This window comes from Pseudophryne corroboree, chromosome 12 (assembly GCF_028390025.1).
Source record: "Pseudophryne corroboree isolate aPseCor3 chromosome 12, aPseCor3.hap2, whole genome shotgun sequence".
NCBI lineage: Eukaryota > Metazoa > Chordata > Amphibia > Anura > Myobatrachidae > Pseudophryne > Pseudophryne corroboree.
The window spans coordinates 159775715-159847530 of NC_086455.1; the positions used below are offsets into that span (position 1 = coordinate 159775715).

Consider the following 71816-nt stretch of genomic DNA (forward strand, 5'->3'; position numbering starts at 1 on the left):
GACTGTCTGTATTACACGTGCACTGAGAGTGAGGGGACACCGGGACTGTCTGTATTACACGTGCGCTGAGAGTGAGGGGACACCGGGACTGTCTGTATTACACGTGTTCTGAGAGTAAGGGGACACCGGGACTGTCTGTATTACACGTGCGCTGAGAGTGAGGTGACACCAGGACTGTCTGTACTACACGTGTCCTGAGAGTGAGGGGACACCGGGACTGTCTGTATTACATATGTCCTGAGAATGAGGGGACACCTGGACTGTCTTTATTACACGTGTCCTGAGAATGAGGGGACACCGGGACTGTCTGTACTGCACGTGTTCTGAGAGTGAGGGGGCACCGGGACTGTCTGTATTACATGTGTTCTGAGAGTGAGGGGACACCGGGACTGTCTGTACTACACGTGTCCTGAGAGTGAGGGGACACCGGGAGTGTCTGTATTACATGTGTCCTGAGAGTGAGCGGACATCGGGACTTTCTGTATTACACTTGTCCTAAGAGTGAGGTGACACCGTGACTGTCTGTATTACACGTGTCCTGAGAGTGAGGGGACGGGACTGTCTGTATTACATGTGTCCTGAGCGTGAGGGGACACCGGGATTGTCTGTATTACATGTGTCCTGAGAGTGAGAGGACACCGGGACTGTCTGTATTGCACGTGCCCCAAGAGTGAGGGGACACCGGGACTGTCTGTATTACACATGTCCTGAGAGTGAGGGGACACCGGGACTGTCTGTAATACACGTGTCCTGAAAGTGAGGGGACACCGGGACTGTCTGTATTACACGTGTCCTGAGAGTGAGGGGACACCGGGACTGTCTGTATTACACGTGTCCTGAGAGTTAGGGGGCATCGGGACTGTCTGTATTACATGTGTTCTGAGAGTGAGGGGGCACCGGGACTGTCTGTATTACACGTGTCCTGAGAGTGAGCAGACACCGGGACTGTCTATATTACACGTGTCCGGAGAGTGAGGGGACACAGGGACTTTGTATATTACATGTGTCCTGAGAGTGAGGGGACACTGGGATTGTCTGTATTACACGGGTCCTGAGAGTGAGGGGACATCGGGACTGTCTGTATTACACGTGTCCTGAGAGTGAGGGGACATCGGGACTGTCTGTATTACACGTGTCCTGAGAGTGAGGGGACATCGGGACTGTCTGTATTACACATGTCCTGAGAGTGAGGGGACATCGGGACTGTCTGTATTACACGTGTCCTGAGAGTGAGGGAACACCGGGACTGTCTGTATAACGTGTCCTAAGAGTAAAGAGACACCGGGACTGTCTGTATTACATGTGTTCTAAGAGTAAAGAGACACCGGGACTGTCTGTATTACATGTGTCCTGAGAGTGAGGGGACACCGGTACTGTCTGTACTACACGTGTCCTGAGAGTGAGGGGACACCGGTACTGTCTGTACTACACGTGTCCTGAGAGTGAGGGGACACCAGGACTGTCTGTACTACACGTGTCCTGAGAGTGAGGGGACACCGGGACTGTCTGTATAACGTGTCCTGAGAGTGAGGGGTCACTGGGACTGTCTGTATAACGTGTCCTGAGAGTGAGGGGACACCGGGACTGTCTGTATAACGTGTCCTGAGAGTGAGGGGACACCGGGACTGTCTGTATAACGTGTCCTGAGAGTGAGGGGACACCGGGACTGTCTGTATCACGTGTGCCGAGAGTGAGGGGACACCAGGACTGTCTGTATAACATGTGGTGAGAGTGAGGGGACACCGGGACTGTCTGTATAACGTGTGCTGAGAGTGAGGGAACACCGGGACTGTCTGTATTACATGTATCCTGAGAGTGAGGGAACACCGAGACTGTCTGTATAACGTGTGCTGAGAGTAAGGGGACACGGGGACTGTCTGTATAACGTGTCCTGAGAGTGAGGGAACACTGGGACTGTCTGTATAACGTGTCCTGAGAGTGAGGGGACACCAGAACTGTCTGTATAACGTGTGCTGAGAGTGAGGGGACACCAGGACTGTCTGTATAACGTGTGCTGAGAGTGAGGGAACACCGGGACTTTGGCTATTTGCTAAGAAATTCACCGTTCTAGACTCTCCAACAACCAACAGAACCCTGGCTCACACTCAGGAAACGTGACTTGATGTATCACCCTATTTCTCCAATGGCAGCAAGAAATCCCTTATCTATCACTATTGCCCCTAGTGTCAGAGCTTGTGTCTACATGGTCTGTCAGCAGCTTAGTGTATGCTTTTGCATGTTACCGTATAGGTGCTTACATGTAAACAGGAACAATATAAGACTCACAAATCACAGAGTCAGAAATAAAAATGGTTTTACCTGCAAAAACAATAGTACGTGAGGGGTAGGACTCCATGTATAATCCTGGCTGTCAGGAGACCGACGCTGAGATCCCAACAGCCAGATACCGTCGGCGAGCGCAGTGTCCCCTCCCTCTGGCCACAGTCAGCATGGCTACCTGCGTATTTCCTTATGTCCCCTATGGGAATTCAGGGTAATAATGGCTGCATGTAGCTTTAACACCGTCTCCTTCGTGCCATGAATTTCCTAGGCCATTGTACGAAGATCACTTCTATCCAATGGGTCGCCGTTACAGCTGCAACGCCATCATGTAGAGTGACACTGAGCACTACTGTGCAATAACTGCTCTCACTCCTCCTTCCAGCTACTGCGATATGATCCTGATCAACGACTTGGCTCTGGCCCTGGGGGTGTACAAAGGATTAAGTCCCATCCGTTCTTCAGTGACATCCAATGGAAGACGCTGGCGTGAGACGGACAAGCCCAAAGATGCATGTAGTCATCATGTGACCACAACACACAAGCAACAGTTAAGAATGGATCTAAACCAGCAACACAATTTCCTGTCACTGTGATGTCATATCCTGTCACATGATTAATAAAGAACCAAAATCTGGTTTTGCTCTTGGTTTCGCCCTGAAACAGGCTGTGTACAATTGTCTTGCTGTGTGTGAGGTCGGAGACATTCGGCACTGGGATAGCTCTCTCTCTCCGTACCAGTGTGGGAAAGGATCAATAAGCTTCTACAACACAGAGTATATAGATAGCACATCGTCTGGAGCAAACCTGGTAAGGAGTCCTCAAAACATCTTATGAGAACGTCTGATTGCGATGAACTCCGAAACCACTGTACCAATTGCGATGTGGTTTTCACCGCTGTGTAAGTAATTTTCCCAGGCAGGTTAAAGGCTTAGTTTCATCGTGATCAGTCATAAGGGAGCTATGGGTAGACGGGGCTGCTCACAAAGGTGGTCCCCTGACCCGCTTCCCGGTTCATTTTTGTTGAGAGTCCATAATGCTTAGCAGAAAATCTTCACTTGGTCGTGACAGTGCTGCGGGTAAAGGGGCGCCCGATTCGGGTACAGCAAACAGTACTTACAACAGTACTTACATAAATATGCATTGGTATTGCCATCTATGGTACAGCGTCAAGAATACGATCAGTAAGTGGTCGAATTATTCATTGTAGGTCCAGTAGTCAACGCAGTGAGGATATGATCTCAGCACTGTTCGGTAGAGCAGTTTAGCTGTATTGTGGACCTGTGGAGGACGCAGTCTAAATATGGACCACAGCGAATACTCCACTCCCTTATATAATGCCTTTGCCATCAGGACAGAATCAGGAAACATTCATTATGGACCGATGAACTCTTAAACTAAGTACACACTATACAATTATTGGGCACATTTGCCAGTAATTGGGAGATCAGCCAACTTTATTGTATAGTGTGTACGAAGGATCATTTCGGCGTTTGGCCAATAAATCAGAAAAATCTTGGCCACAAACAATCGATTGTCCAATTGGTCGTTCCAAAGCAAAAATATCGATATATCGGCCAGTTGTGTGCGCATTCTCAATAATCTTACCCTATGACCCAGTGGAGAAATCTGTTAGTGTGTGGATGAGGCCGATATTTTTCCATCGCCCGACTGCTCAAAATTTCAGGAGAAATCAGACAATTTTTCGGGGGCAAAAAATAAGAATTTACTTACCGATAATTCTATTTCTCGTAGTCCGTAGTGGATGCTGGGAACTCCGTAAGGACCATGGGGAATAGCGGCTCCGCAGGAGTCGGGGCACATCTAAAGAAAGCTTTAGGATCACCTGGTGTGCACTGGCTCCTCCCCCTATGACCCTCCTCCAAGCCTCAGTTAGGATACTGTGCCCGGACGAGCGTACACAATAAGGAAGGATTTTGAATCCCGGGTAAGACTCATACCAGCCACACCAATCACACTGTACAACTTGTGATCTGAACCCAGTTAACAGCATGATAATAGAGGAGCCTCTAGAAAAGATGGCTCACTACAGCAATAACCCGAATTTTTTTGGTAACAATAATTATGTACCAGTATTGCAGACAATCCGCACTTGGGATGGGCGCCCAGCATCCACTACGGACTACGAGAAATAGAATTATCGGTAAGTAAATTCTTATTTTCTCTGACGTCCTAAGTGGATGCTGGGAACTCCGTAAGGACCATGGGGATTATACCAAAGATCCCAAACGGGTGGGAGAGTGCGGATGACTCTGCAGCACCCAATGAGAGAACTCCCGGTCCTCCTCAGCCAGGGTATCAAATTTGTAGAATTTTACAAACGTATTTGCTCCTGACCAAGTAATTGCTCGGCAAAGTTGTAAAGCCGAGACCCCTCGGGCAGCTGCCCAAGATGAGCCCACCTTCCTTGTGGAGTGGGCATTTACAGATTTTTGGCTGTGGCAGGCCTGCCACAGAATGTGCAAGCTGAATTGTACTACAAATCCAACGAGCAATCGTCTGCTTAGAAGCAGGAGCACCCAGCTAGTTAGGTGCATACAGGATAAACAGCGAGTCAGATTTCCTGACTCCAGCCGTCCTGGAAACATATATTTTCCGGGTCCTGACAACGTCTAGCAACTTGGAGTCCTCCAAGTCCCTAGTAGCCGCAGGCACCACAATAGGTTTGGTTCAGGTGAACGCTGAAACCACCTTAGGGAGAAACTGAGGACGAGTCCTTAATTCCGCCCTGTCCGAATGGAAAATCAGATAAGGGCTTTTACCGGATAAAGCCACCAATTCTGACACGCGCCTGGCCCAGGCCAGAGCCAACAGCATGACCACTTTTTCTGTGAGATATTTTAACTCCACAGATTTAAGTGTGTCAAACCAATGTGACTTTTGGAACCCAAAAACCACCTGGAGATCCCAAAGTGCCACTGAAGGCACAAAAGGAGGCTGTATATGCAGTACCCCTTTAACAAATGTCTGAACTTCAGGGACTGAAGCTAGTTCTTTTTTGGAAGAAAATTGACAGAGCCGAAATTTGAACCTTAATGGACCCCAATTTCAGGCCCATAGACACTCCTGTTTGCAGGAAATGTAGGAATCGACCCAGTTGAATTTCCTCCGTCGAGCCTTACTGACCACGCAACATATTTTCGCCAAATGCGGTGATAATGTTTTGCGGTTACATCCTTCCTGGCTTTTATCAGGATAGGGATGACTTCATCCGGAATGCCTTTTTCCTTCAGGATCCGGCGTTCAACCGCCATGCCGTCAACGCAGCCGCGGTAAGTCTTGGAACAGACAAGGTCCTTGCTGGAGCAGGTCCCTTCTTAGAGGTAGAGGCCACGGATCCTCCGTGAGCATCTCTTGAAGTTCCGGTAACCAAGTCCTTCTTGGCCAATCCGGAGCCACTAATATGCTTACTCCTCTCCATCTTATCAATCTCAGTACCTTGGGTATGAGAGGCAGAGGAGGGAACCCATACACTGATTGGTACACCCACGGTGTTACCAGAGCGTCTACAGCTATTGCCTGAGGACCTGGCGCAATACCTGTCGAGTTTTTCACAACGGTTTATAATCATGTGGAAGACTTCTGGGTGAAGTCCCCACTCTCCCGGGTGGAGGTCGTGCTGAGGAAGTCTGCTTCCCAGTTGTCCACTCCCGGAATGAATACTGCCGACAGTGCTATCACATGATTTTCCGCCCAGCGAAGAATCCTTGCAGCTTCTGCCATTGCCCTCCTGCTTCTTGTGGCACCCTGTCTGTTTACGTGGGTGACTGCAGTAACGTTGTCCGACTGGATCAACACCGGCTGACCTTGAAGCAGAGGTCTTGCTAAGCTTAGAGCATTGTAAATGGCCCTTAGCTTCAGGATATTTATGTGAAGTGATGTCTCCAGGCTTGACCATAAGCCCTGGATATTCCTTCCCTGTGTGACTGCTCCCCAGCCTCGCAGGCTGGCATCCGTGGTCACCAGGACCCAGTCCCGAATGCCGAATCTGCGGCCCTCTAGAAGATGAGCACTCTGCAACCACCACAGGAGGGATACCCTTGTCCCTGGTGACAGGGTTATCCGCTGATGCATCTGAAGATGCGACCCGGACCATTTGTCCAGTAGGTTCCACTGGAAAGTCTTGCGTGGAATCTGCCGAATGGGATTGCTTCGTAGGAAGCCACCATTTTTACCCAGAACCCTTGTGCATTGATGCACTGAGACTTGGTTCGGTTTTAGGAGGTTCCTGACTAGCTCGGATAACTCCCTGGCTTTCTCCTCCGGGAGAAACACCTTCTTTCTGGACTGTGTCCAGGATCATCCCTAGGAACAGAAGACAAGTCGTCGGAACCAGCTGCGATTTTGGAATATTGAGAATCCAATCGTGCTGCCGCAACACTACCTGAGATAGTGCTACACCGATCTCCAACTGTTCCCTGGATCTTACCCTTATCAGGGAATCGTCCAAGTAAAGGATAACTAAAATTCCCTTCCTTCGAAGGAATATCATCATTTCAGTCATAACCTCAGTAAAGATCCGGGGTGCCGTGGACCATCCCTACGGCAGCGTCTGAACCGATAGTGACAGTTCTGTACCATAACCTGAGATACCCTTGGTGAGAAGGGTAAATTTTGACATGAAGGTAAGCATCCTTGATGTCCCGAGACATCATGTAGTCCCCTTCTTCCAGGTTTGCAATCACTGCTCTGAGTGACTCAATTTTGAATTTGAACCTCTGTATGTAAGTGTTCAAAGATTTTAGATTTTAAAATCGGTCTCACCGAGCCGTCTGGCTTCGGTACCACAATAGTGTGGAATAATACCCCGTTCCCTGTTGCAGGAGGGGTACCTTAATTATCACCTGCTGGGAATACAGCTTGTGACTGGCTTCCAAAACTGCCTCCCTGTCAGCGGGAGACGTCGGTAAAACAGACTTTTGGAAACGGCGAGGGGAATACGTCTCGAATTCCAATTTGTACCCCTGAAATATTACCTGAAGGATCCAGGGGTCTACTTGCGAGTGAGCCCACTGCGCACTGAAATTCATTGAGAACGGGCCCCCACCGTGCCTGAACTTGTAAAGCCCTAGCGTCATACTGAGGGCTTGGCAGAGGCGGAAAAGGGTTTCTGTTCCTGGGAACTGGCTGATCTCTGCAGCCATTTTCCTCTCCCTCTGTCACGAGCAGAAAAGAGGAACCCTTTTGTCCGCTTGCCAACCAGGACTGCGCCTGATAATACGGCGTCTTATTTTGAGAGGCGACCCAGGGTACATCCCCTTTTTTTAAGGCAATACTTCCAAATGCCGTTTGGAATCCCTGACCACTTTACTGGTAGAATACAACGCACTTATACTTGATGCCAGTCGGCAAATATTCCGCTGTGCATCATGCATATATAGAAATGCATCTTTTAATTGCTCTATAGGCAATAATATACTGTCCTTATCTAGGATATCAATATTTCCAGTCAGGGAATCCGACCACGCCAACCCAGCACTGCACATCCAGGCTGAGGCGATTGCTGGTCGCAGTATAACACCAGTATGTGTGTAAAATAAGAATTTACTTACCGATAATTCTATTTCTCGGAGTCCGTAGTGGATGCTGGGGTTCCTGAAAGGACCATGGGGAATAGCGGCTCCGCAGGAGACAGGGCACAAAAGTAAAGCTTTCCGATCAGGTGGTGTGCACTGGCTCCTCCCCCTATGACCCTCCTCCAGACTCCAGTTAGATACTGTGCCCGGACGAGCGTACACAATAAGGGAGGAATTTTGAATCCCGGGTAAGACTCATACCAGCCACACCAATCACACTGTACAACCTGTGATCTGAACCCAGTTAACAGTATGATAACAGGGGAGCCTCTGAAAAGATGGCTCACAATAACACTAACCCGATTTAGTTAGCAATAACTATGTACAAGTATTGCAGATAATCCGCACTTGGGATGGGCGCCCAGCATCCACTACGGACTCCGAGAAATAGAATTATCGGTAAGTAAATTCTTATTTTCTCTATCGTCCTAGTGGATGCTGGGGTTCCTGAAAGGACCATGGGGATTATACCAAAGCTCCCAAACGGGCGGGAGAGTGCGGATGACTCTGCAGCACCGAATGAGAGAACTCCAGGTCCTCTTTTGCCAGGGTATCAAATTTGTAGAATTTTACAAACGTGTTCTCCCCTGACCACGTAGCTGCTCGGCAGAGTTGTAATGCCGAGACCCCTCGGGCAGCCGCCCAAGATGAGCCCACCTTCCTTGTGGAATGGGCATTTACATATTTTTTGGTGTGGCAAGCCTGCCACAGAATGTGCAAGCTGAATTGTACTACAAATCCAACGAGCAATAGTCTGCTTAGAAGCAGGAGCACCCAGCTTGTTGGGTGCACACAGGATAAACAGCAAGTCAGATTTCCTGACTCCAGCCGACCTGGAAACTATATTTTCAAGGCCCTGACAACATCCAGCAACTTGGAGTCCTCCAAGTCCCTAGTAGCCGCAGGTACCACAATAAGCTGGTTCAGGTGAAACGCTGACACCACCTTAGGGAGAAACTGGGGACGAGTCCACAGCTTTGCTCTGTCCGAATGGACAATCAGATATGGCTTTATGAGATAAAGCCGCCAATTCTGACACTCGCCTGGCCGAGGCCAGGACCAACAGCATGGTCACTTTCCATGTGAGATATATCAAATCCACAGATTTGAGTTGTTTAAACCAATGTGATTTTAGGAATCCCAAACTACGTTGAGATCGCCCAGTGCCACTGGAGACATCAAAAGGGGGTTGTATATGCAGTACTCCCTTAACAACTTCTGGACTTCAGGAACTGAAGCCAATTTCTTTCTGGAAGAAAATCGACCGGTCGAAATTTGAACCTTAATGGACCCCAATTTGAGACCCATATACACTCCTGTTTGCAGGAAATGTAGGAATTAACCTAGTTGAAATTCTTCCGTGGAGCCTTCCTGGCCTCACACCATGGAACATATTTTCACCTAAGCGGTGATAATGTTGTGCGGTCACCTCCTTCCTGGTTCTGACCAGGGTAGGGATGACCTCTTCCGGAATGCCTTTTTCCCTTAGGATCCGGCGTTCACCCGCCCTGGCGTCAACGCAGCTGCGGTAAGTCATGGAACAGACATGATTCTTGCTGAATCAAGATCCTTTCTAGTATCTCTTGAAGTTCCGGGTACCAAGTTCTTCTTGGCCAAACCGGAGCCACGAGTATAGTTCTTACTCCTCTCCTTCCTATCATTCTCCATACACTGGGTATGAAAGGCAGAGGAGGGAACACATACACCGACTGGTACACCCACGGTGTTACCAGAGCGTCCCAGCTATTGCCTGAGGGTCTCTAGACCTGGCGCTTCATGCGAGACGCCATCATAACCACCTTTGGTCTTTCCCAACGGTTTACAAACATGTGGAAACTTCCAGATGAAGTTCCCACTTTTCCGGGTGGAATTCATTCATGCTGAGGAAATCTTCCTAGTTGTCCACTCCCGGAATGAACACTGCTGACAGTGTTATCACATGATCTTTCGCCCAGCGAAGAATCCTTGCTGTCATTGCCCTCCTGCTTCTTGTGCCGCCCCGTCTGTTTACGTGGGCGACTGCCATGATGATGTCCTACTGGATCAGCACCGGTTGACTTTGAAGCAGAGTTCTTCCTAGGCTCAGAGCATCGTACATTGCCCTTAGCTCCAGTATATTCATGTGGAGAGAAATCTCCAGACTTGACCACACTTCCTTGGAAATTTCTTCCCTGTGTGACTGTTCCCCAGCCTCTCAGGCTGGCATCCGTGGTCACCAGAACACAGTCCTGAATGCTGAATGTGCTGTCCTCTAGAAGATGAGCACTCTGCAGCCCCCACAGAAGAGACACCCTTGTCCTTGGAGACAGGGTTATCCGCTGATGCATCTGAAGATGCGATCCGGACCATTCGTCCAGCAAATCCCCCTGAAAAGTTTTTGCGTGAGATCTGCCGAATGGAATCGCTTCGTAAGAAGCCACCATTTTTCCCAGGACTCCTGTGCATTGATGCACTGATACTTGGCCTGGTTTTAGGAGGTTTCTGACTAGGTCGGATAACTCCCTGGCTTTCCCCTCCAGGAGAAATACCTCTTTCTGGACTATGCCCAGAATTATTCCTAGGAACAGCAGATGTATCATCGGAAAACAGCTGCGATTTTTGGAATATTTAGAATCCACTCGTGCTGTCGTAGAACTACTTTAGATAGTTCTTTTCCGACCTCCAACTGTTCTCTGGAAACTTGCCCCTTTCAGGATATCGTCCAAGTAAGGGATAATTAAGATGCCTTTCTTCTTTTAAGAATCATCTTTTCGGCCATTACCTTGGTAAAGGCCCGGGGTGCCGTGGATAATTCAACGGCAGCGTCTGAAACTGATATTGACAGTTCTGTATCACGAACCAGAGGTACCCTTGTTGAGAAGGGCAAATTTGGACATGGAGGTAATCCTTGATGTCCAGGGACACCATATAGTCCCCTTTTTTCCGGTTCTCTATCACTGCTTTGAGTGACTCCATCTTGATTTGAACCTTTTTATGTAAGTGTTCAAAGATTTCAGATTTAGACTATGTCTCACCAAGCCTTCTGGCTTCAGTACCACAATATAGTGTGGAAGACTAATACCCTTTTCCTTGTTGTAGGAGGGGTACTTTGATTATCACCTGCTGGAAATACAGCTTGTGAATTTTTTTTTTTTTTTCCAATACTGCCTCCCTGTCGGAGGGAGCCGTTGGTAAAGCAGGCTTCAGGAACCTGCGAGGAAAAAATGTCTCGACTCTCCAATCTGTACCCCTGGGATAATACTTGTACGATCTAGGGGTCAACTTGCGAGTGATCCCACTGCGCGCTGAGACTCTTGAGACTACCCCCCCACTGGTGGAGGGCTTCTTTTCCTGGGAAGGGGCTGCCTGCTGCAGTCTACTTCCCTTTCCTCTATGTCTGGGCAGATATGACTGGCCTTTTGCCCGCTTGCCCACATGGGAACGGAAGGATTGAGGCTGAAAAGACAGTGTCTTTTTCTGCTGAGATGTAACTTGGGGTAAAAAGGTTGGATTTCCCAGCTGTAGCCGTGGCCCCCAGGTCCGATGGACCGACCCCAAATAACTCCTTCCCTTTATACGGCAATACTTCCATGTGCCGTATGGGATCTGTATCACCTGACCACTGTCGTGTCCATGACATCTTCTGGGAGATATGGACAACGCACTTATCTTGATGCCAGAGTGCAAATATCCCTCTGTGCATCTCGCATACAGTATATATATAGAATGCATCCTATTAAATGCTCTATATCAATAAAATATTTTTAGTCAGGGAATTCGACCAAGCCAACCCAGCACTGCATCTCCAGGCTGATGGCGATCGCTGGTCGCAGTATAACCACCGTATGTGTGTATATACTTTTTAGGATATTTTTCCAGCTGCCTATCAGCTGGCTCCTTGAGGGCGGCCGTATCTGGAGACGGTAACGCCACTTGATAAGCGTGTGAGCGCCTTATCCACCCTAAGGGGTGTTTCCCAACGCGCCCTAACTTCTGGCGGGAAAGGGTATAACGCCAATATTTGCTATCGGGTTAAACCCACGCATCATCACACACTTCATTTTATTTTATCCGATTCAGGAAAAACTACAGGTAGTTTTTTCACTTCCACATAATACCCATCTTTTGTGGTACTTGTAGTATCAGAAATATGTAACACCTCCTTCATTGCCCTTAACGTGTGGCCCTAATGAGGAATACGTTTGTTTATTCACCGTCGACACTGGATTCAGTGTCCGTGTGTGTCTGTGTCTGTGTCGACCGACTGAGGTAAATGGGCGTTTTTTTTAAAAACCCCTGACGGTGTTTCTGAGACGCCTGGACCGGTACTAATTGTTTGTCGGCCGTCTCATGTCGTCAACCGACCTTGCAGCGTGTTGACATTCTCACGTAATTCCCTAAATAAGCCATCCATTCCGGTGTCGACTCCCTAGAGAGTGACATCACCCTTACAGGCAATTTCTCCGCCTCCTCCAACATCGTCCTCATACATGTCGACACACACGTACCGACACACAGCACACACACCTGGAATGCTCTGACAGAGGACAGGACCCACTAGCCCTTTGGAGAGACAGAGGGAGAGTTTGCCAGCACACACCAAAAAAACGCTATAATTACATAGGGACAACCTTATATAAGTGTTTCTCCCTAATAGCATCTTTATATATATATTTATATCGCCAATTAGTGCCCCCCCTCTCTGTTTAAACCCTGTTTCTGTAGTGCAGTGCAGGGGAGAGCCTGGGAGCCTTCTCTCCAGCCTTTCTGTGAGAGAAAATGGCGCTGTGTGCTGAGGAGATAGGCCCCGCCCCTTTTCCGGCGGGCTCGTCTCCCGCTCTTTAGTGAAGTTTGGCAGGGGTTAAATATCTCCATATAGCCTCTGGGGGCTATATGTGAGGTATTTTTAGCCAGTATATAGGATTACATTTGCCTCCCAGGGCGCCCCCCCCCAGCGCCCTGCACCCTCAGTGACTGCGTGTGAAGTGTGCTGAGAGGAAAATGGCGCACAGCTGCAGTGCTGTGCGCTACCTTTAGAAGACTGCAAGGGTCTTCAGCCGCCGATTCTGGACCTCTTCTTACTTCAGCATCTGCAAGGGGGCCGGCGGCGCGGCACCGGTGACCATCCAGGCTGTACCTGTGATCGTCCCTCTGGAGCTGATGTCCAGTAGCCAAGAAGCCAATCCATCCTGCACGCAGGTGAGTTCACTTCTTCTCCCCTCTGTCCCTCGTTGCAGTGATCCTGTTGCCAGCAGGACTCACTGTAAAATAAAAAACCTAAGCTAAACTTTCTCTAAGCAGCTCTTTAGGAGAGCCACCTAGAATTGCACCCTTCTCGGCCGGGCACAAAAATCTAACTGGAGTCTGGAGGAGGGTCATAGGGGGAGGAGCCAGTGCACACCACCTGATCGGAAAGCTTTACTTTTGTGCCCTGTCTCCTGCGGAGCCGCTATTCCCCATGGTCCTTTCAGGAACCCCAGCATCCACTAGGACGATAGAGAAATACATTTTAGGATACCCTCCTGTTTTTTATTAGCAGGATCCTTAAGGGCGGCCATCTCAAGGGAGGGTAGAGCCCTTGTTCTTACAAGCGTGTGAGCGCCTTATCCCCCGTAGGGGGTGTTTCCCAACGCACCCTAACCTCTGGCGGGAAAAGGTATACTGCCAATAACTTTTTAGAAATTATCAATTGTTATCGGGGGGAAACCCACGCATCATCACACACCTCATTTTATTTCTCAGATTCAGGAAAACTACAGGAAGTTTTTCCTCACCAAACATAATACCCCTTTTTTGGTGGTATTCATATTATCAGAAAAGTGTAAACATTTTCCATTGCCTCAATCATGCAATGTGTGGCCCTATTGGAAATCACGGTTGTCTCTTCACCGTCGACACAGGAGTCAGTATCCGTGTCGGCGTCTGTATCTGAGGTAACGGGCGCTTTAGAGCCCCTGTATGAGACGTCTGGACATGCACAAGCTGGGTAGCCGGCTGTCTCATGTCAACCACTGTCTTTTATACAAAGCTGACACTGTCACGCAATTTCAACAGTACATCCACTCAGGTGTCGACCCCCTAGGGGGTGACAACACTATTACAGACACTCTACTCCGTCTCCACATCATTTTTCTCCTCATACATGTCGACACAAACGTACCGACACACAGCACACACACAGGGAATGCTCTGATAGAGGACAGGACCCACTAGCCCTTTGGGGAGACAGAGGGAGAGTTTGCCAGCACACACCAGAGCGCTATATATATATATATATATATATATATATATATATATATATATATATATATATATATATATATATATATATACAGGGATAACCTTATATAAAGTGTTTTTCCCTTTATAGCTGCTGTATTGTTTATACTGCGCTTAATTTGTGCCCCCCTCTCTTTTTTAACCCCTTTCTGTAGTGTAGTGACTGCAGGGGAGAGCCAGGGAGCTTCCCTCCAACTGAGCTGTGAGGGAAAATGGCGCCAGTGTGCTGAGGAGATAAGGACGCCGAGAAAGGGGCGGAGCCTATCATCCGTTTTTCTGTATGTTTTGGCAGGGGTTAAATGCATCCATATAGCCCAGGAGTTATATGTGATGCATTTATTTTAGCCATATAAGGTTTTTATCGATTTATTGCGTCTCAGGGCGCTGCCCCCCCAGCGCCCTGCACCCTCAGTGACCGGAGTGTGAAGTGTGCTGAGAGCAATGGCGCACAGCTGCGGTGCTGTGCGCTACCTTATCTGAAGACAGGATCGTCTTCTGCCGCCGATTTTCCGGACCTCTTCGCTCTTCTGGCTCTGTAAGGGGGCCGGCGGCGCGGCTCCGGGACCCATCCAGGCTGAACCTGTGATCGTCCCTCTGGAGCTAATGTCCAGTAGCCAAGAAGCCCAATCCACTCTGCACGCAGGTGAGTTCGCTTCTTCTCCCCTTAGTCCCTCGATGCAGTGAGCCTGTTGCCAGCAGGTCTCACTGAAAATAATAAACCTAAACTAAAACTTTCACAAAGAGCTCAGGAGAGCCCCTAGTGTGCACCCTTCTCGTCGGGCACAGAAATCTAACTGAGGCTTGGAGGAGGGTCATAGGGGGAGGAGCCAGTGCACACCAGGTGATCCTAAAGCTTTCTTTAGATGTGCCCAGACTCCTGCGGAGCCGCTATTCCCCATGGTCCTTACGGAGTTCCCAGCATCCACTAGGACGTCAGAGAAATGTGTGTAGCACAGATATCAGGACGCCCCTCTAGGTGAATAATCGGCCTGACCAAAAATATCTGCCAGATTTAGGTAGCAGACCACATAAACGAATGTATACAGATATGGACACCCCCACAACACCTATTCTCACCACTGATGCAACAATGGGGTGGGGGAGGGGGAGCTCCTTCCTCCTTCCCCCTCCCCCCCCCCCCACTAATCACTAATGTACATGCAAGGTATAGATTCTCCCCCCCCCCCCACAGATACAACATGTAGAAGAGAGATCCTTCCCACTGATGCAACATGCAGGGCAAAGATCCTTCCCCCCCTATCCTCCCCACTGATGCTACATGCAGGGGAGAGATTCCCACCCCACTCATCCTCCCCACAGATGCACCATGCAGGAGAGAGATCCTTCCCCCCCAGATGCAATGTACAGGGCAGAGACGCCTATCCTCCCCATAGATGCAACATGCTGGGGAGATATTCTTCCGTCCCATCTTCCCCACAGATGCAGCGTATAAGGCCGAGACTCTCCCGACACACATTCTCCCCACTGATGCAACATGCAGGGGAGAGAACCATTACAATATCATTCCCTCTTACCCCATATAATTTAATTACGGCCTCATACAGAAGTAGCCGCTGCTCCTGTAAATCTGGTATTGCCGGGGTCTCGGATAACAACATTATTTCTTTAAATGGAATTTATTTTTTACACGTTTAAAATCAAAGCAGTCCTTAAATAGTGTAGATAACTCTGTATGTTGGTTACGCAGTAAGGTGCCAGTACTGGGCAGACCCCACTCCAGCCAGGTGATTCAGAGTCTGTGTGGTTGGAAGGTGATGCCCCAATCCCATTGGGTGATAGAAGGGGTCTGCACGCTCCACGCTGTACCAGTTGTGGGATTTGTCCTTTTTGCAAGTCTTTAAAATGATCCACAATCTGAGTACAGACACAGGGGATTCTGCGGCCACAACCTATATTCTGGGGAGTGTGGGGGTAAACGGGGCCCCGGACGGGGATCAGAGATCCAGCAGCAGAACACGTGGATCCTCAACAACTGACTTGATCTTCCGCAGGAAAAGAACAGCTTCTCTGCCATCAATCAGCCGGTGATCATATGTCAGTGCAACGTACATCATAGGACGCACCTCCACCTGCAGGAGGTAACAAGAATAGGTCATTTCCCATGTCTGAGCCAGAGCACCACCAGCCTGGGGATAGAAGCAGCAATATTTCCACAGAACGGCAGTACTAGATCTCTCCCCCCTCCACCAGCACTATATCTGAGAATGGGAAAGGCCTAGATCTCTCCCCCCTCCACCATCACTGTATATGAGAATGGGACAGGCCTAGATCTCTCCCCCCTCCACCAGCACTGTGTCGGAGAATGGGAGAGGCCTAGATCTCTCCCCCCTCCACCAGCACTATATCTGGGAAAGGGACAGGCCTAGATCTCTCCCCCCTCCACCAGCACTGTATCCGAGAAGAGGACAGGTCTAGATCTCCTCCCCCCCCCCCCCCACCAGCACTGTATCTGGGAAAGGGACAGGCCTAGATCTCTCCCTCCTCCACCAGCACTATATCTGGGAAAGGGACAGGCCTAGATCTCTTCCCCCTCCACCAGCACTATATCCGAGAATGGGACAGGCCTAGATCTCTCCCCCCTCCACCAGCACTGTATCTGAGAATGGGACAGGCCTAGATCTCTCCCCCCTCCACCAGCACTGTATCTGAGAATGGGAGAGGCCTAGATCTCTCCCCCCTCCACCAGCATTGTATCTGGGAAAGGCCTAGATCTCTCCCCCCTCCACCAGCACTGTGTCCGAGAATGGGAAAGGCCTAGATCTCTCCCCCCTCCACCAGCACTGTATCTGGGAAAGGCTTAGATCTCTCCTCCCTCCACCGGCACTGTATCTGGGAAAGGCTTAGATCTCTCCTCCCTCCACCAGCACTGTGTCCGAGAATGGGACAGGCCTAGATCTCTCCCCCCTCCACCAGCACTGTATCTGAGAATGGGAGAGGCCTAGATCTCTCCCCCCTCCACCAGCACTGTATCTGAGAATGGGAGAGGCCTAGATCTCTCCCCCCTCCACCAGCATTGTATCTGGGAAAGGCCTAGATCTCTCCCCCCTCCACCAGCACTGTATCTGGGAAAGGCCTAGATCTCTCCCCCCTCCACCGGCACTGTATCTGGGAAAGGCTTAGATCTCTCCTCCCTCCACCAGCACTGTATCTGGGAAAGTCCTAGATCTCTCCCCCTTCCACCAGCACTGTATCTGGGAAAGGCTTAGATCTCTCCTCCCTCCACCAGCACTGTATCTGGGAAAGGCCTAGATCTCTCCCCCCTCCACTGTATCTGGGAAAGGCTTAGATCTCTCCTCCCTCCACCAGCACTGTATCTGGGAAAGTCCTAGATCTCTCCCCCTTCCACCAGCACTGTATCTGGGAAAGTCCTAGATCTCTCCCCCTTCCACCAGCACTGTATCTGGGAAAGGCCTAAATCTCTCCCCCCTCCACCAGCATTGTATCTGGGAAAGGCCTAGATCTCTCCCCCCTCCACCAGCACTGTATCTGGGAAAGGCTTAGATCTCTCCTCCCTCCACCAGCACTGTATCTGGGAAAGTCCTAGATCTCTCCCCCTTCCACCAGCACTGTATCTGGGAAAGGCTTAGATCTCTCCTCCCTCCACCAGCACTGTATCTGGGAAAGGCTTAGATCTCTCCTCCCTCCACCAGCATTGTATCTGGGAAAGGCCTAGATCTCTCCCCCCTCCACCAGCACTGTGTCCGAGAATGGGAAAGGCCTAGATCTCTCCCCCCTCCACCAGCACTGTATCTGGGAAAGGCTTAGATCTCTCCTCCCTCCACCAGCACTGTATCTGGGAAAGTCCTAGATCTCTCCCCCTTCCACCAGCACTGTATCTGGGAAAGGCTTAGATCTCTCCTCCCTCCACCAGCACTGTATCTGGGAAAGGCTTAGATCTCTCCTCCCTCCACCAGCATTGTATCTGGGAAAGGCCTAGATCTCTCCCCCCTCCACCAGCACTGTGTCCGAGAATGGGAAAGGCCTAGATCTCTCCCCCCTCCACCAGCACTGTATCTGGGAAAGGCTTAGATCTCTCCTCCCTCCACCAGCACTGTATCTGGGAAAGTCCTAGATCTCTCCCCCTTCCACCAGCACTGTATCTGGGAAAGTCCTAGATCTCTCCCCCTTCCACCAGCACTGTATCTGGGAAAGGCCTAGATCTCTCCCCCCTCCACCAGCACTGTATCTGGGAAAGGCTTAGATCTCTCCTCCCTCCACCAGCACTGTATCTGGGAAAGGCCTAGATCTCTCCCCCCTCCACCAGCACTGTATCTGGGAAAGGCCTAGATCTCTCTCCTCCACCAGCACTGTATCTAGGAATGGGACAGGCCAAGATCTCACCCCCCTCCATCGGGATACTTTCATTAGGTCGACCACAGTTAGGTTGACAGTTATCAGGTCGACCACTATTGGTCGTCATGCATTAGGCCGACATGGAAAAAGGCCGACGTATTTTTCAAATTTTTCCCCTTAATTTTTTCAACTTTTTGATAATTTATGATCCACGTGGACTACGATTGGGAATAGTAACCTGTGCCGAGCGCAGCGGAGTGAGGCACCTTGCGCTCGCCATGTGAGTGGACACAGTGCACTAATTGGGGTTCCCCGTCACTGTAAAAATAAGATTTTACTTACCGATAAATCTATTTCTCGGAGTCCGTAGTGGATGCTGGGGTTCCTGAAAGGACCATGGGGAATAGCGGCTCCGCAGGAGACAGGGCACAAAAAGTAAAGCTTTTCCGATCAGGTGGTGTGCACTGGCTCCTCCCCCTATGACCCTCCTCCAGACTCCAGTTAGGTACTGTGCCCGGACGAGCGTACACAATAAGGGAGGATTTTGAATCCCGGGTAAGACTCATACCAGCCACACCAATCACACCGTACAACTTGTGATCTAAACCCAGTTAACAGTATGATAACAGCGGAGCCTCTGAAAGATGGCTTCCTTCAACAATAACCCGAATTAGTTAACAATAACTATGTACAATTTATGCAGATAATCCGCACTTGGGATGGGCGCCCAGCATCCACTACGGACTCCGAGAAATAGATTTATCGGTAAGTAAAATCTTATTTTCTCTATCGTCCTAGTGGATGCTGGGGTTCCTGAAAGGACCATGGGGATTATACCAAAGCTCCCAAACGGGCGGGAGAGTGCGGATGACTCTGCAGCACCGAATGAGAGAACTCCAGGTCCTCCTTAGCCAGAGTATCAAATTTGTAAAATTTTACAAACGTGTTCTCCCCTGACCACGTAGCTGCTCGGCAAAGTTGTAATGCCGAGACCCCTCGGGCAGCCGCCCAAGATGAGCCCACCTTCCTTGTGGAATGGGCCTTTACAGATTTAGGCTGTGGCAGGCCTGCCACAGAATGTGCAAGTTGTATTGTGCTACAGATCCAACGAGCAATCGTCTGTTTAGACGCAGGAGCACCCATCTTGTTGGGTGCATACAATATAAACAACGAGTCAGATTTTCTGACTCCAGCTGTCCTTGCAATATATATTTTTAATGCTCTGACAACGTCCAGTAACTTGGAGTCCTCCAAGTCACTTGTAGCCGCAGGCACTACAATAGGCTGGTTCAGATGAAATGCTGACACCACCTTAGGGAGAAAATGCGGACGAGTCCGCAGTTCTGCCCTGTCCGAATGGAAAATCAGATATGGGCTTTTGTAAGATAAAGCTGCCAGTTCTGACACTCTCCTGGCCCAAGCCAGGGCTAGAAGCATGGTTACTTTCCATGTGAGATATTTCAAATCCACCTTTTTTAGTGGTTCAAACCAATGAGATTTTAGGAAGTCCAAAACCACATTTAGATCCCACGGTGCCACTGGAGGCACCACAGGAGGCTGTATATGCAGCACTCCCTTAACAAAGGTCTGGACTTCAGGGACTGAAGCCAATTCTTTTTGAAAGAAAATCGACAGGGCCGAAATTTGAACCTTAATAGATCCCAATTTGAGACCCATTGACAATCCTGATTGCAGGAAATGTAGGAATCGACCCAGTTGAAATTCCTCCGTCGGAGCACTCCGATCTTCGCACCACGCAACATATTTTCGCCAAATTCGGTGATAATGTTGCACGGTTACTTCCTTCCTTGCTTTAATCAAAGTAGGAATGACTTCTTCCGGCATGCCTTTTTCCTTTAGGATCCGGCGTTCAACCGCCATGCCGTCAAACGCAGCCGCGGTAAGTCTTGAAACAGACAGGGACCCTGCTGAAGCAAGTCCCTCCTTAGAGGTAGAGGCCACGGATCTTCCGTGATCATCTCTTGAAGTTCCGGGTACCAAGTCCTCCTTGGCCAATCCGGAACCACTAGTATCGTTCTTACGCCTCTTTGCCGTATAATTCTCAATACTTTTGGTATGAGAGGCAGAGGAGGAAACACATACACCGACTGGTACACCCAAGGCGTTACCAGCGCGTCCACAGCTATTGCCTGCGGATCTCTTGACCTGGCGCAATACCTGTCCAGTTTTTTGTTGAGGCGAGACGCCATCATGTCCACCATTGGTCTTTCCCAACGGGTTACCAGCATGTGGAAGACTTCTGGATGAAGTCCCCACTCTCCCGGGTGAAGATCGTGTCTGCTGAGGAAGTCTGCTTCCCAGTTGTCCACTCCCGGGATGAACACTGCTGACAGTGCTATCACATGATTCTCTGCCCAGCGAAGAATCCTTGCAGCTTCTGCCATTGCCCTCCTGCTTCTTGTGCCGCCCTGTCTGTTCACATGGGCGACTGCCGTGATGTTGTCCGACTGGATCAATACCGGTTTTCCCTGAAGCAGAGGTTCTGCCTGGTTTAGAGCATTGTATATTGCTCTTAGTTCCAGAATGTTTATGTGAAGAGACGTTTCCAGGCTCGTCCATACTCCCTGGAAGTTTCTTCCTTGTGTGACTGCTCCCCAGCCTCTCAGGCTGGCGTCCGTGGTCACCAGGATCCAATCCTGTATGCCGAATCTGCGGCCCTCCAATAGATGAGCACTCTGCAACCACCACAGAAGAGACACCCTTGTCCTTGGAGACAGGGTTATCCGTAGGTGCATCTGAAGATGCGACCCTGACCATTTGTCCAACAGATCCCTTTGGAAAATTCTTGCGTGGAATCTGCCGAATGGAATCGCTTCGTAAGAAGCCACCATTTTTCCCAGGACTCTTGTGCATTGATGTACAGACACCTTTCCTGGTTTTAGGAGGTTCCTGACAAGCTCGGATAACTCCTTGGCTTTTTCCTCCGGGAGAAAAACCTTTTTCTGAACCGTGTCCAGAATCATCCCTAGGAACAGCAGACGAGTTGTCGGCATTAACTGGGATTTTGGAATATTCAGAATCCACCCGTGCTGTTTTAGCACTTCTTGAGACAGTGCTAATCCCATCTCTAGCTGTTCTCTGGACCTCGCCCTTATTAGGAGATCGTCCAAGTATGGGATAATTAATACGCCTTTTCTTCGAAGAAGAATCATCATCTCGGCCATTACCTTTGTAAAGATCCGAGGTGCCGTGGACAATCCGAACGGCAGCGTCTGAAACTGATAGTGACAGTTTTGTACAACGAACCTGAGGTACCCCTGGTGTGAGGGGTAAATTGGAACGTGGAGATACGCATCCTTGATGTCCAAGGATACCATAAAGTCCCCCTCTTCCAGGTTCGCTATCACTGCTCTGAGTGACTCCATTTTGAACTTGAACTTCTTTATGTACAGGTTCAAGGACTTCAGATTTAGAATAGGCCTTACCGAGCCATCCGGCTTCGGTACCACAAAAAGAGTGGAATAATACCCCTTCCCTTGTTGCAGAAGAGGTACCTTGACTATCACCTGCTGAGAGTACAGCTTGTGAATGGCTTCCAACACCGTCTCCCTTTCGGAGGGGGACGCTGGTAAAGCAGACTTCAGGAAACGGCGAGGTGGATCTGTCTCTAATTCCAACCTGTATCCCTGAGATATTATCTGCAGGATCCAGGGATCTACTTGCGAGTGAGCCCACTGCGCGCTGTAATTTTTGAGACGACCGCCCACCGTCCCCGAGTCCGCTTGAGAAGCCCCAGCGTCATGCTGAGGCTTTTGTAGAAGCCGGGGAGGGCTTCTGATCCTGGGAAGGAGCTGCGTGTTGCTGTCTCTTCCCTCGACCTTTGCCTCGTGGCAAATATGAATAGCCCTTTGCTCTCTTATTTTTAAAGGAACGAAAGGGCTGCGGTTGAAAAGTCGGTGCCTTTTTCTGTTGGGGAGTGACTTGAGGTAGAAAGGTGGATTTCCCGGCTGTAGCCGTGGCCACCAAATCTGATAGACCGACTCCAAATAACTCCTCCCCCTTATACGGCAAAACTTCCATATGCCGTTTTGAATCCGCATCGCCTGTCCACTGTCGCGTCCATAAAGCTCTTCTGGCCGAAATGGACATAGCACTTACCCGTGATGCCAGTGTGCATATATCCCTCTGTGCATCACGCATATAAAGAAACGCATCCTTTATTTGTTCTAACGACAGTACAATATTGTCCCTGTCCAGGGTATCAATATTTTCAATCAGGGACTCTGACCAAACTACCCCCGCACTGCCCATCCAGGCAGTTGCTACAGCTGGTCGTAGTATAACACCTGCATGTGTGTATATACTTTTTTGGATATTTTCCATCCTCCTATCTGATGGATCTTTAAGTGCGGCCGTCTCAGGAGAGGGTAACGCCACTTGTTTAGATAAGCGTGTTAGCGCCTTGTCCACCCTAGGAGGTGTTTCCCAGCGCTCCCTAACCTCTGGCGGGAAAGGGTATAATGCCAATAATTTCTTTGAAATTATCAGCTTTTTATCAGGGGTAACCCACGCTTCATTACACACGTCATTTAGTTCTTCTGATTCAGGAAAAACTATAGGTAGTTTTTTCATACCCCACATAATACCCTGTTTAGTGGTACCTGTAGTATCAGCTAAATGTAACGCCTCCTTCATTGCCAAAATCATATAACGTGTGGCCCTACTGGAAAATACGGTTGATTCGTCACCGTCACCACTGGAGTCATCGCCTGTGTCTGGGTCTGTGTCGACCGACTGAGGCAAAGGGCGTTTCACAGCCCCTGACGGTGTTTGAGTCGCCTGGACAGGCACTAATTGATTGTCCGGCCGTCTCATGTCGTCAAACGACTGCTTTAGCGTGTTGACACTATCCCGTAGTTCCATAAATAAAGGCATCCATTCTGGTGTCGACCCCCTAGGAGGTGACATCCCCATATTTGGCAATTGCTCCGCCTCCACACCAATATCGTCCTCATACATGTCGACACACACGTACCGACACACAGCAGACACACAGGGAATGCTCCTAATGAAGACAGGACCCACTAGCCCTTTGGGGAGACAGAGGGAGAGTTTGCCAGCACACACCAAAAGCGCTATATATATATCAGGGATAGCCTTATAATAAGTGCTCCCCTATAGCTGCTTTGTTATATAAAAATATCGCCATAAATTTGCCCCCCCTCTCTGTTTTACCCTGTTTCTGTAGTGCAGTGCAGGGGAGAGACCTGGGAGCCGTCCTGACCAGCGGAGCTGTGAGAGGAAATGGCGCCGTGTGCTGAGGAGATAGGCCCCGCCCCTTTTCCGGCGGGCTCGTCTCCCGCTATTTTGAGAAATCAGGCAGGGGTTAAATATCTCCATATAGCCTCTAGGGCTATATGTGAGGTATTTTTAGCCTTTATAGGTACTCATTTTGCCTCCCAGGGCGCCCCCCTCCCAGCGCCCTGCACCCTCAGTGACTGCCGTGTGAAGTGTGCTGAGAGGAAAATGGCGCACAGCTGCAGTGCTGTGCGCTACCTTTAGAAGACTGCAGGAGTCTTCAGCCGCCGATTCTGGACCTCTTCTGTCTTCAGCATCTGCAAGGGGGCCGGCGGCGCGGCTCCGGTGACCATCCAGGCTGTACCTGTGATCGTCCCTCTGGAGCTTGATGTCCAGTAGCCAAGAAGCCAATCCATCCTGCACGCAGGTGAGTTGACTCCTTCTCCCCTCAGTCCCTCGCTGCAGTGATCCTGTTGCCAGCAGGAATCACTGTAACATAAAAAAACCTAGCTAAACTTTCTCTAAGCAGCTCTTTAGGAGAGCCACCTAGATTGCACCCTTCTCGGCCGGGCACAAAAATCTAACTGGAGTCTGGAGGAGGGTCATAGGGGGAGGAGCCAGTGCACACCACCTGATCGGAAAAGCTTTACTTTTTGTGCCCTGTCTCCTGCGGAGCCGCTATTCCCCATGGTCCTTTCAGGAACCCCAGCATCCACTAGGACGATAGAGAAAAGTAAACGACACCACAAAAAAAAACACCTCATGTCGACCCAGTGAGCAAGTCAACCTAGTAACCATGTCGACCTAATGCATGTCAACCAATAGTGGTCAACCTAATAACTGTCGACCTAAGTGTGGTCGACCTAAAGACCCATACCCCCCCTCCATCAAGCCCTGTATCTGAGAAGGAGAAAGGCCTAATCTCTTACCCCTCCACCAGCACTGTATCCGGGAAAGGGACAGATCTCTCCCCTCCACCAGCACTGTATCCGGGAAAGGGACAGATCTCTCCCCTCCACCAGCACTGTATCCGGGAAAGGGACAGATCTCTCCTCCCTCCACCAGCACTGTATCCGGGAAAGGGACAGATCTCTCCTCCCTCCACCAGCACTGTATCCGGGAAAGGGACAGATCTCTCCTCCCTCCACCAGCACTGTATCCGGGAAAGGGACAGATCTCTCCTCCCTCCACCAGCACTGTATCCGGGAAAGGGACAGATCTCTCCCCTCTACCAGCACTGTATCTGGGAAATGGACAGGCTATATTAGCTATATCCCTCACGTTGGTCTTCCAGTATACATACCTTGCCAGCTACAGCAACTGGTCGGTCAAATATACCATGCATTCCCAGTATAGCAGACTGTGGGGGATTGATAATCGGTGTCCCAAACAAAGAACCAAACACTCCTCCATTACTGATAGTGAAGGTTCCTCCATCCATATCTTCAATAGCTAGTTCATTCTTCCGGGCCTGAGGATGACAAAGATACATAAGATAGCAAAGCTGGCATGATAGCAGTAAGAGAAGAACCACCGTTGTGCTGCGGGGGTGTCAGGGTGTAGCGCAGTAATAGAGGATCCGGTTATTGTGCTGTGGAGGGTGTCAGGGTGTAGCGCAGTAATAGAGGATCCGGTTATTGTGCTGTGGAGGGTGTCAGGGTGTAGCGCAGTAAGAGAGGATCCGGTGGTTGTGCTGTGGAGGGTGTCAGGGTGTAGCGCAGTAAGAGAGGATCCGGTTATTGTGCTGTGGAGGGTGTCAGGGTGTAGCGCAGTAAGAGAGGATCCGGTTATTGTGCTGTGGAGGGTGTCAGGGTGTAGCGCAGTAATAGAGGATCCGGTTATTGTGCTGTGGAGGGTGTCAGGGTGTAGCGCAGTAATAGAGGATCCGGTTATTGTGCTGTGGAGGGTGTCAGGGTGTAGCGCAGTAATAGAGGATCCGGTTATTGTGCTGTGGAGGGTGTCAGGGTGTAGCGCAGTAATAGAGGATCCGGTTATTGTGCTGTGGAGGGTGTCAGGGTGTAGCGCAGTAATAGAGGATCCGGTTATTGTGCTGTGGAGGGTGTCAGGGTGTAGCGCAGTAATAGAGGATCCGGTTATTGTGCTGTGGAGGGTGTCAGGGTGTAGCGCAGTAATAGAGGATCCGGTTATTGTGCTGTGGAGGGTGTCAGGGTGTAGCGCAGTAATAGAGGATCCGGTTATTGTGCTGTGGAGGGTGTAGCGCAGTAATAGAGGATCCGGTTATTGTGCTGTGGAGGGTGTAGCGCAGTAATAGAGGATCCGGTTATTGTGCTGTGGAGGGTGTAGCGCAGTAATAGAGGATCCGGTTATTGTGCTGTGGAGGGTGTCAGGGTGTAGCGCAGTAATAGAGGATCCGGTTATTGTGCTGTGGAGGGTGTCAGGGTGTAGCGCAGTAATAGAGGATCCGGTTATTGTGCTGTGGAGGGTGTCAGGGTGTAGCGCAGTAATAGAGGATCCGGTTGTTGTGCTGTGGAGGGTGTCAGGGTGTAGCGCAGTAATAGAGGATCCGGTTATTGTGCTGTGGAGGGTGTCAGGGTGTAGCGCAGTAATAGAGGATCCGGTTATTGTGCTGTGGAGGGTGTCAGGGTGTAGCGCAGTAATAGAGGATCCGGTTATTGTGCTGTGGAGGGTGTCAGGGTGTAGCGCAGTAATAGAGGATCCGGTTATTGTGCTGTGGAGGGTGTCAGGGTGTAGCGCAGTAATAGAGGATCCGGTTATTGTGCTGTGGAGGGTGTCAGGGTGTAGCGCAGTAATAGAGGATCCGGTTATTGTGCTGTGGAGGGTGTCAGGGTGTAGCGCAGTAATAGAGGATCCGGTTATTGTGCTGTGGAGGGTGTCAGGGTGTAGCGCAGTAATAGAGGATCCGGTTATTGTGCTGTGGAGGGTGTCAGGGTGTAGCGCAGTAATAGAGGATCCGGTTATTGTGCTGTGGAGGGTGTCAGGGTGTAGCGCAGTAATAGAGGATCCGGTTATTGTGCTGTGGAGGGTGTCAGGGTGTAGCGCAGTAATAGAGGATCCGGTTATTGTGCTGTGGAGGGTGTCAGGGTGTAGCGCAGTAATAGAGGATCCGGTTATTGTGCTGTGGAGGGTGTCAGGGTGTAGCGCAGTAATAGAGGATCCGGTTATTGTGCTGTGGAGGGTGTCAGGGTGTAGCGCAGTAATAGAGGATCCGGTTATTGTGCTGTGGAGGGTGTCAGGGTGTAGCGCAGTAATAGAGGATCCGGTTATTGTGCTGTGGAGGGTGTCAGGGTGTAGCGCAGTAATAGAGGATCCGGTTATTGTGCTGTGGAGGGTGTCAGGGTGTAGCGCAGTAATAGAGGATCCGGTTATTGTGCTGTGGAGGGTGTCAGGGTGTAGCGCAGTAATAGAGGATCCGGTTATTGTGCTGTGGAGGGTGTCAGGGTGTAGCGCAGTAATAGAGGATCCGGTTATTGTGCTGTGGAGGGTGTCAGGGTGTAGCGCAGTAATAGAGGATCCGGTTATTGTGCTGTGGAGGGTGTCAGGGTGTAGCGCAGTAATAGAGGATCCGGTTATTGTGCTGTGGAGGGTGTCAGGGTGTAGCGCAGTAATAGAGGATCCGGTTATTGTGCTGTGGAGGGTGTAGCGCAGTAATAGAGGATCCGGTTATTGTGCTGTGGAGGGTGTCAGGGTGTAGCGCAGTAATAGAGGATCCGGTTATTGTGCTGTGGAGGGTGTCAGGGTGTAGCGCAGTAATAGAGGATCCGGTTATTGTGCTGTGGAGGGTGTCAGGGTGAAGCACAGTAATAGAGGATCCGATTATTGTGATGTCAGGGTGTAGCGTAGTAATAGAGGATCCCACTGAGGTGTATAATTGTGATGATCAGTTGGGCCTGCATTAGGGGAGGGTGACGAGCATCACTTAAATTTTAGCAATTATTAAAGAACATGTAAGGTGCAGCCACCAGGCAGAGTCACAGTGCGTGGCAGCTATTAGATAAATGGGAATATAAATGTCACCTTTTCTCCCAGCTCAGCGATTGTCCGTTCGATGCCAGCGAAGTTCAGGGATTCTACATTTCTCAGCACAGGAACCACCAGACCCTGTGGGGAAGGGGGGTAGAGACAATTCAGTGAATGAGGCTCTGCTGAGCAGCCCACACTAGCTCCATACAGTACAACGCACCCGGGGGGTTGACACAGCCACGCTGATGTCTATATAGTCTCTGTATACAATCTCCTTGGTTGTATCATCAATAACTGCAAGAGAGAAGAGTGATATATGGTTCCTGGAAGTAACTGGGAACTATGTTGCTGGGAGAGGAGTCAGTCCCTAATATGCAGGGTACAGCGGAATACAACCCACCAGCGTTCACAGCCGGCTGGTCCTGGAGAGCGAAGGCTGCAGCTTTGACAAATGCCGACATGAAGCCAAGTTTTAGGTTATGTTTCTTAAGGAAAGCGTCTTTGTGCAGAGACCTCATCTGCTGAATGGAGCTGGAAAGGTAAAGACCGGCAGAATTAGAAACCTATCCCCCCCACCCAAACACATGTCCACCAGAACCCAGAGCGGGAGGCACTGACCTCATGTCCACCTCATTGAAGGTGGTCAGCATGGCGCAAGTGTTCTGTGCTTCCTTCAGGCGCTGTGCGATTCGCTGACGCATTCGGTTCATCTTCACCTGGGGGTGATCAGGTGTTAGACTGGTCATATACGTGGGAATCAAGATTTATGGAGCATAGCACTAGGAAGCCGGTTCTGCTAAGCGGTTATAGAAGCCGGAGAGCGGCTTACCCGGTGTTCTCCGCGGGCGCTAGCAGACTGTGTTCCTTCAGAGACGGGAGGAGCAGGGGTTGTCTTCACCGCAGAAACTGTAGAGAGAATGGATCAGTAGCCTCCTGTCACTGTACCCAGATATCACCATAAATGTTCTTCATGTTAAAAGCAGATACAGCTCACAACATAAACACAGTGCCAAATCAATCCAGTCTACCTCCAGCCGCTCAAATCTATCCTCTACCTCCAGCCGCTCAAATCTATCCAGTCTACCTCCAGCCGCTCAAATCTATCCAGTCTACCTCCAGCCGCTCAAATCTATCCAGTCTACCTCCAGCCGCTCAAATCTATCCAGTCTTCCGCCACCCGCTCAAATCTATCCAGTCTACCTCCACCCGCTCAAATCTATCCAGTTTACCTCCACCCGCTCAAATCTATCCAGTCTACCTCCACCCGCTCAAATCTATCCAGTCTACCTCCACCCGCTCAAATCTATCCAGTCTACCTCCACCCGCTCAAATCTATCCAGTCTACCTCCACCCGCTCAAATCTATCCAGTCTACATCCACCCGCTCCAATCTATCCAGTCTACCTCCAGCCACCCGCTCCAATCTATCCAGTCTACCTCCAGCCGCTCCAATCTATCCAGTCTACCTCCAGCCGCTCCAATCTATCCAGTCTACCTCCAGCCGCCCAAATCTATCCAGTCTACCTCCAGCCGCCCAAATCTATCCAGTCTACCTCCAGCCGCCCAAATCTATCCAGTCTACCTCCAGCCGCCCAAATCTATCCAGTCTACCTCCAGCCGCCCAAATCTATCCAGTCTACCTCCAGCCGCCCAAATCTATCCAGTCTACCTCCAGCCACCCTATCCATCCAGTCTACCTCCAGCCACCCTATCCAGTCTACCTCCAGCCACCCTATCCAGTCTACCTCCAGCCACCCTATCCAGTCTACCTCCAGCCACCCTATCCAGTCTACCTCCAGCCACCCTATCCAGTCTACCTCCAGCCACCCTATCCAGTCTACCTCCAGCCACCCTATCCAGTCTACCTCCAGCCACCCTATCCAGTCTACCTCCAGCCACCCTATCCAGTCTACCTCCAGCCACCCTATCCAGTCTACCTCCAGCCACCCTATCCAGTCTACCTCCAGCCACCCTATCCAGTCTACCTCCAGCCACCCTATCCAGTCTACCTCCAGCCACCCTATCCAGTCTACCTCCAGCCACCCTATCCAGTCTACCTCCAGCCACCCTATCCAGTCTACCTCCAGCCACCCTATCCAGTCTACCTCCAGCCACCCTATTCAGTCTACCTCCAGCCACCCTATTCAGTCTACCTCCAGCCACTCTATCCAATCTACCTCCAGCCACCCTATCCAGTCTACCTCCACCCTCCCTATCCAGTCTACCTCCACCCTCCCTATCCAGTCTACCTCCACCCACCCTATCCAGTCTACCTCCTCCTCCTCAATCCCATCTACCGCCTCCTGCTCTATCCCACACCAATCTAATCGGCATCCTTCTGCCCATTTGCCATTCACCAATCCAGTCTGCCTCCTCCCACTCAATCCCAGTCCACCAATCCAGGCAGATACCAAAGCTCATGTCCACAGCCCAGCAATCTGTCCCATCCTCATCAACCAGCCTCCAAAGCCTATGTGCACTGCCCAGCAATCCATCCCACCTGCACTGCCCATGTAGACCGCCAAGCGATCCACTCTGCCTCCATCTGGTCACTGCACATTAAACACCAATCCCATGCCACCCATTTAGGATAACATTGAAACCATAGTTTTCCCACACGCCACCCCAACTCTTCCTACCTTATTTCTCGGTTACAACATTTCGGCCTCATAATGTTTCCATACTAACTTTCAATCATTCCGCTAGGATGCCCTCATAAACAGAGCTACATGCCACGCATCCATCACAGTTCTCACCAATTATGCCAGGTGTCACATCATGCATATCCCATAGCTCTTACCAGGTTTGGACTCCAGTGGCTTTGCAGACACCGGTGGGACTGGTGGGATAGCAGTGGGTATAGGCCCCACTGAGGCAGCAGGGGCTGGAGGGGGCTGTTGGGCAGCTGGCGGCGTGGGCGCAGTCTCAGCAGGTTTGGTCTTAGCAGCAGCTAGAAAAAGAAAAAATTAACAAAAACAAAAATTAAAGGGCTGCCCATCCGGCCTCTCTGCATATGTCAACATGAGCTTATAACTGAGAAACCTGTACTGTGCCCAATGGCATCACACACCCAGACCCCAGCTCATGCCCAAGGATCAGGGATCGCCATTTATGAAGTGGGATGTAGTACCACCCTTTAACAGACCCAATTGTGCCCACAATTCCAGAATTAATTCCACAACAAGTTACGCCAAGACCCCATCAAATACTTTCTACCTCCAGATTTCTTGAGGACAAACAGTGGCGTCCCACCCTCGACCTTTCCTCCATCAGGGACCAGAAGAGCTTCAATAACCCCGGCAGATGGGGCAGGGACTTGCACCGATGTCTAAGAACAAAATGTGGTGGTAAAACAGTCCAGGACGTGGGGTGGAGGGAGAGAACAGGACATACCGCACGCATTAATAGCCACTTACTTTGTCAGTCTCAATCTCACACACAACTTCATCTTCAGCCACTGAATCGCCGACAGCTGAGAAAGACAAGGGGGAGTTAAAGGAAAAATGTGCCCGTCCTTCCAAACAAAGGTGGCTCTTCTGAGAGAGGTTATATTCGTACACTTACTCAGAGACGTGGGCTCATATTATACAGGTACACTTACTCACTGAGACGTGGGCTCAGATTATACAGGTACACTTACTGACTTGAGACATGGGATCAGATTATACAGGAACACTTACTCACTGAGATGTGGGCTCAGATTATACAGGTACACTTACTGAGACGTGGGCTCAGATTATACAGGTACACTTACTCACTGAGACGTGGGCTCAGATTATACAGGTACACTTACTCACTGAGACGTGGGCTCAGATTATACAGGTACACTTACTGATTTGAGACATGGGATCAGATTATACAGGTACACTTACTGAATGAGACGTGGGCTCAGATTATACAGGTACACTTACTCACTAAAACGTGGGCTCATATTATACAGGTACACTTACTGACAGAGACATAGGCTCAGATTATACAGGTACATTTACTCACTGAGATGTGGGCTCAGATTATACAGGTACACTTACTGAGACGTGGGCTCAGATTATACAGGTACACTTACTCACTGAGACGTGGGCTCAGATTATACAGGTACACTTACTGACAGACACGGGCTCAGATTATACAGGTACACTTACTAACTGAGACGTGGGCTCAGATTATACAAGTACACTTACTCACTGAGACGTGGGCTCATATTATACAGGTACACTTACTGAGACGTGGGCTCATATTATACAGGTACACTTATTGAGACATAGGCTGAGATTATACAGGTACATTTACTCACTGAGACGTGGGCTCATATTATACAGGTACACTTACTCACTGAGACGTGGGCTCAGATTATACAGGTACACTTACTCACTGAGACGTGGGCTCATATTATACAGGTACACTTACTCACTGAGACGTGGGCTCATATTATACAGGTACACTTATTGAGACATAGGCTGAGATTATACAGGTACATTTACTCACTGAGACGTGGGCTCAGATTATACAGGTACACTCACTCACTGAGACATAGGCCTAGACTATATTTATACTCTGACTCACTGAGACAAAGACCTGGAATATACTTGTGCTCTTATTCACTACAACATAGTTACCTAGATTATATCCATACACTTACTCACTGAGACCTTGCCCTATATTATAATCTTCATTTTAACTACTAAAACATGGGCGTAGATTATGGGCCTAATTCAGACCTGATCGCAAAAGCAAAATCTTTCTCTAATGGGCAAAACCATGTGCGCTGCAGGTGGGGCAGATATAACATGTGCAGAAAGAGTTAGATTTGGGTGGGTTATTCTGTTTCTGTGCAGGGTAAATACTGGCTGCTTTATTTTTACACTGCAATTTATATTTCAGTTTGAACACACCCCACCCAAATCTAACTCTCTCTGCACATGTTACATCCGCCCCACCTGCAGTGCACATGGTTTACTCCATTAGATAAAAAAATGTTGCTGTTTGCAATCAGTCCGAATTAGGCCCTATGTTTGTACTCTTACTCACTGAGTCATTGGCCTGAATAATAACTGTACGGCTATGAAGTGAGACAAGTGCTTAGATTCTAACCATATTTCTTATATAATATGGCATGGCACTACTTTATAATGGTACCCATAGAAGTGCTGACATAAAAGTGTTATTATAAAAATAGCGTTATACCTGCGTTAAACCGAAGGAAAACAGAAGGGAAACACCAACACTACCACAAAAGGACTGCCTTAATGCTCAAAAGTATGTAATTCATCTTATGCATATCATCCGTTTTTACAAAACCTAGGAAAAGGCATCCCCAATCTGCTCACTACAGTTCTCTCTTATGCAAACTTATGTATGTTTCTTTATGTAATGATTTCTTGAAAATGTCATTGCATGTGTGGGGAAGTTGCTCAGTGAAACAGTTTAGTATTGCATACTAACTGGTGATTACCTCTTTTGAACATTAACCCATTGTGGTCAGGTGTACTATGTCTTTATATTTAGTAAGGTATAGTCGTGGTGTAAAGGACAGAGTATGATTACTGATTAGTAAAAGAAAACAAATACTGAGCAACATCCCCAAACAGGTAATTTCAACTTTAAACTTGTCATTCATTTTGTACGCTCTGGACATGGCTACTACTAACAAATGCACAGAAACATTTTTTAAAGCTATGTCTGCAAATGCTAGGAGCTTAGGAGACAAAATTCCAGAGCTAATTGCGATAATGACAAGGGATAACCTGGATTTTGTGGCTATTACAGAGTCTTGGTGCAATGAGAATCATGACTGGGACTTAACTATACCAGGATACAATTTATTTAGGAAAGATAGAATAGGAAGAATAGGAGGAGGGGTAGCAATGTATGTGAAAAAAAGCATAAATGCCACTTTAATACAAAATATTGAAGCCAAAACTGAGGCCCTTTGGGTCACCATAGAAACTGGGAAGAAGGACATTATTCGCATTGGGGTGATCTATAGACCACCAGGCCAGGGGCAGGATTTGGACAGGAACCTATTGTTGGACATCTCTAAAATGGCTTTTAAGGGAGAAGTCATAATCATGGGAGACTTTAATTTACCTGATGTAAATTGGGAGGGGTCTTTTGCAAGTTCAGCTACAAGTGGCAAATTTCTACATTCCTTACAGGGAGCATCTCTCAAGCAATTGGTGAGGGAGCCCACTCGCAAAGACTCAATATTAGATCTAATTCTTACAAATGGTGATAGAATATCTGATATATATGTGGGTGAGCACCTGGGATCCAGTGATCATCAAGCAGTATGGTTTAGTATAAAGACAGGATCCAACTCCTCTCACACAAAAACAAAGGTGTTGGATTTTAGAAATGCAGACTTTGCAAAAATGGGGAGATGTTTAAGTGATTCATTGGCAGACTGGAGGAACTTGGAAGGGGTGCAGGAGAGGTGGAAAAAAAATTAAAAGTGCATTACTAAGTGTAACAGACCTTTGTATCAAAATGGTTAGGAAAAGCACCAGGAAAAGGAAGCCAGTGTGGTTCACAAAAGTAGTATCAACTAGTGTGAAAGCATAAAAGATGGCTTTTAGGAAATACAAACAGACTCAAAATAATAACGACAAAGAGGAGTATCTGGACAGACGGAAGGATGCTAAGAAAGTGATCAGACGTGCAAAGGCAGAAGCTGAGGAGAAAATGGCCCAGTCAGTAGATAAAGGGGGCAAAACTTTTTTTAAGTATATAAGTGAAAGGAGAAAATCAAATGGAGGAATAATAAGACTTAAGACAGAGAGTGGGCATTTGGTGGAGGGAGACAAGGCAATAGCAGATCACCTAAATAATTATTTTTGCTCAGTATTTACTACAGAAGAAGGGATGGGGCCACAGTTAAATTGCAAGGACATTCATAAAAATAAGGTAGATGAAAATACATTTACAGAGGAGAAGGTCCTAACAGAACTTTCAAAACTAAAAGTGGATAAATCAATGGGACCAGATGGAATACACCCAAGGATACTCAAAGAGCTAAAAGATGTCCTGGTTACACCTTTAACAGAATTATTTAACCAGTCACTAAATACAGGTGATATTCCAGAGGACTGGAAAAGAGCAAATGTAGTTCCACTGCACAAAAGTGGAAGCAAGGAAGAAGCAAGTAACTACAGACCAGTAAGCCTTACATCAGTAGTAGGGAAAGTAATGGAAAAACTATTAAAAGAAAGAGTAGTGGAATATCTTAAATCGAACAACTTACAGGATCCAAAACAGCATGGATTTACTGGTGGGAGATCATGCCAAACAAATCTTATTGACTTTTTTGACTCTGTGATGAAATTAATAGATCAAGGGGGAGCTGTAGATGTAGCATATCTAGACTTTAGTAAGGCATTTGACACTGTCCCACATCACAGACTGCTAAATAAACTTGAAAGCCTGGGGGTGGATTATAAATTAGTGAAATGGATAAGAACCTGGTTGCAGGATAGGAAACAGACAGTTGTAGTTAATGGAGTGCAATCTATGGAGGGAAATGTTACCAGTGGAGTACCCCAGGGATCTGTACTAGGTCCAGTTCTCTTTAATATCTTTGTTGGTGACATTGCAGATGGTATTGAAGGGAAGATATGCCTTTTTGCAGATGATACAAAGATATGCAACAGGGTAGACACACCGGGAGGGGTCAAACAAATGATTGATGACCTAGGTAGGCTTGAGAAATGGTCAAGAACGTGGCAACTACAGTTTAATGCTAAAAAATGCAAAATCATGCACTTGGGTCTCAAAAACCCAAAGGCTAAGTATAGTATCAAGGGTACTATAATGGAAACTACTGAGGAGGAAAGAGATTTAGGAGTCACTATTTCAAGTGACTTGAAGGCAGGAAAGCAATGCAACAAAGCAATGAGAAAGGCAAGTCAGATGCTTGGTTGCATTGGGAGAGGAATCAGTAGCAGGAAAAAAGAAGTGATAATGCCACTGTATAGGTCATTGGTAAGGCCCCATCTGGAATACTGTGTCCAGTTCTGGAGACCCTATCTCCAGAAGGATATAAATACATTAGAGAGTGTACAAAGAAGGGCAACTAAAATGGTGCATGGCCTACATCACAAAACTTACCCGGAAAGGCTAAAAGATCTTAACATGTATAGTTTGGAGGAGAGAAGGGAAAGGGGAGACATGATAGAAACTTTCAAATATATAAAGGGTCTTAACAAAGTTCAGGAGGGAAACATTCTTCAAAGGAAAAGAAGTATTAGAACTCGAGGGCATACATTGAGACTGGAGGGGGGGAGGTTCAGGGGAAATTTAAGGAAAAATTACTTCACAGAAAGGGTAGTGGATAAGTGGAATAGCCTCCCATCAGAGGTGGTAGAGGCTAAGACTGTAGGGCAATTTAAACATGCTTGGGACAGGCATATGAATATCCTTACAAAGAATCAAGGTTAAAAAAGGGTTGAGATTGCCTAAAGGATAAAATAAAAAAGGAGCAGACTAGATGGGCCAAGTGGTTCTTAACTGCCGTCAAATTCTATGTTTCTATGTATGTTTCTACCCTGACTCAGTGAGGCAAAGGTCTACGTTACAGTGTTAGTCTGACTCACTGAGGCATGGGTCTTCATGGCAACTGTACTGAAAACTATTAAGGCAATGGTATCTGAATACTTACCGGATGGGTCAGGGGCCTAGATCATTCCTCTTATATACTGAGATGAGGGTTTCTCATGATGACAGACTGCCTGGATACAGAGGGGGGGGGCTCTCTTACACTGTCTATAAGTGTGGGTTGGTCCGTCACTCTCACTGATTTACTTGGATCGTTGGGGTGCATGTGCTGAAATTAAAGTGAAATGGTGTACTATATAGGGGTCTCTGATCTCACCTTTTTCCCACCTGACATCTCCTTCTGTGACGGACTCTGCAAACGCTGGCGTGTTCACAGTCACCACATCCTGTCCTGGAGGAGAGAGTGCGCAGGTTACAGGGAGGTCACCTCTTTTACTGCACCTCTTTGTACTCCCTGCGGACACTTACTGTAGACTGTGGAGGTCCGGTAAAACCTGGCTGTATTTAGGCCTAATGCTGACACTCTGCAAAGGACAGAAACACATCAACAGACCATGTCTCCTCTGTAATATCTCCAAACTCCCCGGGACCAACACCCCACAGCGTCACACAATGCAAAGTGATGGCTGGAACGCCCATGAGTGCTAGTTCTGCAGTCTACACACACACTTACTGGTGGTTCCTAGGGTCACTGATGGATGCGACGCGAAACCCTGCGATCTCTGAAAGACAAACAACATATGAGCAGCTGTATTGCTGGTGGCCCCAGGGTGATATACACTCACTTACTTACGTATAAGCGGGCGAATCTGAGCGTCAGCAGAGCCCTGGAAGAGAGGCAGTAGTGTGTCAGCTCACCGGCCGGACAATGATATAGGAGTTCATGCTCGGGGGAGAAGAACATATATAAAGCGGGAATATGCTCCGGTATCCCGGGAAGACCCCCGGACCTGCACCCCCTCTCTCTGTCTTTTCTACAGTTACTCTACTGAATGATCCTGTAATCAGATCTGCAGGTTACACTACAAATGTGGCCAGGAAATACATGGCAAAAACAACTACTTTTGGATCCATTTTAATATCACAGCCAAATCAGATGTAAATTATCAGCAGTGGGTGCGATACACGGCAACCTACAGCGACTCAACAGTGGGTGCGATACACGGCAACCTACAGCGACTCAGCAGTGCGCACAATACATAACACCCCACCAGCAATTCAGCAGTGCGCACAATACATAACACCCCACCAGCAATTCAGCAGTGAGCACAATATATAACACCCCACCAGCAATTCAGCAGTGAGCACAATATATAACACCCCACCAGCAATTCAGCAGTGAGCACAATACATAACACCCCACCAGCAATTCAGCAGTGAGCACAATATATAACACCCCACCAGCAATTCAGCAGTGAGCACAATACATAACACCCCACCAGCAACTCAGCAGTGAGCACAATACATAACACCCCACCAGCAATTCAGCAGTGAGCACAATATATAACACCCCACCAGCAATTCAGCAGTGAGCACAATACATAACACCCCACCAGCAATTCAGCAGTGCGCACAATACATAACACCCCACCAGCAATTCAGCAGTGAGCACAATACATAACACCCCACCAGCAATTCAGCAGTGCGCACAATACATAACACCCCACCAGCAATTCAGCAGTGAGCACAATACATAACACCCCACCAGCAATTCAGCAGTGAGCACAATACATAACACCCCACCAGCAATTCAGCAGTGAGCACAATATATAACACCCCACCAGCAATTCAGCAGTGAGCACAATACATAACACCCCACCAGCAATTCAGCAGTGAGCACAATACATAACACCCCACCAGTAACTCAGCAGTGAGCACAATACATAACACCCCACAGTAACTCAGCAGTGAGTGCGATACATAACACCCCACAGTAACTCAGCAGTGAGCACAATACATAACACCCCACAGTAACTCAGCAGTGAGCACAATACATAACACCCCACCAGCAATTCAGCAGTGAGCACAATACATAACACCCCACCAGCAATTCAGCAGTGAGCACAATACATAACACCCCACCAGCTACTCAGCAGTGAGCACAATACATAACACCCCACCAGCAATTCAGCAGTGAGCACAACACCCCACCAGCAATTCAGCAGTGAGCACAATACATAACACCCCACAGTAACTCAGCAGTGGGCGCGACACAGCACCCCACAGCGACTCAGCAGTGGGCGCGACACACAGCACCCCACAGCGACTCAGCAGTGGGCGCGACACAGCACCCCACAGCGACTCAGCAGTGGGCGCGACACACAGCACCCCACAGCGACTCAGCAGTGGGCGCGACACACAGCACCCCACAGCGACTCAGCAGTGGGCGCGACACACAGCACCCCACAGCGACTCAGCAGTGGGCGCGACACACAGCACCCCACAGCGACTCAGCAGTGGGCGCGACACACAGCACCCCACAGCGACTCAGCAGTGGGCGCGACACACAGCACCCCACAGCGACTCAGCAGTGGGCGCGACACACAGCACCCCACAGCGACTCAGCAGTGGGCGCGACACACAGCACCCCACAGCGACTCAGCAGTGGGCGCGACACACAGCACCCCACAGCGACTCAGCAGTGGGCGCGACACACAGCACCCCACAGCGACTCAGCAGTGGGCGCGACACACAGCACCCCACAGCGACTCAGCAGTGGGCGCGACACACAGCACCCCACAGCGACTCAGCAGTGGGCGCGACACACAGCACCCCACAGCGACTCAGCAGTGGGCGCGACACACAGCACCCCACAGCGACTCAGCAGTGGGCGCGACACACAGCACCCCACAGCGACTCAGCAGTGGGCGCGACACACAGCGACTCAGCAGTGGGCGCGACACACAGCGACTCAGCAGTGGGCGCGACACACAGCACCCCACAGCGACTCAGCAGTGGGTGCGACACACAGCGACTCAGCAGTGGGCGCGACACAGCACCCCACAGCGACTCAGCAGTGGGCGCGACACACAGCACCCCACAGCGACTCCGCAGTGGGCGCGACACACAGCACCCCACAGCGACTCACCAGTGGGTGCGACACAGCGACTCAGTAGTGGGCGCGACACACAGCACCCCACAGCAACTCAGCAGTGGGCGCGACACACAGCACCCCACAGCGACTCAGCAGTGGGCGCGACACACAGCACCTCATCAGCAATTCTGCAGTGAACGCAATACACAACAACCCACCAGCAACTGGAGTGGGTGTGATACACAGCAGCCCACCAGCATCTCAGCAGTGGGTGTGATACACAACACCCCATGACTCAGACGTGGGTGTAATACACAACACCTTACTAATAAGTCAGTAATAGCTGCAGGAAGTCAGGGCTGGATAACCAGCAATCACTGGACCGCAATTTAACATACTCCCAGAAGGTCACATAACCAGATACTAACAAGAGACCACACATACAGACAGTACCCACTGTCAGGCCTAACATCCTTATCCATGTGCACAGTACAAGTGACATGCCAGACAAGTGATGGGAATTGCACATTATGCACGAGACATGTGATTTGCAGTACACCCCCATATTCCAGTCATGTGATCCATCAGCATTACACCCCTATGCACCAGTCATGTGATCTGCAGTATACAACTATGCACCAGTCATGAGATCTGCAGTATACAACTATGCACCAGTCATGTGATCTGCAGTATACAGCTATGCACCAGTCATGTGATCTGCAGTATACAGCTATGCACCAGTCATGTGATCTGCAGTATACAACTATGCACCAGTCATGTGATCTGCAGTATACAACTATGCACCAGTCATGTGATCTGCAGTATACAACTATGCACCAGTCATGTGATCTGCAGTATACAACTATGCACCAGTCATGTGATCTGCAGTATACAACTATGCACCAGTCATGTGATCTGCAGTATACAACTATGCACCAGTCATGTGATCTGCAGTATACAACTATGCACCAGTCATGTGATCTGCAGTATACAACTATGCACCAGTCATGTGATCTGCAGTATACAACTATGCACCAGTCATGTGATCTGCAGTATACAACTATGCACCAGTCATGTGATCTGCAGTATACAACTATGCACCAGTCATGTGATCTGCAGTATACAACTATGCACCAGTCATGTGATCTGCAGTATACAACTATGCACTAGTCATGTGATCTGCAGTATACAACTATGTACCAGTCACGAGAGGAAGTTTAAGCAAATACAGCATTTTTTATTTTTATTTTAGGAAGGTCATGTTTCAGAATGCGTTCAGAACAATCTGTTTCAAGTCAAATCAAGGCGATATAGACAGACAAAGTTCAAGTCATTCACATGACCCAAACTGCTCCTCCAAGGACCAGTCACGTGATCCCCACTGCACCAGTGAAATGATCCCCATTGCTACCCCACGCAGCAGTCCCGCGATCCCCATCGTTATCCCGCACAGCAGACATGTGATCCCCATTGCTACCCCTGCGCACCAGTCACATGCTTACCATTGCCACCCCTGCGCACCAGTCACATGCTTACCATTGCCACCCCTGCGCACCAGTCACGTGCTTACCATTGCCAACCCTGCGCACCAGTCACATGCTTACCATTGCCACCCCTGCGCACCAGTCACGTGCTTACCATTGCCAACCCTGCGCACTAGTCACGTGCTTACCATTGCCACCCCTGCGCACCATTCACGTGCTTACCATTGCCACCCCTGCGCACCAGTCACGTGCTTACCATTGCTACCCCTGCGCACCAGTCACGTGCTTACCATTGCTACCCCTGCGCACCAGTCACGTGCTTACCATTGCCAACCCTGCGCACCAGTCACATGCTTACCATTGCCACCCCTGCGCACCAGTCACGTGCTTACCATTGCCACCCCTGTGCACCAGTCACGTGCTTACCATTGCCACCCCGGCGCACCAGTCACGTGCTTACCATTGCCACCCCTGCGCACCAGTCACGTGCTTACCATTGCCACCCCTGCGCACCAGTCACATGCTTACCATTGCCACCGCTGCGCACCAGTCACGTGCTTACCATTGCCACCCCTGCGCACCAGTCACGTGCTTACCATTGCCACCCCTGCGCACCAGTCACGTGCTTACCATTGCTACCCCTGCGCACCAGTCACGTGCTTACCATTGCTACCCCTGCGCACCAGTCACGTGCTTACCATTGCCAACCCTGCGCACCAGTCACGTACTTACCATTGCCACCCCTGCGCACCAGTCACGTGCTTACCATTGCCACCCCTGCGCACCAGTCACGTGCTTACCATTGCCACCCCTGCGCACCAGTCACATGCTTACCATTGCCACCCCTGCGCACCAGTCACGTGCTTACCATTGCCACCCCTGTGCACCAGTCACATGCTTTCCATTGCCACCCCTGTGCACCAGTCACGTGCTTTCCATTGCCACCGCTGTGCACCAGTCACATGCTTACCATTGCCACCCCTGTGCACCAGTCACGTGCTTACCATTGCCACCCCTGTGCACCAGTCACGTGCTTACCATTGCCACCCCTGTGCACCAGTCACGTGCTTACCATTGGCACCCGTGCGCACCAGTCACGTGCTTACCATTGCCACCCGTGCGCACCAGTCACGTGCTTACCATTTCCACCCCTGCGCACCAGTCACGTGCTTACCATTGCTACCTCTGCGCACCAGTCACATGATCCCCATTGCACCCCTGCGCACCAGTCACATGATCCCCATTGCCACCCCCACTCACCAGTCACTAGATCCCCATTGCCACCCCCACTCACCAGATCCCTATTGCACCCCCGCACACCAGTCAAGTGATCCCTATTGCACCCCCGCGCACCAGTCACGTGATCCTTATTGCACCCCCGCGCACCAGTCACGTGATCCCTATTGCACCCCCATGCACCAGTCACGTGATCCCCATTGCACCGCTGCACACCAGTCACATGATCACCATTGCTGCCCAGCTTACCAGGTGGGTCTGATCAGGTGCCAGATTTCCTACCTGTCCCCACCCAATGGAGCATCCACTAATTAAACCATCCTGCCTATAGCAGTGGGGTCCCATAGGGGTGACCCCCAAACATAAGGCTGCAGGGGGAGGGTCGGGGCCACATATCTTCACAATTGTTCTAGTTACACAGTGACAGCAGCAGAGAATCTCCAACCCCAAGGGGAATAGTGGGGGGGACGGTGAAGGGGGGGGGGGGGGGGGGGGAATTGTTCGGGGATTGGGAAGTAGGGGGACGGGTGAGTGGGGTAATTAAAGCAATAAGGGGAGACTTTATGGCGTTAGTTGGGAGAGGGCATGAGGTAAGGTGAATAGGGCAGGAGGAAAGACCGGGATAATAGGGCACATTTGGAGAGGGGAGCAGAGAGTCGGGCCCCCATCCTGCGCCCCTCCGGGACTCACCCGCCTCAGTGCGGTGACGGGGCAGCGAAGGGCCCGGGCCAGGCAGCGGGACAACATGGTTGTAACAGGACTCAAGGACACGCCGGAAACAGGACCGGAGCAATGACCCCGGGCGGAGAGGCGGGCACCACTTCCGGCGAGAGACTCTCAGCACTGACAAAACCTGTCCGTGAGTCCTGCCGCCAGGCGCCATTGTTCCGGAGTGCAAGACTCATGCTGCTCTACGGCCAGGCATAAGTGATGATGGCTCCTGAGGAGGAGACAGGAAGTGAATGACTATCTGAGGATTATACCACTGTTACTATGAGAGGGGGAGCAGAAATGTACCACTAGTGCAGGTGGGGACACTTCATCCCTGGGGGGAACCTGAGCTGCTGGCATCCCACTGCATACCCCATGCCCAGTTACCCCAGCATGCTCCTCATTATTACGTACATTATTATTATTATTAACAACATTTATTTCTAGGGCGCCACAAAGTGTAGGCAGTGCCGTACAAGGTATACGTAGAGAACAGTAACAGAGCGTCAGAGCATAATGCAATATGCAACAGTAGATGAAACCACAAGTATATAGCATGAATAAAATATATAAAAAAAATGAGAATAGGGAGGTGATAAAGCGCAAGTCCAGAAACGCAGCCTGCAGAGAGAACTAAAATACGTTTTTAATCTTTTTCCAGAGTCACTGGTACCAAGCAATCTATAACTCTGTACTGCGGCGCTTCTCTGGGAAGCATGTGTTCATCAGGCCATAGAGCCAGATCAGAGTGGGCGTGACATGCACGAGCATAAAGCTATCGATTTTCCTTCAGGCCAAAGTACATAACAAGAAAACCAATTACATGAAATGTTCCATTGGTCCAATGCTGCCACTATATACAAGAGAGCAATGCATGTGATTTACAGCAAATCTAAGTACCTGAGTGAAAACCCGCCCTGTGCAAGTCTGCGTACGCCTTGTGAAAATCTCTGCCAACGCCATTCAGCTGCAAATATGTTCGCAACTCGCTCACCATGGAATGATTTTTCCAGTCTGTGCGTAGCCCAGGACTTATTTATTTGTTACCAGTTATTCATATAGCGCACACATATTCTGCAGCGCTTTACAGAGACTATTTGCCCATTCACATCGGTCCCTGCCCCAGTGGAGCTTACACTCTATATTCCCTACCACATGTACACGAGCACACATTCATACTAGGGTTAATTTGTGTTGGGATCCAATTGACCTACCAGTATATTTTTGGATTGTGGGAGGAAACCGGAGTATCCAGAGGAAACCCACGCAAGTACAGGGAGAATATACAAACTCCACACAGGTACAGCCATGGTGGGAATTGAACCCATGACCTCAGTGCTGTGAGGCAGTAATGCTAACCATTACTCCATGTATACTGCCGACTTACTCCTACAGTGCGAAAGAATCAGGATGATCAGGCCGGAGCTGATGTCAGACACCCGCCCTAAAAACGCTTGGACACGCCTGCGTTTTTCCTGACACTCCCAGAAAACGGTCAGTTGACACCCACAAACGCCTTCTTCCTGTTAATCTCCGTGCGAATGGATCCTTTGCACAAACCCATCGCTGAGCGTCGATCCACTTTGTACATCAATTCCGGTCCTGAACAGGCTGAAGTGATCGCAGCGGCTGAGTAAGTCCTGTGCAAGTCAGAGACTGCACAAGATCTGTTTGTACAGCTCTGCTACACATGCGAACGCACACTTGCACAGCTAAAATACACTCCCCCTGTAGGCGGTGACTATCTGATTGCAGCAGTGCAAAAATCGCCAGCTAGCGATCAGGTCTGAATTAGGCACAGTGGTGTTTGAAAGTTTGTGAACCCTTCAGAATTTGATATATTTCTGAAATTGGCTTAAAACGACCTCATATTTTCACACAAGTCCTAAAAGTAGATAAAGAGACCGAATCAAACAAATGAGACAAATAAATGAGACATGCTCTTTTTTTATTGTGGAAAATGATATAATATCACATATCTGTAAATGGCAAAAGTATGTGAACCTTTGCTGGTATCTGGTATGACCCCCTTGTGCAGCAATAACTGCATATTGGCCCTCATTCCGAGTTGTTCGCTCGCTAGCTGCTTTTAGCAGCATTGCACACGCTAGGCCGCCGCCCTCTGGGAGTGTATCTTAGCTTAGCAGAATAGCGAACAAAAGATTAGCATAACTGCTACTAAATAATTCCTTGCAGTTTCTGAGTAGCTACAAGTTTTTAGTTAAATAACTAAGCGCATGCGCCCTGCGTGCCTTGTGCATGCGGAATTAGCAACAAATCGCAGTATAGCAAAAATCGGCAACGAGCGAACAACTCGGAATGACCCCCATAGACGTTTTCTGTAATTAGTGATTAGTCCTGAACACCGGCTTGGAGGAATTTTACCCCATTCACTTCAACTCTGTTACGTTGGTGGGTTTCTTCCCATGAACCACTCGCTTAAGGTCATTCCACAACATTTCTATTGGATTAAGGTCAGGACTTTGACTTGTCCATTCCAAAACTTTTAATTGATTCTCCTTTATCCATTTTTTGGTCAAATGACTTGTGTGTGCTTTGGGTCATTGACTGGCTACATGACACATGTTCTCTTGAGATGCAGCTGATGGATAGATGTCCTGACATTTTCCTTTAGAATATTCTGGTATCATTCAGAATTCATTGTCCTATCAATGATGGCAAGTCGTCCTGGGCTAGATGCACCAAAACAGGCCCAAACCATGATACCACCACCATGTTTTACAGATGGTATGAGGTGTTTATGCTGGAATGCAATGTTCTCCTTTCTCAAAACATAATACTTCTCATTTAAACCAAAAAGCTCTTTCTTGGACCCATCTGTCCACAAAACATTGTTCCAATAGCCTTCTGGCTTGTCCAGGTGATCTTTAGCAAACTGCAGACGGGCATCAACGTTCTTTTTGGACAGCAGCGGCTTTCTCCTTCCAATCCTGCCATGCATACCGTTGTTGTTCAGTGTCCTCCTGATGGTGGACTCATGAACATTAACATTAGCTAATGCATACTGTACCTCCCAACATGGCCGTCTCCAGGAGGGAAAGAACGCTCTACTCCTGGACTTCCCTCTTAATTTATGATTGTTCTTATCCATTAACCTGTTCAAAACAGGTGCTGGCAATCATAAATTAAGAGAAAAGCCCGGAAGCAGAGCATTTTGTTCCTCCTGGAGCGGGTCATGTTGGGTGTATGGCTAATGTGAGCAAGGCCTTCAGTAGTTTAAAGGTTAGCTTGGATTCCTTTGTGACCTTGCAAACTATTAGGCGCCTTGCTTTTTTTTAATATGCTAATTAGTGTGATGTCATTTGTGGCCTCTGGTCTTTTCCTGTCTGGGTTTTCCGGCAGGGTGGTGGGACTGGTAGAGCCAGGGGGGGTGTGCGACAGTTCTGCTATAGAGAAAGGTGTGTGGCTGCTACATATGGGGGGGGGATCTGATTGGTGAAATGCTTGGGCTGAAGCTGTGTAATATCCCTACAGTCACACGCTCTCTAACACCTGGGACCGCCATACCGGCGTGATAGCGTCTAGATTAACTTTGTGGAGAGGACCTTTCCCATAACGCACTGGGTCACCATCACCAACTATTTGGAATAGTAACCTGTGGCGAGCAAAGCAGAGACACCGGTCCTGATGATTGGTGGAGCGATACACTAGGCCCGAGAAGCGGCGGAGTGATACACCGGCCTCAAAGAGTGGCGAGCAAAGTGAGCCTGCGAAGGTACAATACATCATAATAAAACACAATACCCTTCAACAAACAGAGATTGGAGAAAACATAAACATGTTGTAAGGGCAGAAGAGAACTTCCGCCCTCACTTGATGTCACATCCGGGTCATTTCCACGAAGGGAAAATAAGTAGCGACATCACTGGTCCTTTATCCACAACCTTTATTGAATATATACTGATAGCAATTCCAGTTCAAAAAGGGGCGGCGCTAGAGGACAGCATACTGCACAGGTACGGTCCCCGGACGGAGCCCTGATGAAGTCACACCATGTGACCAGCCGTTCGTAGGGGCTCCGCCCGCTATTCGGACTGGTTAGCTGGAGGGGGGAAGAAGGACTGTGTGACTGGCGTGATGACAGCCTCCTGACGCCCGGCACTTGGCGTCTCTACTACAAGCGCCTCATTATCTGACTGACAGCGGCCATTTTGTTTGGTACATTTGCTATAGGCACAATTAGTCGTGGTCTTCAGAAACATGGCCGCCGCATAGGTCGCCATACAGGGACCCGAGTCACTAGGGTGGTTTCCATTGTTCATCTATTGTAAACATCTCGTCTTCCGGCCACCGGCTGATGGATCACCACGTAGCTAAATGCTAGCTGGGAATTGTAGTTCTGCCGCTTCAGTGTGTACTGGTCAGGGCTACAGCTCCCATCAGCCTTTGCGGCGTGTTGGTGTAAGAGGCTCGCATTGCATAGTGATTGCCCACCACCCGGTGACACATCCTGCTGCCAGGGTAAGTTATGAGCTGCTGTCATTGTTATCATGCAGATAGTACATGTTGTTGTATGAGGGGGTACAGGGCTGGAGCCCCCCTACCATCTCAGCCTGTGCAGGTCATTATACATGGCTGGGAGAGCATATGATCCCAGCACCCCCCTCCCCCCACCATCCCATGTCACATGACCACAGGGGGACCAGGATGAAATCACTGGCCTCATTGCAGATCAGCTGCGATTGCATTATTACCGGTGATTTGCATGCAGCCCCTCTACGGCTGGGCTTGTCGTCTAATTGACCGTGTGCACGAAGTAGCGACTGAGTCGGCAGGAATAGCCGGTGATTGCAGTACCATCCAGCCCTCGCTTACCGGGCTCACTGCATAGTGCTCGGATCCCGCAAGATGCATTAATACCAGTTGGCTCCTGAGGCGTGACTAAGACAGAGGTTCCCAAACGCCGTCCTCACGGCACCCTAACGGAGGCACCCTAATGGTCTAGGTTTTACAGATCTTCATGGCTCAGCACAGATGGTTAAATCAAATTGACTAAGGTACTATGTGTCCAATCATGGATATACTTAAAACCTGGCCTGTTGAGGTCAGCGTTTGGGAACCTCTGCGCTAGGATATTTGCACTGTTCCCATTAGTGTCTTTGTGGGGTGCTTATTCAAGGCTGCCTCATGTGATTCTCAATACGGCTGATTGCAATATTTGACTATTGCTAACAGTCTGCAGTTTTTGGAATACATACGATCTCCCGGCAGACGGGATGTCGGCTGTCACACTATACAGACAGTGGAATCCCAGCAGCGAGTCCCCTTGTGGGCTTGCTGCGATCGCCACAGGTTCTATTCCCACTCGGCTGGTGGTGTGGACCGAGCAACCGAGTGGGAATACCAGGCGGGTGTCAGGATTCTGGCTTTCGGTATATCACCGGGTGTCGGGATTCTGGCGTCGGTCTCCTGAACGCCGGGAACTCGACAGCTGGTAAACTGATTGCATCCTGTTTTATGCGATGAGACTTCAGGTTAAAGCATCGGAGCTTTGCTAATTGCACAATTGGTGCTGCACCATATTCATACAAATTGTAACAAGCATTTTAAATGATGACCTTTTAACACTAAGGGTGGGTTGCCTGGCGCGCGATACATCCCGCCATAGCAGCGTCTACGAACAACGTATGCATGAATATTTCAGCAAAGGGCAGCTAACAGGTCTTGAAGTGTGGGGACTTGCGGGTTTAGAATCCAGAGTCCATCTGTGTGTGCGTCACTCGGGGAGGAGGGGGAAGTTGCTCGGAGGGATCCGATTTGGCTTTCTTTCAAGGGTCAATGCAACAGAAGCCCATAGGATTCTATAGAGCAGTATTAGGGAACCTATGGCACTCCAACTGTTGTTGAACTACACATACCAGCATGCCCTGCTACCGTTTTGCTCCTTGGCTATGCTAATACTGTTGCAGGGCATGCTGGGATGTGTAGTTCAGCAACAGCTGTAGTGCCAAGATTCCCCATCACTGATATAGAGTACTCACCGCATCCAAGCCCCGGAATGCATTGCATGTTGTTGAGGCTTCCTAGATAAGAGTATTGAGACACCTTTCGTTAGACGTGTATTCCCTATACCTGGTTTTATCGTGTACTTAGCCCATAGTGGCTTTAATACAGTCTATATGTATACATGGCTTATTATATTATGGTATATAGCAGGGCCCGCTGTTACAAGGGAGAGCGGATATAGGAGGAAATGTATGAAGCAGTGACGTGGAGTGGAGAAGTTGCCAATGGCAACCAATCAGCTTTAAAGTAACATTTATCAAGTGCATTCTAGAAAATGATAGGTAGCAGCTGATTGGTTGCCACCGGCAACTTCTCCACTCTTTTCACTGCTTCATACATCTACCCCATAGTGCACTAAACCTGTTTCTGTGACATGGCGTTATCACCGTACACCTCAACAAGTTGGCGATGAATGTCAGCTGCTGATGTGCCCTCTAAACACATAAATCTGATCACACGGCGCACCTCAATGTCTTACCATGTGTCCGCCGGCCCCGTCATCTTACATCTGATGCTGGGACAGTATGACTGATATGAGGCACAGTCTGATGGCCGGTAGGGGAAGCCGTGGTCCACCTACTCTGGCCTGGTGGGGAATTAGTATGAAATAGAGAACATTACACATGTGAGTGGTCTTTTTACTGTACTTATAGAACCACCCTCGTACATGGAGCTCATGGAACATTTTATTCCCTTAGGAGACGTCCACTCAAGACCAACCATGGAGGTCCAGTTCCTGGAACATCTACGGCACTCACTACTGCTTGATAGAAACAAAGACCTGATCATAGACAAGCTGCTGAGTCTCACCATGGAGATTATAGGTCTGCTGACTAGAGAGGTGAGAGGCGCTAGATACCTCACTGTTCTATTCTCTAGCAAACTACAGGGGAAAAATACCTGGGGTAGTAGCAGCTGGCATTCTTCCGTTAAACTGCACCTTTTGCCAAATTACTATGCAGGCAGCCATTTTGTAATCTGAACAAGTACTTATTGCCCTGTAACCCATCAATGAACTTTGAATCTGTGACTGCTTTGAGGCACGAGGCACCAAGTGTCAGAAATGCCTCATGTCTCTGATGTCACTGGTGCATAGCTAACTGGGGACATTCATTCTCATAAATAGTAATTCACGTCAAGTCGTCTTCAGGGGTTTTATCTATAAAGTTAAATTTCTCTTACATCATAGTGGATACTGGGGATCTGTACTTTAGTACCATGGGGTATGGATCGGGTCCACTGGAGCCTGGCATTTTAAAACCTTTAGTGTGTGTGTGTGCTGGCTCCTCCCCACTATGCCCCTCCTACCAGACTCAGTTTAGAAAGATGTGCCCAAGGAGCCGGGTGCATTTCTCTGGAGCTCCAGAGTTTCCTTAATTTCTTATTTTAGTTATTTATTTTCAGGTAGTTCTGGTTGGCAACCAGTCTACCTACTTCATGGGACTCCGAGGGGGGACCAACCCAACCTCCTGGGGGTTAATGATTCATAATCCCAGCTGACAGGACATTGAGCTCCTGAGGTGATGTTTCACACACCATTACTGTGTGTGCCCACGCCAGCAGCTAGCCACCACCCTCTAACAGATGGCGAAGATCGTCAGGTGCGGTGAGTGCTAACACCGGGGTCCCGGTTAGCGGGTCCCCGGTGCGATGTTGCGGCATGTAGGGAGGCCAATCCTGGGCCATTTTTTCAATCCCGAGCATCGGGATTGAAAAACGCTCAATCCCGGGATTGCAGTAGGGAGCAGGGAGAGTGGAAGTGTAGGGAACAGCAAGGGAGGGTGGGTGTAGGGAGTAGTGTGGGACGGAGGGTGGGTGTAGGGAGCAGTGCGGGAGGGAGGATGCGGTGTAGGGAGCAGCGCGGGAGGGAGGATGCGATGTAGGGAGCAGCGCGGGAGGGAGGATGCGATGTAGGGAGCAGCGCGGGAGGGAGGATGCGATGTAGGGAGCAGCGCGGGAGGGAGGATGCGATGTAGGGAGCAGCGCGGGAGGGAGGATGCGATGTAGGGAGCAGCGCGGGAGGGAGGATGCGATGTAGGGAGCAGCGCGGGAGGGAGGATGCGATGTAGGGAGCAGCGCGGGAGGGAGGATGCGATGTAGGGAGCAGCACGGGAGGGAGGATGCGATGTAGGGAGCAGCGCGGGAGGGAGGCTGCAGGGAGGGTGGGTTTAGGTTTTAAAATGTACTATTATAGGCGGGCAGCGGCAGCCATGGACAAACACTGTACGGCCCGGGTGGCTCTAGCAGCGGGGTGTTTTTAAAGGTGATGCGGGCGGCATGAACAAACGCTGGCCGCACCGGCGGCATTTCAAATGTAGCGCTGTCCGCCTGCCAGTCAGAACGTGCAGTCCGGCAGCCAATTAGAAGCTGTGGCCGCTTTCCTCATTGGCTGCCGGTCCACCATCTCCTATTGGCTGGCGGCCGGCGCTACATTTGAAATGACGCTGGCGCGGTCAGTGTTTGTTCATACTGCTCACATCACCTTTAAAAACACCCCGCTGCCAGCGCTGCCTGGCTAAACTGCGTAATCCCGGGATTGGTGGGCCAGAATCCCGGTATCCCGCCGATCCCGATACCGGGATTGGCCTCCCTAGCGGCATGTCACACGGCGGTCACGGGCCTCCAGTTGCAGTGTCCTCCACTGACTACACTGGCTCAGGGCACATGCTCTGCAGTGCTCCCTGTCATTTAGGCTTTGGGTGTACTGTGTTTTGTTTTTTTTGTTTTTTTTATATGCCCATCAGCCAGTATAAAATACTAAGGGACCGCGCGCCATTACAAGGGGCGGGGCTTCCCGGACAGCGGGACCAGAGGCGGGAAGGCGCCTTTTCCTGCTGCTGCGGATTATAAAGGCTGCATGCATGCTGCTTCTCCACGGACCCTCACTGTTGGCAGACTTCTGTATTGGTACAAGGGGTTCATAGCAGGGGGGGAGCACACCAGCGGTAGCGCTGCTGCACATTTAAGGTCATAACACAAAATTTCACACACTGGGCTGCTGTGTTTGTGTGCTGGCCTCCGTTTCCTCAGTGTCACTCCAGGGGCTCTCTAGGGTCTATGTGGAGGTGTTTCAGTGAGCTGCGCTGTATTACAATCGTGTACATATGTCTGTGGATATGGGCCCTCATTCCGAGTTGTTCGCTCGGTATTTTTCATCGCATCGCAGTGAAAATCCGCTTAGTACGCATGCGCAATGTTCGCACTGCGACTGCGCCAAGTAACTTTACTATGAAGAAAGTATTTTTACTCACGCCTTTTTCTTCGCTCCGGCGAACGTAATGTGATTGACAGGAAATGGGTGTTACTGGGCGGAAACACGGCGTTTCAGGGGCGTGTGGCTGAAAACGCTACCGTTTCCGGGAAAAACGCAGGAGTGGCCGGAGAAACGGTGGGAGTGCCTGGGCGAACGCTGGGTGTGTTTGTGACGTCAACCAGGAACGACAAGCACTGAAATGATCGCACAGGCAGAGTAAGTCTGGAGCTACTCTGAAACTGCTAAGTAGTTAGTAATCGCATTATTGCGAATACATCGGTCGCAATTTTAAGAAGCTAAGATTCACTCCCAGTAGGCGGCGGCTTAGCGTGTGTAACTCTGCTAAATTCGCCTTGCGACCGATCAACTCGGAATGAGGGCCTTGGTTATGTGTGCTGCTTGTAACTCTACCCCTTCTTCAGAGGGGTCCCTCATGTGTGAACAATGCTCCTTATCTCCACAGGGACACAGTTCACAGGCACCTGACTGGTTAGATAATTTTAAAAGCATGATTCAGAATGTCAATTCAGAATTGGTTGCAGCTAAATAGGAGAGACAGGTGTTGAAACAGTCTATTGATTGTGTGGCTAAAGCAGCAGATACCAGAAAGGCTTCTCAGCCCCCTCTGTTGGTTTCACATAAACGCTCACTGCCACAGGTGCTCCAGTCTGATTCTGATCAGCCTGATGTGGATGATTATGATATGGATAAGGACATCTCTCTGTCCCCTGGGGTGGAAGCCCTCATTTATGCTGAGAGAGAGGTTCTTCACATACCAGATCAGGAGGCAGAACCAGATGAGGAGTTGTACTTTAATGTTAGACCTAAGACCTCAGCCACTTTTCCTGTGTCTAAGGAATTAAACTCCCTGGCCAGGGAGGCATGGGTAAACCATGACAAGAAATTTAAAATTCTTCAGAGGTTTCTATCTGCCTTTACCCTCCCAGCTGAGGGCAAGAAGGTATGGGGAAACCCCCCATCAGTTGATACGTCTGTGTCAAGACTGTCTAAGAAATTGGTACTGCCGGTGCCAGGGGCTTTATCCTTAAAAGACCCTGCTGATCATAAAATTGAGACCACTCTCAAGGCAATATGTACGACAGCAGGTGTAGCACAGCGCCCCACAATAGTTTTTGGGTGGATTTCCAGGACAGTGGTCAAGTGGTCCGATAATATTAATGGATTAGACTCCCTGCCCCAGGATGAGGTCATTACTCTTCTGCAACACATACAGGATGCTGCAAATTTTATGAGCGAGGCTATTAAGGAATTGTGTAAGGTAAATGGCCGCACTACTGCTATGGCTGTCTCAGCACGCAGAGCTCTGTGGTTACGTCAACGGTCAGCGGACACTGATTCCAAAAAGTGTGTCGAAAGTCTTCCTTTTACAAGGGATGCCTTGTTTGGGGACGAATTAAATAAACGGATCTCCCAGGCAACGGCGGGTAAGTCTACCTATCTGCCGTCGGCTGCACCACCTGCTAGATGTTCTTACACAGGACCTTCCTTGCAGTCCTTTCGTGTGGCAAGGTTTAGAGGCAGGGACCGGGGAGTCTCCACCACTCCGAGAGGATCTCGTGGTAAGCCCCGTAAACCTGCAACTGCTGCATCCCTGGACCAGATCCCCTGCTGCTAAGTCTTCCGCGTGATTGTTGGCCCCAGTAGCAAGGCGACTTTCAGGTGGGTGCTCGCCTTCACCGCTGCCGGGATCCTTGGGTGAGGCACCTCATCTCCCAAGGATACTGGCTGGAATTTCAAGCACTTCCTCCTCACAGATTTTTCAAATCGAGCCTACCAGTTTTGCCTGCAGCAAAAGTTACCTTGCAAGAGGCCTTTCAAAAGCTTTTGCGGACAGGGGTGGTGGTTCCAGTACCTCCTCCGTTGCACAACAGGGGTTTTTACGCTAGTCTTTTTTGTCATTCCAAAACAAGACGGTTCGGTGCGACCCATCTTAAACCTGAAGTCTCTAAACCTGTATCTGCGTATGTTCAAATTCAAGATTGAATCCCTGCGGGCAGTGGTGTCTGGTCTGGAAGAGGGGGAATTCCTGGTATCCCTAGATGTCAAGGATGCTTACCTACACATTCCCATGTGGCCCCCTCATCAGGCTTACCTCAGGTTCGCCATCTTGGACGACCATTTCCTGTTTCAGGCTCAGAGGGTCTTCACCAAGGTCATGGTGGAGATGATGCTGCAACTGCGCATAATGGGAGTCAACATAGTCCCCTACTTGGACGATCTCCTGATAAAGGCTATGTCCAGGGAGCGTCTATTGCCAGCATCGATCTGACGACTCGCCTGCTTACAGATCATGGGTGGTTTCTAAATTTCCAGAAATCTCACCAGGAACCGACCCAACTTCTTCAGTTCCTGGGAATGATACTGGATACGGTGTCTCAAAAGATGTTTCTTCCGATCGACAAGGCCCTGGCTATCCTGGCTATGGTCCGCTCAGTGCTCCGTCCTCGCAAGGTATCCATACTTCTTTGCATACGCTTGCTGGGCAGGATGGTTGCTGCTTACAAGGCAATCCAATACAGCAGATTTCATGCCCGGCCATTTCAGCTGGATCTGCTGGACAAATGGTCGGGGTCTCGCCTTCACATGCATCGGGAAGTGTCCTTATCTCCAAAAGCCCGGATTTCTCTGTTATGGTGGTTACAAGTTCCTCACCTGGTAGAAGGCAGGAATTTCAATATCCACTCGTCGATTCTACTGACAACGGATGCCAGCCACCGGGGTTGGGGAGCTGTGACACAAGGGGCCCAGTTCCAGGGGATATGATCAGTTCAGGAATCTGCTTTGCTGATAAACATCCTGGAACTCAGGGCAATTTACAATGCTCTTCTGCAAGCCTTCCATCTTCTGAAGGATCAAGCGATCCAGGTTCAATCGGACAACGCACGGCGGTGGCGTACATAAACCAATAAAGGGCAACAAAAAGCAGAGCGGCGGTGCGAGAAGTGTCAAGAATACTCGTCTGGGCGGTCGCCAACGCAAAGGACATATCGGCCATATTCATTCCAGGAGTGGACAACTGGGAAGCTGACTTCCTCAGTAGCCACGACCTCCATCCGGGGGAATGGGCCTACATCCCCAGGTGTTTCAACAGTTAATTAACCGGTGGGGCTGTCTGCAGATAGATCTGATGGCTTCTCGTCTCAACAAGAAGCTATGCTGTTACTGTTCCAGAACGAGGGATCCGCAGGCTGTAGCAGTGGATGCGCTGACGACACCATGGATGTGCTGACGACACCATGGATGTACCAGTTTGTGTACCTGTTCCCTACTCTACCGCTAATCCCAAGGGTTCTAAAAAGACTAAGACGGGAAAGCTTCCAAACAATTCGAATTGCCCCGGATTGGCCTCGACGGGCGTGGTACTCGGACCTCCTAACCATGACTCTGGAGGATCCCTGGCCTCTACCGCTTCAAAAGGATCTTCTTCAACAAGGTCCGTTTGTCTATCCAGACTTACAGCGGCTACGTTTGACGACTTGGAAGTCGAGAGGGAGATTCTAGCTAAAAAAGGTCTTCACTCCCGGGTTATTTCCACCATGGTCCAGGCCAGGAAGATGGTTACGTCTAAACATTATCATCGTGTCTGGAAAAAGTATGTTTTCTGGTGTGACAGTAGAAAGGTTTCTCCCGTGGAATTTAGAATGGGTAATTTTTCTACTTTTCCTGCAAGCGGGAGTGGATATGGGCCTACGTTTAGGTTCCATCAAAGTTCAGATTTTGGCACTCTCTCTCTATTTTCTTCCAGAAACAACTTGCCATGTTGCCGGAAGTACAAACTTTCTTCATCTGCAACCGTCCTTCATACCTCCCGGCTCCGTGGTATCTCAATGTGGTTCTGTCCTGTCTTCACTCGGACTGGTTTGAACCCTTACATAGGTTGGAGTTGAAATTTCTCACCTGGAAGACAGTGATGTTATTAGCATTAGCGTCTGCCAGACGTGTCTCTGAATTGGGGGCCTTATCCTGTAAGAGCCCTTGTTTGATTTTTCATGAAGACAGGGTGGAACTCCGGATCCGGCCTCCAGTTTTTGCCAAAAGTGGTGTCTGCTTTTCATGTGAATCAACCCATTGTGGTTCCGGTGTTGTCTGACGCTTCCGTTGGTCCAGAGTCCTTGGATGTGGTGATGGCTCTGAAGATTTATGTCAAACGGACTGCTCGTCATCGGAAATCTGACTCGCTGTTTGTCCTTTGATGCCACCAAAATTGGTCGTCCGGCTTCTAAGCAATCAATTGCTCGTTGGCTGAGTTTGACCATTCAACAAGCTTTATACTTTGGTGGTTCTGCCTTTGCCGACGTCTAGTCTATTCAGGCCGAGATCTGTGGGCTCTTCCTGGGCTGCTGCCCGGGGTGTCTCGGCCTTACAGTTGTGCCGAGCTGCTAATTGGTTTGGTTTGAACACTTTCGTTAAGTTCTATCGGTTAGACACCTTGGCCAAGGATGACCTTCAGTATGGTCAGGCGGTGTTACAGGGGTCTCGGCACTCTCCCACCCGTTTGGGAGCTTTGGGACTTCCCCATGGTACTAAAGTACAGATCCCCAGTATCCACTAGGACGTAAGAGAAAATAGGAATTTGATACCTGCCGGTAATTCCTTTTCTCGTAGTCAGTAGTGGATACTGGGCGCCCACCTCAGTGCTTCAATTCCTGCTTACCTGAGTAAGTGTTTGGTTGGCCCGCCATTGCGGACCCATTATGTTGTTGGGATAGCTTTGCTATCCTGGTTAGGTTGGTGTTGGTATCCTCTGTTCTGGTTAGTGCCCTCCTTTCGGTTATGGTTGTGTGTTGGCTTTGTGCCTCACCACTCTTGTACCTGTTTTCTTCTTTCGTGGTATGTCTGTCTCCTCGGGCACAGTTTCCTAGACTGGTAGAAGGGGCATAGAGGGGAGGAGCCAGCACACATATACACATGCTAAAGGTTTTAAAGTGCCAGGCTCTAGTGGACCCGATTATACCCTATGGTACTAAAGTACAAGACCCCAGTATCCACTAGGAACTACGAGAAAACGAATTACCGGTAGATATCAAATTCCTATTTTTCCCACAGAGATACAGCAGTGGCCCCCCAGGAATTATGGGTAGGAGCCGGCATATCCCCTCTGTGTGTCTTCTGCGTCTTATGGTTCCAGTCGTCTTTGTTGGTTCCTTAGTTTATATACAGGGGGGTAATTACGGTGCTGCGTTCCAGTACTTAATTGTAAGCCGATACATAGGCAATCTGCTCTGCATCCTGTTGGTCTGTGATTGATATGAAACCGCTCAGAATGTGCAGTGACTGCTATGTGTTATACATGGTCTGTATGTAGGCCACTGCTTGTACAGCATAGTGACATCTCTATGTGTTATACATGGTCTGTATGTAGGACACTGCTTGTACAGCATAGTGACATCTCTATGTGTTATACATGGTCTGTATGTAGGACACTGCTTGTACAGCATAGTGACATCTCTATGTGTTATACATGGTCTGTATGTAGGACACTGCTTGTACAGCATAGTGACATCTCTATGTGTTATACATGGTCTGTATGTAGGACACTGCTTGTACAGCATAGTGACATCTCTATGTGTTATACATGGTCTGTATGTAGGACACTGCTTGTACAGCATAGTGACATCTCTATGTGTTATACATGGTCTGTATGTAGGACACTGCTTATACAGCATAGTGACCTCTCTATGTGTTGCTGTATCTGGGCATTCGCTGTTGTGTTTCATAGGATTTCATTGTTGTGAGAAAATCGGGTGAGCAGGTGACAGACATCAGCGGCCCCCCTGTGTCAGACAGAAGCAGCGGCACCCAGAGCCCAAACACGGAGGCTCCGTCTCATGTGCCAACAGAGGACAGGAACCATGACAGGATTATCCAGGCACCTACTGAGGAATCTCACAGAGAGACAGAACAGGTGAGCGCTCTTATTGTACATATAGCTTTATTTTTCTGGGGAGAATGCTGTGTGTTTTTGTTTGTTTTATAATTGTTATAAGAGCTTTTGACTGTTGTGCTAAAGTGTAACAATACCGATCCATGACTGGTCAGGGCGCACTCGGTAATTGCTCCCTGACCCATTCTCTCCCATTGTGCCCTGCAGTGGCATGTATTACTCTTAGGTGTGGGGGGTAAGTCATGTAACCAGCTCTCCTATGCTGCAGGTGCCTGGGAAGTGTAATGATGTGGAGGTCTCGTTCTCTGTGACAGAGTGGGATTATTCAGGCGGACACAAGGACGTTGAAATGGACCCTCCTCAGCTGCGTGACTCAGTGGGTAAGAGGATATCTCTCAGGATGTGTGTTTCTCCGCCCCTCTTCCGGCTGTCTGGCTGTTACCGATCACTGCCGTTTTGACCTAATTGGCCCCCATTTGCTTTGCATGTGGGTCCAAGGTGACTGACAAATCCCGTTCATATCTATTAACGATCTAGCAGATGTTGGGGGCTGGTGGAAGGTTGGATGATAAATTCTTTCCCCAGTGTAATGATGACCATCTACCTAGAATCTCCCGTAATTCATCTGGGGGTGGAGGTTTTAGTCATGCGGCTCCGACTCTATGGAACTCACTTCCCCGCACAGTGCGAGAGGCCCCAACTATAGAATCCTTCAAAAGTAGACTCAAGACTTTCCTGTTTACTCAGCATTTCCATAATGTCCCTTTAGTATCTACATGCTTCTGTATTTTATGAAAAGCTTTTCGGTACTTCATTATTTCTGTACTATATTATGCTGTGTGGCTGTTAAGCGCCTTCAGTCCTATTGGAGAAAGAGAGCTATATAAATAAAATTATTATTATTATTATTATTATTATTATTATTATTATTATTATTGTCTATTCTCCCCGCAGGTGAATGTAGCTCTAGAAGCCCCCCAGAACGATGTGAGACCCCTCTGCATTCTCGGGATTGTATAAAGGAAGAGAACCGGATTCTCATAGAGGATTATCAGGTAGCGGGACTGGCTGCATTATTTTACTCTCATATCCTTATCCTGTGTATCCTTCTGGTATAGACGGTCGGTGTAATAATATTTCTGTCTTTGTATGACAGGCGGAGACGGGACACAGGATGTATCACCCGCAGTGTAAGGAAGAGGGGCCCATCCCTGATCCCACCAGCTCAGGTGAGACAGCAGTGGGAGCGGGTTACATAACGGCCACATTGCGTGTAATTGTATGCTATGTAAATAGCAGATTGGTTTAATATTGCAAATAAAAGTAACTTTCAACATAGTGATATGTCAAACATTACATCTGTTGTTCAAAATAAGCCTGGCGCCTTGCCATAACTATATGAAGCTATAGAGAGGTCAGGTTGCAGCAGTGTCAGAGCAGGTGATATTTTGCTGAGCAGTGATAAAGATTATAGTGTTTATAGATTTATTTATAAACCCCCCCCCCCCCCCCCCACAAAAACGTACCCCCTGGAATCTTGGGGTATACAGGTGGCTGTAGGGGCGTGGGCACATTGTGGATGCTGTAACTGTGGGGTATAGAGGTGGCTGTAGGAGCGCACCTGCGCCTAGCCACGCAGAGCTGCATATTTTACCACCCCATTCAAAGTGCCTTAGACGCAAACTCGGTCGCACCAAACAAGGCGCGAATCCGCCTAGATGTAGCCACGATGAGCATGGCTACATCTGTATGTAGTATAGTCCGTACTGGGCATGAGGAAGGAAGAAGCCTAATTCCTGTCATTGTATGTCGTAGAGTGAGCCTAATTCCTATCAGTGTATGTAATATAGTCAGTGCTGGGGAAGGGGAGGAGCCTAATTCCTGTCAGTGTATGTAGTGTAGTCAGTGCTGGGCCTGAGGAAGGAAGAAGCCTAATTCCTGTCATTGTATGTCGTAGAGTGAGCCTAATTCCTATCAGTGTATGTAATATAGTCAGTGCTGGGGAAGGGGAGGAGCCTAATTCCTGTCAGTGTATGTAGTATAGTCAGTGCTGGGCCTGAGGAAGGAAGAAGCCTAGTTCCTATCAGTGTATGTAATATAGTCCGTGCTGGGGGGGGGAGGGGCCTAATTCCTGTCAGTGTATGTAGTATAGTCAGTGCTGGGCCTGGGGAGGGAGGTAACCTAATTGCAGTCGGTGCATGTAGTATAGTCAGTGCTGGGGAAGAGCATAATTCCTGTCATCGTATGTAGTATAGTCAGTGCTGGGGTGGGGGGAACCTTATTACAGTCAGTGTATGTAGTATAGTCAGTGCTGGGGAAGGGGAAGAGCATAATTCCTGTCAGTGTATGTAGTATAGTCAGTGCTGGGGTGGGGGGAACCTTATTACAGTCAGTGTATGTAGTATAGTCAGTGCTGGGGAAGGGGAAGAGCATAATTCCTGTCAGTGTATGTAGTATAGTCAGTGCTGGGGTGGGGGGAACCTTATTACAGTCAGTGTATGTAGTATAGTCAGTGCTAGGGAAGGGGAAGAGCATAATTCCTGTCAGTGTATGTCAGTGCTGGGGTGGGGGGAACCTTATTACAGTCAGTGTATGTAGTATAGTCAGTGCTGGGGAAGGGGAAGAGCATAATTCCTGTCAGTGTTAAATCTCTCCTCACAGTAAAGCTGCATCTTACTCTTTCATGTCTCCTACACATGGGCAGTTTTATAGAGCCGGCCTGGCCAATCTCCAGCTGTTACTCATTACTATTTAGTTATATTGGTTACTTTTCACAACTTCCCATGACTGATTTGCTACAATATATTTTAAACCAATAAAATATGGACTGTTGTACATTGTGGTATACATAAGTAACTCAGTTGCTAATTTGTTGTTTTAAAGGATTGTAACTAATCCAGCCCACGATCCACTGTTAAAGGTGATAGTTTGTTTTCTATGAAGTGTGATTATTAATCATACATATATATATTTTATTGATGTTTATTTCCCTTATTAGGATACGCCGGCACAGTATTTCTAGTTAATAATTTGGTTTATGTGAAGTTGGCAATACCCCTTTTTTCTGCAGCAGGTGTATACCTATATCCCTTGTGCATCTCAGTTTCTTGATATTAATTGCTCTCTTATCGTAAACCCACCATTGCCAACCACTTGACTGGCAAACCCTCGCCGACTGTATGTGTCATCTTCACGCCACGTGGAATCCTCAGCTGTAGGAGAATAGTTGCTGCCAACATCAGGCTCCTTCCCCTTGGTGTGTGTACTTGCTGCAGCACCTCTTTGCTGGGTTCTCATGACTGGTTATTACGGGTCTTTGCTGCATAGTAATTAGAGCAGTCCACACAACACAGATAGCCGGGGATGGCTGATGGTTAGGTCTTATCTGCAGGTCCCAGACATACAGCAGGTGTAGGCGTCTTGCCTAGACGAGTAGTGTAATATGGGGTATTTCTGCCATTGTCTCTGCACTTACACAAGTTACTGTGCAGTAATTGTGGCCAGTGTTCCTGTAACAAGTCCAGGCTGAGTCAGTGTGTGACCTACATGTAACCTTGTACTCGGTGGCAGGCGGTGGTCTCCTCATTACTCAGTGGGGAAGTCCTCACCTCCCCACTGACTGTACATAGAATCACTATACTTACTGTAATGTCATGTTCTGTATCCATTCCCCGCAGGTGGGTGCAGCTCTAGAAATCCCGCAGACCCCTGTGAGACCCCTCTATACTCTCCGGGCTGTATAGAGGAAGAGAACAGGACTGTGACACAGGAATATCAGGTAGAGGAACCTGCTCTGACCTCTCCTCCTCACATTGCAGGATATTGTGTTATTCCCATGTCCCCGCCCTATGTGTGACTCCTATAGAGATATCCCATGTAATGTGTGGGTAGTACACGTATGTGACACATGTTCTTGTATGACAGGATGAGCTGGGAGGCGTGATATATCACCGGCAGTGTAAGGAAGAGGCCGTTCCTACTGAGATCAGCCCAGGTGAGAGAGACGCAGACGCTCTGGGGATATAGTATTGCTGTATGGGGAGAAATATTTATTTCTGCAGCGGGGTACACTGGGATTCCACAGGGAATACATCGGGGGTGTGGAGTTGGATATTGATCCGAGGCACCAACAGGCTAAAGCTTTGACTGCTCCCTGGATGCATTGCCCCGCCTCCTCTATAACCCCGCCTCCAGGCACTGGAGCTCAGTTTGTAAGTTGGTGCCAGCAGAGCAGGTCACTAACAGGTGGGGTTGCGCTAGGCAGCCCTGAAAAGAGCTTTTTAAGAAGACTTCAAGGGACGCAGCACTTTATATGTCATTGTGACATAGTGTGCTGCGGCTCCATCACCTCCCCAGCAGTGCTGCATACTCCCGTGGCTGGGTTCCCAGGTACTTGCAGCAGAGGCGCACCGGTCATCAGGCACACTAACGCTGACGCTCTCCAGGATCGCGTGGCTGCACGCCAGAGAGGAGGTAAGAGGGTCCCCAGGTCGGACCCGCCGGTAAGTCGCGGTTTCAGGAGATGGCGTGGACACTGTACTGCACAGGGACCCCACTATATCCACCAGGGCAGGGAGCACAGGACGGATTTACTAAAATCCATTTTACATAGGCTCCACAGTACCCGGTGGTGAGGCCCAGCATAGGGGACAAGGCGCTGACCTGTAGCCCCTCCCCTAGCTCCGGGAGCCATCTACTGCTGGTGTGCCCGCCCTGGAGCTGCATTTGGCACCATCTTCACATAGCTGAGCTGATCTCCGGGACTGCAGGGCTCTGTCTCCTCTGTAAAGCCGCCTGTCTCACAGCGCTGTGCATTTACAGGCACTTAAGTATTCTACATGTGATTTTAGTGTTAGTTGAGAACAAGTGTACTGCTATCTGTATATTTAGTACAAGTATTCTGTGATATACATCCAGTGTTTACTGTGCATTGTTATATCTATATTCATACATATCTATATGTAGTTTAACTAGTCCAGTGCAGTTTTATTGTTTATCTATAATACATTCTGCATAGTACCTGTGACCGAGTGTGTCTGTAGCTCCTGTGTGGATTTTATTTTCGTGTATCACACCCCCCCTGTGGGGCTAGGTGCGTCAGGGTCTCATATGTTGTATATACTGTTTGGCATTTTTTTGCTGTGTATTTCTGTCACCTCATACTGCTTAAATCCTCTGTTGGTGCCCTATATTTACTGTCACATAACACAGGGGGTTATTTGCAGGTATTGTGTTTGTCTGGCTATATTGTACTGTTACTCTCTAAGGCTACATTCCCTATAATGTCTGCCACACAGGGCAGAAAATCCGCGACCGCTTCTGCATCATGCAGTGCTGGCACCACTGATTTACCTGAGGGGGAAGTTTTAACTGATGGTTCAGGCACTGGATGCCATATACCTCCCAGTCAACCCGCAGCACCTGTGGCCAATCAGGACCCACCTTGGGCAGCATTCTCAAGTATGCTGAATACGCTTGTGACACGTCTTCAGCCCCATGTGGGACATCCTGTGCCATTACAGCCACATATCGTCCCTCTGGTTAATCCACCTTGGGCGGACGCTCTGTCTACCCAGTTACAACAACTAAAACAATCTTTGGTTAGACAAAAGTCTACCCCATACAAAACAAAACTATTGAAGCGCACGTAGATTGGCTAAAAATATATTTTTACTTTTATTAATTCCTTTCAATAAAAATACCAATAAAATCACAACATTCATTCTTCCATAACCACCGGCCGGTAATTTTAACCCCTAAATATTTTGTCTGCAAAGCATACAGTGTATTCTCCTTTCTGTATGGACACTGCTATATACAGCTCCTAGAAAATACCTCTCATCAAAAATATGCATCAAATATAGATAGGGAGTATTTAAAAAATCATTCAACAATTAATCTCATTATGTCACTGAATTTCATATACCAATATAACACCCTTATGTGCCGTTTCTTATAGCTAATTATTAGCACTGAAATCTATGGTATATATCTTAACAGTCACACTGTTTAGCAAACAGTTTACCAATGTAGCAGTTCATTCACCAGTAAGCAACACTGTATCACTGTGAGTCTATGTAGCAGCGTGAAGCGCTGACACAAATTAGTCCAGCAAAGCGTTAGTCACTGTTATCCACAGTTAGCAGTATTAACGTAGCCACAAGGGGTTAGAAAGTCCTTTCAGCAATTAGGATCCATTGAAGCTGAACGACTTGAAAAAACGTCTGGCCAGACAAAGTAATTTAGCTCACCGCTCCTTCCAGCATTAGAATGGCAAAGGAGTCCTCCCGGCTGCTGGTGCTTTCAACCTTTAAACGCAGTCATCTCTGGGGGATAAGATCCGTACAGGTCATGTAGAAAAGCTGGAGCTGCGGCTGGCGGTGAGCAATACACAGTGGTATGGAGCAGAGTTTGGTGAGTCCGTTAACGCGTTTCCCCGCCTCCCTCCGGGTTCAGCGGCTTCATCAGAAAATGAATTTTCTGAATTTTTATTGAAAGGAATTGATAAAAGTAAAAATATATTTTTATCCAATCTACGTGCTCTGCAATAGTTTTGTATTGTATCGGATTTTTTCTTTTTGAATAGGGTTGAGTAGCCTTATTTTGCTGGCAGCACATAGATTGGAGTGACGGTGCGCTTGGCTATATATCCTTGTTTCTGCATTTTTTTTTTTTTATAAAAGTCTACCCCACACCTCTCTGGGGGCAAGGGGTCATCTAAGCGGGCCATTTCTTCCTCTCAATCCACTAATATTTTGGATGATTCTTCTGATGAGGATGGGGAATATACTGATCCATCAGAGACTGATGCAGTCGCTTCTGATGAGGAATCTACAACTCAGGTTGATGTTCCTGACCTAGTGGAGACTATTAAGCTGATTCTCCAAATAGATGATGAGATCGAGCCCACTACTGCTTCTAAGAAACCTGATAAGTTCAAATGTCAGAAGGTTACTAAAGTAGTCTTACCACATTCTGACCATTTAATTAACATACGTCAAGAATCCTGGGCGTCTCCAGGAAATAAATTTTCCCTGTCTAAAAAGATGCTAGTTCGTTATCCTATCCCTGCGGAGTTGAGTAACAAGTGGGAAACTCCACCACCGGTGGACTCTCATGTCGCCTGTCTTGTGGTGTCATCTACTCTGCCTGTCACCACTGTCACCTCACTGAAGGAACCGACGGATAAGCGTGTGGAGGGTTGCCTGAAGTCTATATACTCCCTTACAGGTGCTGTACATAGACACATTATGGCAGCCTCCTGGGCTGCGAAAGGAATTGAAGTATGGGATCAGGCAATTGAGGATGAGCAGCCTCAGGATTTTTGTGACACTGCCAGACAATATCTGTCTTATATAACCACAGCCTCCCACTATATTCAGGAGGCGGCCTCTGAGGCAGGTCTTATGGCGGCCAAGGCGTCGACTACGTCTATCCTGGCTCGCCGAAGTCTGTGGTTAAGGTCCTGGAAGGTGGACCTGGACTCCAAAAAGACCTTTGAGGTGCTCCCTTTTAAGGGAGACATCCTTTTTATGGTGGATCTGAACAAGATTGTGACTGACTTGGCGACTGCTAAGACTGCGTTTCTTCCAAGTACTAATCCTTCTGCTCTGAAGGCTAAAAGTACCACTTTTTGTTCCTTTAGAGCTTCAGGGAAAGCAAAGGGTCAGGTGTACCAGAGACAGGCTCGTGCTTCCAAAACCACTAAGCCCAAACCTAAACAATCCTGGGCCGCCCGTCAGCCTGCTTCCAAACAAGACAAGCCTGCTGCATGATGGGGTGGGCCTCCCCCTGGGGGACCCCAGGGTGGGAGGCCGACTTCTGCAGTTTGCCCAGGCCTGGCTACAGACCACTTCGGACGCCTGGGTGCTGGAAGTTGTCTCTCACAGGTACGCAATCTCTTTCAAGAAACGTCCCCCTCGCCAGTTTGGCTCAACTGTTATCCCTTCGGATCCGTTGAAGGTGCAAGCTGTACACTTGGTTGTGCGATCCCTCCTGGACACAGGAGTGGTAGTGCCGGTACCTCTGTCCCAGGGAGGCAGGGGATACTATTCGACCATGTTTCTAGTTCCGAAACCAAATGGGTTCTTCTGGCCTATACTCAACCTCAAATCATTGAACAAATTTGTGAGTGTGTCCAAATTCCGTATGGAAACTGCGCTCTATTGTACTGGCCATGGAACCCGATGACTATATAGTATCCCTGGACATACAGGATGCTTACCTGCATATACCTATTGCCTTATCGCATCAGCAGTATCTGCGGTTTGCAATTGGCAACCTACATTATCAATTCCAGGCTCTGCCATTTGTACTGACCACGGCCCCTCTGATTTTCACCAAGGTCATGGCCGTGATGATGGCCCTTCTCCGTCGTCAGGGAATCCAGGATCCTGCTGTATCTGGACGACTTGCTGATCCTGGCGAACTCCCAAGATGTTCTCCTCAGTCATCTGGAACTGACTGTCCAATTCCTACAAGCCAACGGGTGGCTCTTCAACTGGAAAAAGTCCTTGCTGGTCCCTGCTTGGAGCATGGTGCACCTGGGGGCACTGCTGGACACACACAACCAGAGATTGTTTCTGTCTCCAGAGAAAGTTCTGAAACTTCAGAACAGGATCAGATACTTCCTCTCTTGCCCAAGAGTGTCGATACACTCAGCGATGCAAGTACTAGGCCTCATGATGTCTGCTTTCGACATGCTAGAGTACGCTCAATTTCATTCCCGCCCTCTGCAGAGGTTAATCCTTTCCAAGTGGGACGGCCTGCCTCAACGGATCAGGTCTCAAATGATCTCTTCAGAGGTTCGTCTGTCACTGAACTGGTGGCAACAGGACCAACAGTTGAGCAGACGTCATCCCTTCTGGATCTGCAGCTGGGTCCTCCTGACAACGGACGCCAGTCTGCGAGGTTGGGGCGCGGTGTTGGAGCAACACTCTCTCCAGGGTCGGTGGACCAGGGAGGAATATCTCCTCCCGATAAATATTCTAGAATTGCAGGCAGTGTTCAATGCGTTGACGCTTGCCCTGCCTCCGGTACAGAACAGACCTGTTCAAGTACAATCAGACAACGCCACCACGGTGACTTACATAAATCATAAAGGTGGCACTCAAAGCCGCATGGCAATGTTGGAAGTATCAAAAATCCTCCGTTGGGCAGAACGCCATCTGCCAGCAATATCGGTAGTGTTCATTCCCGGAGTCCTCAACTGGGAAGCGGATTTCATCAGTCGTCAGGACGTTCACGCCGGAGAGTGGAGTCTTCATCCGGAAGTCTTTCAACTCCTAGTGGACAAGTGGGTCCTACCAGATGTAGACTTGATGGCGTCTCGACACAATCACAAGGTTCAGGTCTTCGGATCAAGGACAAGGGATCCTCAAGCAGCGTTCGTGGACGCACTGGCAGTTCCATGGAACTTTCAGCTGCCATACGTGTTCCCTCCAGTGTCACTCCTGCCCAGTGTACTACGGAAGTTCAAGCAAGAAAGAGGAATGCTACTCCTAGTCGCTCCAGCATGGCCCAGACGGCATTGGTTCTCAGACCTGCAGGGTCTTTCGATAGAGCGCCCTCTTCTACTTCCTCAACGCCCAGACCTCCTCGTTCAGGGCCCTTGTGTCTATCCGGACCTGGCCAGAATGACTTTGACGGCGTGGCCCTTGAAGCTTCACTCCTGAGGGCCAAGGGATTCTCCGAGGTGATTATTCAAATTATGTTGAAGGCCCGCAAACCGGCTTCTTCACAAATTTATTACAGGGTCTGGAACTCTTACTTCACATGGTGTACTGCTAAGAATTATGATGCCTGTTCGTTCAGAACTTCTAGGCTTTTGGCTTTTCTGCAGCAAGGCCTAGACTTAAGCCTTTGTCTGGCTTCCCTCAAGGTTCATATATCTGCCTTGTCGGTGTGGTTTCAGAGAAAAATTGCATCTATACCTGAAGTTCATACTTTCACTCAGGGTGTTTGACGGATTTAGCCTCCTTATGTCCCCCCTGTGGCTCCATGGGAGCTGTCTGTTGTCTTAAATACCCTGCAAGAGTCTCCATTTGAACCTCTTGAGTCTGTGGACCTTAAATGCCTTACACTTAAGGTCGTGTTCCTGCTGGCTATTGCCTCTGCTAGGAGGTTGTTGGACTTAGGCGCTTTGTCCTGTCGTCCACCCTTTTTGATTTTTCACCGTGACCGGGCAGTTCTTCAAACTCGCCCTGGTTATTTACCTAAAGTGGTATCTTTTTTTCCATCTTAACCAAGAGATTGTGGTTCTGGCTTTTGGGGGTCATTCTGACCCGATCGCACGCTGCATTTTATCGCAGCAGTGCGATCGGGTCAGTACTGCGCATTCGCCGGCTCATGCCAGACGGCCAAAGGCCGTCATTTCCTAGTGATCACCTCTGCCTGATTGACAGGCAGGGCTTGCACCGTGTGGAGTCCTACACGGAGACACTGCTGGAAGTATAAAGGAGCCGCTATGGAGACTGTGTTGCCAATGCCGCTCGGCGGGCCTCGATGTCTGCTGCGGCGTACACAGAATGATGAGCCGCTATAAGGCCAATATTGGTCTAGTAATATAAATGAAAGTGCTAATCGTGCAAAATGCTGGTTAGGCAGAGTGTGAAAGTCCAGTAGGTGAAAAGGAATTGAGGAGTCCTGACCGGTTTCGTCGCGCTACACGTGACCTTTGAGAAAGTCACATGGAGCGTGACGAAACCGGTGAGGACTCCTCAATTCCTTTTTTGCACTCTCCCTCCCAGTGACAGCTACGTGGTGGGCAATGCAGGATAATCTAACCGAGGCCGCTCGGTTAGAAACCAGCCCACGGTAGAGGTAATTTTGACTTTATCTGACATTGGAGCATTTGTACGTAGCGGAGCCATATTAAAACATTCATGGGACTGCAGTTACCTTTCTAAATCCTATGAACTACTCCACATTATAACATTTTATTCATACCAAGGATACAACACTGTTTCTATTTGTTGGATACAAATGTTGCATATTGTTACCGCTCACTTTACAAGTGCTTGTTTTATCTGATATCCAGTACAGGGTATTTGACAATTTCCCTATTAGGTTTAAGTCCAGATTATATGGTCTATTATTGTATGGAAAAATATGTATTTTCTCTGACGTCCTAAGTGGATGCTGGGGACTCCGTCAGGACCATGGGGAATAGCGGCTCCGCAGGAGACAGGGCACAAAAGTAAAAGCTTTAGGATCAGGTGGTGTGCACTGGCTCCTCCCCCTATGACCCTCCTCCAAGCCTCAGTTAGATCTTTGTGCCCGGCCGAGAAGGGTGCAATCTAGGTGGCTCTCCTAAAGAGCTGCTTAGAGTAAAAGTTTTTGTTAGGTTTTTTTATTTTCAGTGAGTCCTGCTGGCAACAGGCTCACTGCATCGAGGGACTTAGGGGAGAAGAAGTGAACTCACCTGCGTGCAGGATGGATTGGCTTCTTAGGCTACTGGACACTAGCTCCAGAGGGACGATCACAGGTACAGCCTGGATGGGTCACCGGAGCCGCGCCGCCGACCCCCTTGCAGATGCTGAAGAGAGAAGAGGTCCAGAAATCGGCGGCTGAAGACTTCCCAGTCTTCTTAAGGTAGCGCACAGCACTGCAGCTGTGCGCCATTGCTCTCAGCACACTTCACACCAACGGTCACTGAGGGTGCAGGGCGCTGGGGGGGGCGCCCTGGGCAGCAATGAAAGTACCTATGCTGGCTAAAAATACATCACATATAGCCCCTGGGGCTATATGGATGTATTTAACCCCTGCCAGGTTGTCAGAAAAACGTGAGAAGAAGCCCGCCGAAAAGGGGGCGGGGCCTATTCTCAGCACACAGCGCCATTTTCCCTCACAGAACTGCTGGTGGGAAGGCTCCCAGGCTCTCCCCTGCACTGCACTACAGAAACAGGGTTAAAACAGAGAGGGGGGGCATTTTTGTGGCGATATTATTACATATTAAGATGCTATAAGGGAAAACACTTATATAAGGTTGTCCCTGTAAAATTATAGCGTTTTGGTGTGTGCTGGCAAACTCTCCCTCTGTCTCCCCAAAGGGCTAGTGGGGTCCTGTCCTCTATCAGAGCATTCCCTGTGTGTGTGCTGTGTGTCGGTACGTGTGTGTCGACATGTATGAGGACGATGTTGGTGAGGAGGCGGAGCAATTGCCTGTAATGGTGATGTCACTCTCTAGGGAGTCGACACCGGAATGGATGGCTTATTTAGGGAATTACGTGATAATGTCAACAAGCTGCAAGGTCGGTTGACGACATGAGACGGCCGGCAAACCAATTAGTACCTGTCTAGGCGTCTCAAACACCGTCAGGGGCTTTAAAACGCCCATTACCTCAGTCGGTCGACACAGACACAGACACGGACACTGACTCCAGTGTCGACGGTGAAGAAACAAACGTATTTTCCATTAGGGCCACACGTTACATGTTAAGGGCAATGAAGGAGGTGTTACATATTTCTGATACTACAAGTACCACAAAAAAGGGTATTATGTGGGGTGTGAAAAAACTACCTGTAGTTTTTCCTGAATCAGATAAATTAAATGAAGTGTGTGATGATGCGTGGGTCTCCCCCGATAGAAAATTAAAGGCACTCACACGCTTATCAAAACAAGTGGCGTTACCGTCTCCAGATACGGCCGCCCTCAAGGAGCCAGCTAATAGGAGGCTGGAAAATATCCTAAAAAGTATATACACACATACTGGTGTTATACTGCGACCAGCGATCGCCTCAGCCTGGATGTGCAGCGCTGGGGTGGCTTGGTCGGATTCCCTGACTGAAAATATTGATACCCTTGACAGGGACAGTATTTTATTGACTATAGAGCATTTAAAGGATGCATTTCTATATATGCGAGATGCACAGAGGGATATTTGCACTCTGGCATCAAGAGTAAGTGCGATGTCCATGTCTGCCAGAAGATGTTTATGGACACGACAGTGGTCAGGTGATGCAGATTCCAAACGGCAGTATTGCCGTATAAAGGGGAGGAGTTATTTGGGGTCGGTCCATCGGACCTGGTGGCCACGGCAACAGCTGGAAAATCCACCTTTTTACCCCAAGTCACATCTCAGCAGAAAAAGACACCGTCTTTTCAGCCTCAGTCCTTTCGTCCCCATAAGGGCAAGTGGGCAAAAGGCCAGTCATATCTGCCCAGGGGTAGAGGAACGGAAGAAGACTGCAGCAGGCAGCCCCTTCCCAGGAACAGAAGCCCTCCACCGCTTCTGCCAAGTCCTCAGCATGACGCTGGGGCCGTACAAGCGGACTCAGGTGCGGTGGGGGGGGTCGTCTCAAGAGTTTCAGCGCGCAGTGGGCTCACTCGCAAGTGGACCCCTGGATCCTACAAGTAGTATCCCAGGGGTACAGATTGGAAATTCGAGACGTCTCCCCCTCGCAGGTTCCTGAAATCTCCTTTACCAACGTCTCCCTCCGACAGGGAGGCAGTATTGGAAACAATTCACAAGCTGTATTCCCAGCAGGTGATAATCAAAGTACCCCTCCTACAACAAGGAAAGGGGTGTTATTCCACACTATTTGTGGTACTGAAGCCAGACGGCTCGGTGAGATTTATTCTAAATCTGAAATCTTTGAACACTTACATACAAAGGTTCAAATCAAGATGGAGTCACTCAGAGCAGTGATAGCGAACCAGGAAGAAGGGGACTATATGGTGTCCCTGGACATCAAGGATGCTTACCTCCATGTCCCAAATTGCCCTTCTCACCAAGGGTACCTCAGGTTCGTGGTACAGAACTGTCACTCTCAGTTTCAGACGCTGCCGTTTGGATTGTCCACGGCACCCCGGGTCTTTACCAAGGTAATGGCCGAAATGATGATTCTTCTTAAAAGAAAAGGCGTCTTAATTATCCCTTACTTGGACGATCTCCTGATGAGGGCAAGGTCCAGAGAACAGTTGGAGGTCGGAGTAGCACTATCTCAAGTAGTTCTACGACAGTACGGGT

General features: G+C 49.1%; 3 protein-coding genes across 15 annotated transcripts in view; 2 read left to right on the forward strand and 1 right to left on the reverse strand.

Annotated features, from left to right (window-relative positions):
- RPS6KL1 (ribosomal protein S6 kinase like 1) overlaps positions 1-2930 on the forward strand; it is a 34103-nt gene extending 31173 nt beyond the window's left edge. For all 3 annotated transcript variants that reach the window (XM_063948292.1, XM_063948293.1, XM_063948294.1), the window contains exon 11: positions 2666-2930. In XM_063948292.1, coding sequence (XP_063804362.1) covers positions 2666-2773 — 108 coding nt within the window. In that variant the 3' untranslated portion in view covers positions 2774-2930. The remainder of the gene's footprint in view (positions 1-2665) is intronic.
- Positions 2931-15753: 12823 nt separating this feature from the next.
- On the reverse strand, positions 15754-42845 carry DLST (dihydrolipoamide S-succinyltransferase). Of its 2 annotated transcripts, none has more exons than XM_063948298.1 (15): positions 42641-42845; positions 36990-37023; positions 36870-36918; positions 36665-36720; positions 36513-36587; positions 31066-31121; positions 30863-30977; positions 30450-30599; positions 28480-28556; positions 28269-28366; positions 28051-28181; positions 27871-27944; positions 27705-27788; positions 25012-25179; positions 15754-16225 (listed from the first exon to the last, which is right to left on the reverse strand). In XM_063948298.1, the coding sequence occupies exons 1-15, from the start codon at positions 42695-42697 to the stop codon at positions 16091-16093; spliced, it is 1359 nt and encodes a 452-aa protein (XP_063804368.1). In that variant the 5' UTR covers positions 42698-42845; the 3' UTR covers positions 15754-16090. The 2 variants fall into 2 exon arrangements, with proteins under 2 accessions (XP_063804368.1, XP_063804369.1); XM_063948299.1 differs by having other exon boundaries at positions 30866-30977; positions 42641-42842.
- A 3691-nt stretch (positions 42846-46536) lies between these two features.
- The window catches only part of LOC134981122 (oocyte zinc finger protein XlCOF7.1-like), a 121043-nt gene continuing 95763 nt past the window's right edge, over positions 46537-71816 (forward strand). For 2 of the 10 annotated variants that reach the window (XM_063948306.1, XM_063948307.1), the window contains exons 1-8: positions 47323-47466; positions 49387-49529; positions 57682-57867; positions 58115-58226; positions 58801-58901; positions 59003-59075; positions 61524-61624; positions 61771-61840. In XM_063948306.1, coding sequence (XP_063804376.1) covers positions 47388-47466; positions 49387-49529; positions 57682-57867; positions 58115-58226; positions 58801-58901; positions 59003-59075; positions 61524-61624; positions 61771-61840 — 865 coding nt within the window. In that variant the 5' untranslated portion in view covers positions 47323-47387. The other 8 variants (XM_063948305.1, XM_063948303.1, XM_063948302.1 and 5 more) reach the window with 8 other exon arrangements.

Coding starts and splice junctions, on each gene's coding strand:
- DLST (XM_063948298.1), bottom strand. CDS start 42,697: ATGTTGTCCCGCTGCCTGGCCCGGGCCCTTCGCTGCCCCGTCACCGCA. Junction 30,978..31,065: donor GTGAGATTGAGACTGACAAA/GTAAGTGGCTAT, acceptor TTTTGTTCTTAG/ACATCGGTGCAAGTCCCTGC. Junction 25,180..27,704: donor TCGCTGAGCTGGGAGAAAAG/GTGACATTTATA, acceptor TGTCATCCTCAG/GCCCGGAAGAATGAACTAGC.